Raw genomic sequence first — 72,089 nt, forward strand, 5'->3', positions numbered from 1 at the left:
GGCACTGTGAATAATTTTTCCTTGGAAAACAAGACCTCCAGGTCCTCACACAGTGAGACTGTTCCAGGTAGAGCGAAGCATTTGTGCTTATTACTGCCTTCCAGCTCTGTAATGCACGATGTTTCGTTTTTGTTTCCCTTGTATTTTGTTTCCCCCTTGCTGCTCTATAGGGACTACTTCCTAACTGTGCACCATTCACCCGACTAATCCCAACTCATCCTTCCATTTTTCAGTTCAGATGCCAGTTTGTCAGGAAGCCGAGGTCATGTGCTCCAGCTCTGTGCCGTCCTAACACACTGCAGTGTGTGTGTGTATCTGTGTATCCCCTGCATGTCTGCAGCCCTCCAGTGTGTGTTTTCCTCAGCTTTGCACCCCAGCACCAGCACAATGCAGAGTAGGTGCTCATTTACTTATTCCCTGTATGCAAATTAAAGTATGAGTCCATATCAGACCTGCCTGACTTAGGTGGGAACTGCCTGCTTTATAACGGCCAAGGGTCGGGGGAGGAACAGAAAAGAGGGCTATTTCAGAATAACGACTACTGGAACTTACTTGAAATGATGAGAGAGACGGAGAGAGAGAGAGAGAGCGCGAGCACGCTGTAACTTAGTGGTCAAGGGCGTCCAGGATAAGAACACGTGCTGTGTGGTCCTGGGCATGCTACTTACCTTCTCTGAACCAGTCTCTACGTGTTGAAGAAAGGCTTCTTGGACTAGTCTGATGTGTGCCTGTTGTGTAATAAACCCTGTGTGTAGGATTATTGTTATTAAGAAGAGTGTGATAGAAGTATTGTTATTTGGAATGAATTTACTTTGTTCTTGGCATCTTTTTCTTTGTTCCCTGTTGAGATGGATGCTGAGTCTTGATGTTTTTCTTAGGTGGGGGGTGGGGATGCTTCATGTTTTCAAGTTTGTTTTCCTTCAGGTCGTTACTGTTCCCTTCACAAGAATGCAGGTTTACAAACACTTTCATGGTTTCCTTGAACTGAGTAGAAAATGCAACATTAAAAGGATTTTAGCAGGTAATTAAAGGGCAGTTTTTAAAAACCATACCACCCTAGCAAAACCCAGAGCTTTTTTGCATGTTACTTCCCATAGCCAGATGCTTACAGTTATGATTATAATGTGTATAGAACATATTCTTTTTTTGTGTGCTTAACATCCCATCATAAATATTACCCACGTGCACTTCCAGAATCAAAGACGTCTCAGGGACGTGGCTCGGTCACATCCACAGGCCCTTGAGCCTTTCCTATTGGCTGTCGTGGCACGGCCTAAATGCCATAGCCCATCTAACCTTAAGATGTATGTCTGATCGTTTCATCACATTTGTAGGACATAGATTCTGCACTGTTCATCAATGCAAAATGTTCATGAAGTTAAGGAAGCCTCGCGGAAAAAGCCTGCGGTGTACTGCTGGAGCACAGGCTCAGCGTCCCAGCTAAGGCGGTTCTGTGAGAGCACAGTGGCCCCTCCGGGGAGGCTAGCGAATCGCCGTTGGACAGCTGGTTGCAGCCCTCCAGGGCGGGCTCCTGTAGAGCTGAGAAACAGACGCCGGTGTGGAGGATGAGGGCCCAGGCTTCTTCTTTTTTATCTGAAATGTCAAGCTATGTGACTATGCCGGCAGAAGATGACCCCCTGCGCGATGGGAGGAGGCCCAGGCCTGCTCCAGACACCGCAGCGAAAATGCCTTGGGAGGGCTTCCCGGGCTGATGGAACTAATGACAGTAATAGCTCTGGGTAATTTGTCTTTTTCCTTACTGTGCACATTCTCTCCGTGGGGTGCCCTTCACACCTACCACCAGGCTCACATCTGGAATGCCACGACCGCGCGCAGGCCTGATTCCCATAGGTTGAGTTCTCCTGTAAAAGAAAGCTGACCCCTAATTTTCTTAATAACTCGGGATTATGAGGATGTTACTCAGCAACCGCTGCTGAGTGGTGCAGGAGGCAGGAAGAAAGTGTAAGTCCTCGTACTGGGAGGGTGACCAAGCTCCTCTTGCATATTGGGTTATGATTTTTCCTCTACATCCTTCTACTAGAGAAAGTAAGAGTTTTGAACAATGTGTAAGGTACATGATTTACACATGGTTTCTGGTTGTAGGACATCCTCTGCTTCAGAAGAAATTTTCTGTTTCTTTTCTTTGGTAAACAGTTTTTCTTTCAAGGATTTATAAGACTACTAATGATAGGTTTGGGTTTTTAATTCTAGTTTAAAAAATTCTTAGATAGTTAAAGAGACTAACAAAATCATTTCAGGGATAGATAAAACAGACTTCCCCACCATTTAAGCTCATAAATGCAGAGTGCTTACAGGAAGACTTTAACAATAAAAATCTTTTTTTAGTGCTGGTTTCATAGCAAGATGATACTTCTAATACTGTATTTATGTCTTGTGTTTTCTGTATTTGTGTAAAAAGTGGCTGCATTATTAAAAGTGTAAACATCTGAACATGTCTTTTAGAAAACATAAATCATCATAAGTTTTAAGAAAATTTTATACTACATTAAAAAGGTAGAATCTTCAATCCTAGTTTTCTGTGAATAAAAGGGGAATGAAAGCACCTCCATAAGTTATTATGTGAAAGATTCCCCAAAGAGCAAGAGACTGTTGGCCATAGAGGAGATAGAGAACCACACTGCTTGCTGGGAAAAAATATTTGTGCTCGTTAGTATAGGTATCTGACTCAATCTATTGAAATATTTATCAAGTTATTTTAAAATTATAACTAGACCATTTTATTACTTTCTTCTTCAATTGATGTCCAGGAAGGTGCTAGCAAAACATTTTTTTAGGGTAAAATATTATACACAGAAACATGTAAATTAAAAATTGTTTATATTGGTGAATCATTTATGTTTCTCAAAAGAGTGTAGACCTTATCAACATTTTTCTATAAATAATATGTGTGGCTATAACTGGTCAACAGACAGACAGTTTATCAGCTGCGTTCAGTGTCACTTGGCACCTCTGATTATTGTCTCTATTACTAACGTCACACTAGTTGAAGGCAGCAGAGTATGGGTCTCCTCAGAAGTTAACCATGGACACAGATCACCCCCAAAAATTCCTTCTGTGCCTTCTGAATGGTTGAAATAGATGAACTCTAGAAAGGAACTTTTTTCTAACTTAGACATCCTAAAAGGTAGACATTTACTGGTTGGTTTCAGATAAAACCAGTCAAATTAGGGAGGGAGAGACGGAGGAGCAGCCCATCCCAGTGCCCTCTTGGGCCAACACCTTCGGCCAGGGCTGAGCTGGTAGGAAGGATTGCTGTAGGAAAAAATAATGGCAGTCATTTTCCCCGGGCGAAGCAGCGCGGGCTGCAGAGGGCTGCCGGAGAGGCAAATCACGACAGGTGTATTGGACTGAGCCTTCCTGGGCTGCATCCTCTCAGGCAGGGTTTGTGAGCAGAGCAGAGCCTTCTCTCTACAGGACAGATCATGTGAGGCCAGGCTGCTGAGAGCAGCTCAGCTCAGGGGTTGAAGATCTGCAGCATTTAAAAAAAATATTGATTGATTTTAGAGAGAGACAGGAAGGGAGAGGGAGAGAGAGAAACATCGACATGGTGTTCCACTTACTGATACGTTCATTGGTTGATCTTGTATGTGCCTGAGTGGGGATCGAACTTGCAACCTTTGCGTATCCAGCTGAGCTACCCAGCCAGTGTGGTCTGCAGAATTTTGAATGTTCCACTCTCTTTTCTATATGTGAAGCCTTAAAATATTTGCCAAGAACACTCCCCAAAGGATGACAGTGATTCAGATGGTATCCATGTGATTTCGCAGAATGCGTGAAGGGCGAAAAACCAGTCAGCTCATTTCACTGAATTAGTTGATGGCCCAGTAATGAGAAATCTACAAGGACAACCTGGTTCCTGACAAGACCAAAGTTGTCCTCACTGGCTGTTTTTACCAATATTTTCCTTTTAAAAAATATTTCATCTATTTACTTTTAGAGAGAGGGGAAGGGAGGGGGAAAGAGAGGGCAAAAAACATTGATGTGAAAGAGATACATCAATCAGTTGCCTCTCACATGCTCCCAACTGGGGGCCTGGCCCGCAACCCAGATATGTGCCCTAACTAGGAATTGAACTGGCGACCTTTTTTGGTTCGCAGGCCAGCACTCAATCCACTGAACCACAACAGCCAGGGCTGCTTTTACTGATCAATACCTTTCACTTGTTGAGCCAGGGTCTTCAGGTCCCTCATGTTACAACAGCTCCAGTGGTCCAGATTGTTATGGAGAAGGAGCTGAAGATAGAGAGGCGCGGTACTGGGAAAGCAGTAAGATGTGAACCTGGACATGCCGGACAGAGAAGCCCTCCACTGGCTGGTCTTGTCTCTGGTCCTCTAACTCGCTCTCCCTTCTGTTGCCTGCCCTGGCCCCAGCGTTTGTGGTTGCTCTCTTTGCAGACAGCAGAGTTCTACCAAGGCAAAGGTTTGTAGAAAGAACTAGGCATATGGGGCTGTAACCCTATTTTTGCCAGGTGAGTAATCCTGGGTAGTCACCTAACCTCTCCAGGCATCACTGTCCTTGGGAAACCACGGATGATGCTAACTCCCAAAGCCTGAGCGAGAGAATGAGATAAACTGCCGAGCGCAGCAGACGCTCAAGGGACGCCATGCATTACCTTATAATGATGAACCTCCCAGTCGAAATTTGAAAAGTGTTTTCTTTCCTTCAGGAACCTAAAGTGGAGGTCTTTATAAAAACATAGCCCTTTTGTTTAGGAATCTCATAAAACTGAAGCCCATTTGTATGCAAAGGCATATTTATTTCCGTTTTTATACAACTTGGCCTCTTAGGATAGTCAACACTTTTTGGACACAGTTATCACATGTAAAATGGTACTTTGGAACATTTATTTTCTTTAAACCAATTTCTTTCATTTGTCGAAACAGTAAGCATGGCAATTTGATTTAGAAAGTAGTTAAGCTTTTATAGCTGATTTAGCTGATTATTGAGAAACCCTGATAATCACTGATCTTGAACCACTCCCCCTGATCACCTTCCTGGGAGGGGTGCTTCTTTGCACATTGAAGGTAGAACCGGGGTGTTACCTCGTCCTTCAGGACAGGGCTTGCGGGTGAGTGTGTTTCCGTTGCCTCGTTGAGTGAGTGTATGTTTACTGAACTCTTAACAATACCCAAATTGTGTGAGGTTACAAAGATGTGAAAAAAGGCCCTTTGACCTACAGAAGCTTATTGTTGAGTAAGACACCTGAAGCATTATATATAAGCAGGTATAAGCCTGTGCGAGAGGGGAAACTGAGTTCACGGGGAGGCGGAATCTCTTCAGCCGAGGGGATTAGTCTTTCATGGGTGGGTGATTCTGAGCCTGGTTATAGAATAGGTATGATCTGGATGGACACAAGGGGAAACATTTCAGGTGAGAGAAGGAAGGAATTGAATGGACAAAGGGAGGGATAGAGGTGGGGCTTCGAGCTGGGGATGACGAGAAGTCCTAGTCTGCTGAGCACAGAGCAGACTTTCACCTTGAACCATAGACGGGTCAGCCAAGGAGCTCAGTAACTCTGTGTTTCCCCAGGTCCCTCCCCAGCCTCCCCACAGTCTGTTTCAGTCCCTCTGGGAACAGGCCCAGGAAACAACTGATTGAACATGGATCCCGGTTCATTCAGATGCAACCGCTGAGAAACACAGACAGGTCTGAGGAGCAGGCAGGGATGGGGGGCCAGCAGACGAGTCATCCTTAGCCCAGGCTGTGGGGGCTTTAGGGCCACAGGGAGAGATTGCGCTTCTTCCCTCCCTGCCTCCCTTCCTTCCTTCTTTTTCCCCCTCCTCCTTCTCCATCCTTTTTTCTCTCTCTCTCTCCCCCGCACCTGAGCTCCAGAACAATTAAATGAGAATCTCTGAGGCTGGGGCCTTTGTGTCAGTATAGAACTGTATACTTCTACTAAGGAAAATGTTAAATGTACCTACAAAAGGCAGAACAATAAAGCAAGCACCCACCCACCACCCAGCCTTGGCCATTATAAACTCGAGGCCAGTCCCGTTTCACTCGTCTCCTTTACGAACCTCCCCACCTTCTATGTTCTTTTGAAGCAAATCTTGGAACCTGTAAAGTTACATCCATAACATTTCAGTATGTATCTCTAAGTAAGTATGTAAAAGTGCCAAAATACCGTTATAACACTTAAAAAACATAATTTTTAAAATGATGAAATAGCCAGTTGTGTTGTAATTTTCTACTATTTCATAAATGTGAGTGTGCACATGAGTAATTTTTTATGGATTATCCCAACCAGGGTCTTGACGAGGCCACATGTTAAGTGAGGCTGGTTGATATGTCTCTTAACCTGCGTTTCCACTCCTTTCCACCCTCTCCCTCTCTTTTGTTTTTGTTTTGTTTGAGACACTACATTGTCCTCTAGCATTCCCCCACTCTGCACATTGCTCGTTGCATTTCTGTGGTGCCATTTAATGTATTCTCTAGTGATCTATGGGCAGCTGCAACTGGAGGTGTGATAAGATTTAGGTCCCAGTTATTTTTTTTCCAGACCATTCTCTAGGTTGTGATGTGTTACTCCACTAGAAGCATATAATATCTGTTTGTTTCTCTTATTGAGATGTTAGCAACCACTGATGGGTAATGTTGGAGCCATTAATTTAACAGGAATTGCCAAATAATATTCTGCCTTTTCTTCATTGACTTGCTGGAATACTTCTGTAAAGAGTCATTTCTCTTGTCTAGTAGTTGATTAAAAGTTTACCTAAGGTAGGGTACAGGATTCTTTTTCTTATTTACCAGTTTTCAGAATAATGAATTTGCTCATCAACATTGTGCAATGGGATCCAATTATTTAACCAGTTTGTTTATTTAGTATTATGAGAATTCAAACATTTTGGGGATATTCCAGCCCGTTGCCATCTTACTGCCATTAATTCTCTCTCACCTTGTTCTTTCTTTGCCTGGTGGAAACCTCTTCAACTTGGCTCCTGACTCCTTTTGACTGATGTGACCCCAACGGTATATGAAACATTGTTTACTTTCTGCTACACAAGATGTATCAGGATCATCGTGTACATTTCCTGCCCCAAACCTGGGCAATCGTTCATTTCCCCACGGGGCTCTGACATCTTTCAGTGGGAAAGCACATTGAGATTACTGTCCGGTGCGGTTCCCACTGCTGTGAGGAAGAGTTCCTGAGCCTTTTCCATAGACAGAGCTGTGGGAGATTTTATTTTCTAAGATCATCAATTCATACTGATACTTTCAACTCAAATGCAGCACTACAGAGCTCTATTTTATATTGGTATCTTCTTTTTCCCAGGTTCCCCTCAAGCCCCCATTCTCAATGACACCAGGAAGGTTAAAATGAGAATATTTTATAATGAATCATTTGCTTTTGTCTACAATGCACATATAAAAGTTTCAGATTAATGATACTAACACCTTTTCTGATAATATTACAAATGAAAATTTGTTCAGTCTTTAATCTTTTTGTTCTCTGTGTATAAATCCCTAGGGGTATACAGTTCACTCTGTTTTAAAGTTATTTTGAATAGTTCACCTATTTGATTGCACCAGCAATTGGTTATATATTAAGGCTCTGTTGTTTTAGTTTATGTTAATTTTTAGAGATTAATTTATATGTTTAATTTGTTTTATTACTGTATAGAATGTTTACATGGTTTCAAAGTGAAATGTAAAAAATAAGTCATCATCAGAGCGACTTAGCCTGTCCCATGGGCCCATCTGCTCCCTCTCCCTGTGATGACCACTTAAACGCTGTGTGTGGCCTATTGTTCTGTTGTTTGTGTCCCGTCCATAATGGGACAGCTCCCTCAGTGATCTCCGGTGGAGCCAGACCAGAGAGCCTTTACCGTGGAAAACGATGAGCTCAAATGTGAGTCTGGTGGAGCAGGGACTTTGTACAGCATCTTTAAGTCTCTGTTTCCTACATCTAGATTAGCAGCTGGCGCCTAGCCTGTGGTGGATAAATGCATGTTGAGTGACTAAATGGATGAATGAATTACATACTTACTAGAAGTTTGTGGTCAGAAGAGGGAGAAGATCAAAGTTGTGTTTGTTTGAAAACCTAATCTGACAGCCATGGTTGAGGTAGTTTGGAAGGAAAAACCGAAAGCTGGGTAATCGGTTTGGAGACTTACTTGGTTAGTAGGATGGTAGTGATTTTGAATGAAGAAATGAAAAGTTCGTGTGTGTGTATGTGTGTGTGTGTGCATAGTGCTGACTGGCAGGCTGCCCTGTCTGAGCTGGCTTCCCTCATCTGTCAGGCTTACTTCTGTGCCCACAGTCAGCTGGCAGGCTGGTGGCTCATTGACCCCGTCGGCAGCGGTCAGGCTTGTGCGTGGGGGCTTCTGTACCATCTCACTTGTCCTTGACGTCTTTCATCTCTCATCCTCGGCAGGCTAGCCTGGGCTCTCTGCCATCCATGGTGGTCTCAGGATACCAAGTACAGCCAAAGGCAAGCCTCAAGGTGCAAGTGTTTTGCAAGCCTCTGTGCCATGTTTGCTACGGTCCCTTTGGCCTAAAGGAATCACAGTGACAGCCCTCAGGGAAGACAGAGATAGATTCCAGCTCTTAAGAGAAGGGAAGAAGGTACGGCAGTTTTGAACTTCCCCCAGCGGCGTGTGTGTGGAACAGATATGTGAATAGAGAAATTGACTTCTTGGAGCTTCTAGCCCCTGTTCTTTGCATGGTTGTACACGTCCCTCTGTGTCCTCTCCCGTGTCCTTTCCTGAAATCTCATTCGTGGAGTCCGTTTTCAGTTCTATATCCTGCACAGAACCTTCCTCCACCAATATTTCACGTAGGAAAATTTCATTAGGACATCTGGCTTTTACTTGGTGAAAGCCTTTTATGTATACACTATTTTATATTTTTGCATTATTTTCTAAATTCTTTGTCTATGCTTCTTCTGAGTTCTCAACTAATTTGTATTATTTTTCTATTATAATCCTTAATGAGTTTAGCATAGTGCTAGAAACTAAGTATTCTGTAAATGATTACTTGAATTTTAGTTTGATGAAAATTTTCAGATTGAAGAGTACCCAAACCCTCTTTAATTTGCTTTCCAATGGATCTGACTGACCATGATATACCATGTGTAAATACAATGGTTAAAGAAATCTGGTTAAATTCAGCAGAATACTTGTTTTGAAGCATTTTCTCCATTGGGTTGAGTCAGTTCAAAAGAAAGTCTTTTGTGCTTTTCAAATTACTTTACATGTGCAGTGAGACTACTTAGAACTAAGACGTAGGCGGTGCCCTCGCCAGGGCAGGTGTGTGGCCGAGGAGAGGTCTGGCAGCAGGCAGTCCAGAACAGTAGAACACAGCATGAACAAGCCACAGAGATGCTGGTGACGGAAGGCTAAGAGCAAAGGTGAGAGAGGTGGGAGAGCAGCGGCACAGTGCTGGGACGTCGGTTTCAGTGCTCATCTGCTGGCTCTGAGCTGGCTTTTAATGGGCTGGGGAAAAGGACTTAGGAATTCTCAGAGGAGGAAGGATTAGTGAAGCTCTTTTGTCCTCATCCTTACCAAGCAGAAGAGTGAAGACACCCTCTATTCCCACTTTGCTGAGTATTTTTAATCATAAATTGGTGCTGGATTTGATCAAATGCTTTTTCTGCAGCTATTGATATGCTCAGGTGTCTTTTGTCCTTCATCTTGTTTATGTGGTGTATTATGTTTACTGATTTGCAAATATTGTACCATCCTTGCATCCCTGAGATAAATCCCACTTGATCATGGTGTATAATCTTTTTAATGTATTGCTGGATCTGGATCACCATAACACTCAGCAAAGTGGGAGTACAGGGAGCATGCACCTCAACATAATAAAGGCCATATATGAGAAACATACTGCCAGCATCATACTCAACAGGCAAAAACTAAAAGCTTTCCCCTTAGATCAGGAACAAGACAAGGGATCCACTTTCACCACTTCTATTCAACACAGTACTGGAACTTCTAGCCACAGGGATCAGACAAGAAAAAGAAATAGGAGGCATCCAAATGGAAAGGAGGAATTAAAGCTCATTATTTGCAGATGACATGATAGTGTACACAGAAAACCCTATAGTCTCCACCAAAAAAAAAAAATTGACCTAATAAGTGAATTTGGCAAAATAGTGGGATATAAAGTCAATATTCAGAAATTGATGGTATTTTAAAAAATATTTTATTTATTTATTTTTAGAGAGAAGGGAAGGGAGGGAGAAAGAGAGGGAAAGAAACATCAATGTGTGGTTGTCTTTCATGTGCACCCTACTGGAGACTTAGTCTGCAATCCAGGCATGTGCCTCAACTGGGAATCAAACTGGTGACCATTTGGTTCGCAGGCCAGCACTCAATCCACTGAGCCACACCAGCTGGGGCAAATTGATGGCATTTTTGTATGCCAACAATGAACTATCAGAAAGAGAAACTAAGAAAAAATCCCATTTGCTATAGCAACAAGAAAAAAAATAAAGTACCTAGGAATAAATTTAACCATAGAACACTGAAGAAAGAAACTGAGGGAGATACAAATAAATGGAAGCATATACCATATTTATGGATTGGAAGAATTAACATCATTAAAATGCCCATACTACCCAAAGTAATCTATAGATTCAATGCAAATCCTGTTAAAATACTAATGCCATATTTCACAGATCTAGAACAAATATTTCAAAAATTTATATGGAACCACAAAAGACCCGAATAGCCTCAGCAATCTTGAGAAAGAAGAACAAAGTTGGAGGATCACACTACCTGATATCAAACTATACTGCAAGGCCACTGTAATCAAAACAGTCTGGTACTGGCATCAGAGCAGACACATAAATCAATGGAACAGAACAGAGAGCCCAGAAATTAAACCCATGTCTCTATGGTCAATTGATATTTGACAAAGGGGGCACAAGCATATAATGGAATAAAAATAGTCTCTTCAATAAACAGTGTTGGGAGAACTGGACAGGTACCTGAAAAAAAGTGAAACTAAACCCAACTTACACCATACACCAGAATAACCTCAAAATGGATAAAAGACTTGAATATAACTTGTGATACTATAACTCATGATAATATAACTTGTGAAGTCCTACAGGAAAACATAGTTAAATTTCAGATATTCCTTGTAGCAATATTTTTGCCATTATATTAGGGCAAGGGAAATAAAGGGAAATGTAAACTAAAGCTGCATCAAATTAAACAAGCTTCTGCACGCCTAAAGAAACCATCATCACAATGAAAAGGGAACCAACTGGGAGAATGTATTAGCCAATGATACATCAGACAAGGGTTTAATCTCCAAAATATAGAAAGAATTCATATGACTCAACACAGGAAGACAAAAAATCCAATTAAAAAATGGGCAAAGATTATATCCTAAGAACCCTGAAACACCAATCCAAAAGAACCTATGCACCCCAATGTTCATAGCAGCACAATTTACAATAGCCAAGTGCTGGAAGCAGCCTAAGTGCCCATCAGTAAATGAATGGATCAAAAACTATGGTACATTTACACAATGGAATTCTACGCAGCAAGAAGAAAGAAGGCGCTCCTACCCTTTGCAACAGCATGGATGGAACTGGAGAGCATTAAGCTAAGTGAAATAAGCCAGGTGGTGAGGGACAAATACCATATGATCTCACCTTTAAGTGGAACCTAATCAACAAAACAAACAAGCAAGCAAAATATAACCAGAGACACTGAAATTTAGAGCAATCTGATAGTAACCAGAGGGGAGGTGGGAGGGCATAATGGGGGGAAGGGGGGAAGGGTTTTCAGGAACAACTATAGAGGACACAGGGCGGAAACAGGGGAGGGAGGTGGGGATGGCTGGGGTGGGGGGAGTGGTAGGGGGTAAATGCAGACAACTATAATTGAATGACAATAAAATAATTTTAAAAAGTGGGCAAAGAACCTGAATAGACTCTTCTCCAAGGAGGACATACAGATGGCCCATAAACATGAAAAAAACGCTCAATGACACCAGCCTTCAGAGAGATGCAAATAAAAACCACAATAAGAGACCACTTCACACCTGCCAAAATAGCTATCATTAATAAATCAACAAAAAAACAAGTGTTGGAGAAGCTGTGGAGAAAAGGGAACCCTAGTGCACTGTTGGTGGGAATGCAGACTGGTGCAGCCACTGTGGAAAACAGTATGGAATCTCCTCAGAAAACTAAAAATTTAACTGCCTTTTGAGTCAGTGATTCTATTGCTGAGAATAAACCCCAAGAATCTCAAAGCATCAATTCAAAAGAACTTATGAACCCCGATGTTCATAGAAGTGTTATTTACAATGGGCAAATGCTGAAAACAGCCTAAGTGCCCGTCAATAGATTAATGGATTAAAAACTGTGGTACATTTACACAAGGGAATACTACACAGATGAAAGAAAGAAGGAGCTCCTACCCTTCGTGACATCATGGATGGAACTGGAGACTGTTATGCTAAGCGAAATAAGCCAGGACGTGAAAGACAAATACCATATGATCTCACCTATAAGAGAAATCTAATGAGCAAAATAAACTAATGAGTAAAATAGGACCAGAGACATGGAAACATGAAACAGACTGACAGCAACCAGAGGGGTAGGGTGAGGGGGGTCATGAGAGAAAGAAGGGGAAGGGACCAAATAACATGTGTGAATGACCCATGGACAACAGTGTGGGGATTGACTGCGGGAGTGGGGGTGGCTGGGCAGAGGAGGAAAAAGGGTAAAATTAGGACAATTGTAATAGAATAACAATAATAATATAAAAAGACTGAGAATAAAAAAGTAAGAGTGAAGGCAAGTGAGATCCTGCTACAGGAGAGATAGTTGGGACAGGGATCATTCTAGGCCTTCGAAGAAAGAAAGAATTTCAGGGAGGTGAAATGGAATTTGTGCAATAGCCTCTTCTCCCAAACCCGTAGTGATGATCCTTGTACCATGGCTGAAGGGGTTGAACTATGGCTGAACTATGGGTGAATGAAGTTCAAATTAAAACTGTCCGTGGATCTGGCTCTAATAACATTATTTGTCAAATGCTCAACCATTTGGCGGAGGGTATCAGGAACTGTGAGATTTTTCTGAGATTTTTCTGAGAGATATAGAAATTGTGTTTTGCTTGTCTGGACAGTGTCAACCTAGACTAAAGTGACCTTCACAAATATACATGGATCGAGTACAAAGGAAAAGGACTCCAAAGGAGTTACCGTATTTATATGGCAACAAATGAGGCTTAGCAAAATGCATGGCAGTTCATCCATGGGAGTGATGTTAGTGTACAGAATGGACAGAAGTACATTAGACACTGTACGGAGTTCAATGCAGGCTGTCGTTGTCAATAATTGTGGGAGACTGCTTGTGAACAGGTGGGGTTGTTTGTCCTGGACATCGACAAACTACAATGTAAGGACTGTGAACTTGTTGTTTACATTAAAATTTTTTTAATATAAGTATGCATGCACACATGCACATGTTTTAATGAGACTGATGTTTACTTGCCTTATGAATTCTCAGGATTTATCTAATAAGGCCTGAAATCTTCCTACTAAATGGTAGAACTTACCATGACATTTCTATACTCTAACATCCAATCATCTTGGTTTTAATGAAAATATTTTCCTTAAATATTTTGAAAGTAAAGCATCTTCACCAAATCAAAACTGACATTTTAATTTGAACTCTCCACTCTGAAAAGACTTTGCAGTCAAAATTTGTCATTAAAAAACCTCAATGAAATGAAAAATAATGATAGGTTGGTTTGCTCCTGCAAGCACCTGAAACAGAAAGCTGCTGTAGCTTAGTGCTCAGTTGGCTCCTTTTACCGCCACGCACGGATCAAGTGGGAGGCAGCCCTCGGTGCAGCGGAAAGGGCCACGGCCTGGCACTCAGAACTGCATGTGAGACAGAGCTGTGTTACTTACCAGTGGGATGACTTTAAGCAACTTCAGTTTCTACGTCCTTAAAATCACAAAAGTGATAGATACGCCAGGGGCTTGAGATAATATTATGTGGGAAAGTGTTACCAACAAAATCTGACATAAATGTAAGATTGTCAAGATGTACTTTTTATGTTTTCTAATAAATGGTATCATTTATATTCAAGTTCTATAAAATCAATATATATTTCTTTCAGTTATTGCAAATGCAGCATGTGGTGAAGGTTAAAAAAGAACAGAAGACTTTAAAAAGCAAAAAGGAGGAACTGAGACACCCATAATCATTCCAAATAATATTTATCAGATGTTTATGGTATTTTCATCTAAATTTTCACTTCTGCATAGAGTTTTTAAAAGTATATCCTGTTATTGCAGGTGTAATATACAACATACAGTTTGTTCCTTTTCCCTTAACCTTATATTATGATCATATTTTTATAATAACACATGTACTTTATAACATAAGTCAATATATATGACTTTATATGATTGAACCGTATTTATCATAGACTTAACCATTTCCCTTTAGTTGAACAAAAACTTTAGGATATTTCCAATTTCTCATACATTGGAGAAAAGATGAATATTCTTTTTTATTAATCCTTGTGTACATTTGCTAGTATCCCTCAGTGAAAGACTAAACAGCATTTCTGTGGTGTACTTTTGGATGAAAATGACATTTCAATTAGTGGACTTTGAGTAAAGCAGATTGCCTCCATAATGTTGGTGGGCCTCATCCAATCAGTTGAAGGCCTGAAAAGAACAGAAAGATCAGCCTCCCCAAAGCAAGAGAGATTTATCTAGCAGGCGGCCTTCGGACTTCATCTGCCATGTCAGTTCTTCCTGGTTCTCTAGAAGATGACCTTCAGCCTTGAACTGGAACATTGGCGCTCCTGGGTCTGCTGACACACCCTGCAGACAGTGGACGTGCCGGTCTCCACAGTCCTGTGAATCATTTCCTTATAACAAATCTCTTTCTGTATGTGTACACATAGTCTTCATGCTGTTTTTCTGGAGAACCCCGACCACCGCAGGTGTGGTATTTCACTCTTGTGTAAAACTCTTCAAGAACGCCTCATCACCAACAGACTGTATAAAATTATCTAACACTGCCTTCACGACCCAGTCTCTTGGAATTGTAAAGTACTTGGAATCCTTAGGAGGCGCCATACTGTTTCTTGCACACGTAGGCCCTTCTACCCAGAATGCCTTTATACTTCTGTTTGCCTGGAAAAGTTTTATCTTTCTTTTTAAAGATTTATTTATAATTGAATAACAATAAAAAATAAAAAAACAAACAAACAAAAGATTTATTCATGTATTTATTTTTCGACAGAGGGGAAGGGAGGGAGAAAGAGAGGGAGAAAAACATAAATGTGTGGTTGCCTCTCACACACCCTCTCCTGGGGACCGGGCCCACAACCCAGGCATGTGCCCTGACTAGTAATCAAACTGGTGACCCTTTTGGTTCACCGGCCAGCACTCAATCCACTGAGCCACACCAGCCATGGCAAGTCTTGCCTTTTAGTTCTCAAGTAGCATCATCGTTTCAGCGATCCTTCCCAGCTGACCAGCTAAAGCTTGATGCTTATGATGTGGAGGTACTTGCTCGCCTTCCTACATCACTTATCTCATTGCTTCAGTTATTTGTCCATCTGTCTATCCTCTCCATCAGACTCTGAACTGCGTGAGATAAGTGATCTTAATCTTCCTGGTTAGGGTGTTTAGTACAGCTCCTGGCAGTACTAACAACCGCCCCATACCGGTAGTGTTCTTACAACAAAAGACCTCAGCCATCCTGTGGTGCATGCTTCCCACACAGGGTAGTTAGCCTGCTCGAGAACAGCCATCATCGTTGGAGTCTGAATTTCTGTGGATGCTCATGGCCATTGAATTATAATAGATCCTAATAGTTGTGATATATCAAAAATTAGGTAGCCTGTGTTTGTTTAAAACAGTATAGATCGTGTAGTATATTTAAAGACGATCTTTGAGACTATTAGGATCTACAAGTAGGTTTTTAGAAGATTCTTTATGATATATTGTAACCCCAGGTAGACAAGTAAGTTTTTCTACCTATCACAAAAGATTGCTGCATTTTCCTGGAGCATATTTAATTATAATACCTCCTTGTGTATTTCTTTAAATTTAGTTTTTACCTCCTTGACAAAGTGATAGGCTGCTGAGAAATAAAAAATTCCAGTTTATGAACCTCTGTAGTAGGGAAGATCAGGCTGATACTACAATAAGAAACGTGTGCTTATGTAGCCAGATGTTACATTAACATGAATGTCTTAAGCACGTATTTATCAAAGGGAGTTGTCTTTATCTGAATTGCCTGCTGCAGAAGGCAAAGGAAAGGAGTTACTGGGAGATGGGATACCTGTAAGTCATCATGTTCTTTCCAAGTGGATTTTCTTTTTTCTCTTTTTTTAACGGGATTCCTCCACAAGCAAAGCCTCTGGGGGTTTCCAACCTCTTTCTTTGTTTCCCTTTTGTCTGCCATCCCACCTATTGTGCAAATAAAACTGAAGAACTGTCCTTCCTAATTCCTCCCTCAGCTCACACAAACTGTCACTTTACTCTTATAGCAATTGTTCAAATCCATTAAATACATAAAAATTAAATTATATATACACACATACATATATGAAGCCTGTCCAGAAGGTATCCAGCCATGTACTATGAAAAATGGAGACATATACTGAAGAAGATACAGGACACAAGAAACACTGTACATAGGAAAATGATGCCTCCATCCCCTTCAAAGTAGGCATCTTGGGACCTCACAATTCTCCCAGTTGCCATCAGCTGCCCCATCCTATTTTCCTGAATCTCATTGATGGTCTGAAATCTATTTCCTTTCAAAGATGATTTTAGTTTTGGGAAAAACCAGAAGTCACAGGGTGACAAATCTGGGCTGTAGGAGGGCTGAGTCACCTGGGTGATTTGATGTTTTGCCAAAAAACTCTACACGAGATGTAATGCATGAGTGGGCACATTGTTGTGATGAAGCTGCCAATCACCAGTTGCCCATAGCTGCAGCCTTCTGAGTCATCCAAATAGTTTCCACAGGGGAATGTTCAAGCTTAACACAAAATTTGATGCAGATTCATTGTTCTACTTGCTCAGTCATTTGGAATATGACAGCCACACAGTACACATGCTCACTCAGTGGCATCTACCGCCCCCACTGACGAGTACAGTGAAGTTGTCGTTGTTTACATGTGCACATTCCTGTCCACCCTCCTTGGCTGCCAGGTTACATCGATGTTGCACAAACTGTTCTCACTATATTAACAATGGCTCTGCTTTTTCTAGACCAACCTCGTGTGTGTGGACAGCAAATCACTTTACAGAGTACCTAGAATTGGACTCTAACTGCCTCACAGTGGCATGTTGTCAAAGGGATAGCAAAGTGTCTCAATCGACAACTCCTAAGTATTATAATACTCTTCACCCTTTGTCTTGTTCTGCCATCTTAGGCTAAATTAGTTTCTCCCAATGTCACTTTTGATAATAAGTTTTTTCTATTAACCCAATATGTTGATGAGGTATGTTCTTTTCATGAATGAGAACTCAATTGTTCCCTATGCAGCCTGACCCCCATCTCTGTGGGCCAGGCCTTCTGGAAAGTAGAACATTCTTCCTCGTTACGGTCCCAAGTCCTTGAAGAAAGTCCTTTCTTTGCACAACTCCTGCAGAAATTACCCAATCTTCTTGCACACAAGCCTCAGTGTGAAATTCATGAACGTGTGCTTTTCTGCTGACAGTGACTACTAGTAGCCAGGGTGTCCCCAGAACTCTGGTAGGAACTGGACTGTTCTGGGGTGAGGTAAGTAGGAACCAGCCGGAATAGCTTCAAGCACTGTTGACTTTGTTTCCTCCCTAATTTTGTGTATAGACTTTCATCATTCTGTAACCATTTCATAGTGTTTCACACACTGATTAGTCATTAATTTATTTGACCTACTTCTTACTGCTGGGATATTTCTATACAGATGTTTCTGCAAAGTACTCTTATTACTTCTTTGGACTCTATTCCAGATGTGTAGTTGCTAGATCATAGTATATGTGGAGGTGGGAAGTCTTTGATCTGTGCTGTCCAATTGCCTTCTAGCGATGTACCCACTTACAGTTATGGTGGCTTCAGGTGATTGGCTTGTGTGCTGCATCTTCACCTGAGGAGAATTCCATGTCCCGGACTCACTCTTGATACATCATAGAGGACCCATTAGTGAATTTGTGAATATGACAGTCTCTGGTTCACTGATTCTGCCTTTAAAATTCTTTTGCTGTGTATTTTCCCCACTGTATGCTTACTGTTATTATTTTTTAAAGATTTTATTTATTTATTTTTAGAGAGAGGGGAAGGGAGGGAGAAAGAAGGGGAGAGAAACATCAACGTGTGGTTGCCTCTCGCACACGCCCAACTGGGGACCTGGCCCACAACCCAGGCATGTGCCCTGACTGGGAATCAAACTGGCGACCCTTTGGATTCAGAGACCTGCGCCCAATCCACTGAGCTACACCAGCTGGGGCCACTGAATGGTTATTAAAAATTCAGATTTTAAGACAAAGATTTCCTAAATAGTGAAACTAAGGGGATTGCAGAGTGATTTCTGCATAAAGGCTAATTGAATTCCATATTAGAAAGCCTTTCCTATCCATGGTAATATTACCGCACTAACAGAAGCTTTTATGTCACTTTCCTTTCAAGGTTCGGTGACTTTGCAACAGTTTAGTGAGGATTATGCCAAAGAATCTTTCCTTATTTGAAATAGTAATTTAAGTGTCTTTAACCTATGTCAAGAAAAAATAAATAAATTTACAGTAGCCTTTATATGAAAACAAGTTAAAAATCTGTTTTTTTTTCTTTTTGCAACATCTTAAATGATTATGTAGACTTTCTGTTATTATTATATCATCAGTGTTACTATATATTTTTATAACTGCTATGATGATGGACGATGACAGGTGCTATTAAATGCGTTCTATTTTCAGTGATAGATTGCAGAGGAGGGGCAGCAGTGGGGCGCAGGGATCAGATGCTTCGGGGGACCTTTGGAAGCTCACCACCATGACAGACCCTGGTTGCTAGGAAGCAGCTGAGCAAACCAACCAGTCACACTGAAGGAAAATTTTATTGAGTGTGTACGTGTATGTGTGTGTGTGTGTGTGTGTGTGAGAGAGAGAGAGAGAGAGAGAGAGGAAGGGAGGGAGGCTGAGACATTGTAGACCATACAGCTACATTATATGGCAAAAAACCCTACATTAATCTTAAAAAAAAAACCCAAAATCACTGTAATCCTTGAGTTCCATTTGTTTTTGGCAGACTCAGATGGTAGGAGCTGTTCCTTTGACTACCTTTGGTTGATATTTTAAAAATTCCGTACTTTTGCCACATGCTACATAGATTTTAAAGTCAACTTTATATTCCAAAAGCAAACAGATTTAAAGACCATTTCCAAATGTGGTATATTATTAAAATTATTATATATTTTAGCATATATGCCACATAAAATAAAAACTGTTATTTTCTAACTATTTAATTGCTCTTTCCATGTTCTATGCAGGATGCAAGAAAAACAGCCCACTAAGGGCACTCAGCCTGGTGCCGAAGCCCCTTGCAGGTGCGGGGTGTGGCCCGTGGCTGGCTCTGCTGCCAGGACGGCCCGGTTGCCACAACATGGAGGCTCATTGCCCCGGGAGACTGCAACCGGAGCACATCAAGCGGGCTCTGAGCCGGGGTCATCCCAGACACCACGGGCTTCTTCCTGGTGTCAGTGTCCTCTGGCCAGTATAAATATTTGGAGCCTCAAACTGACTCGACTCCCGTGGCGGCTTTGCGAGCCTGGGAATTGGGCTAGTTGAAGTCTGATGCAAATCCAAATGCCGTTTGTCACTAACTAGATCTATTTATTCTCTCTCTGCATGTCTCTCCCTGGAGCCCCGTGGTTCTTTGGAGGTTCACTGGGGGCTACCGAAGTGTGTGAGGGAGTCTAGCCTCAGGGCCTGAGCACAGTTTCTATCCGCTTGACATGAAGTTTCACTGCAAAATAAAAAGTACTTTGGGGAAAAACAAAGGTGAAAATCAAGGAATTAGATGATCTCAAAAGTCCATTCTAGTTTTATCCTCTGGTGACTCCATCATTTTCCCAGATTAAGACCTGGTTCCTTGGCTCCCAGAGTCCCTAGGTTTGGAGGGATGCCCTACTTATTTCACATAGCAGTGGACACTGAGAGAAAGCCGTTTTGGAGAATGGGTGAGTTTAGCCCTCGACCAGGAGCATGCCTGAGAAGGAGACATGTGATTTTTGTTTTGCCCCAACCTCTTATCCATATTCCTAAATATCACAGATGTTTGCAGTATTGTGTCATCTAAGTGGACTTAACTAAATAATAATAAAAACGTGTGCTTCCTTCAATTGATATATGACACAGATAACAATAATACATGGTTGGGCCTTAACATGCCCTACGCATCTGTTGCAGAGAGAAAAAGGAGTATGGTGTGTTCCGTTAGGTCCGTAACTTTCTTTAGAAAAACTCCACGTGTCTGTCAGCATGCTGGTTATGACCCTTGCCTATCAGTGTTCTGTAAAACAACTAGTCCTCTGTACTGAGAGTCAGTCTTCAGGGAATGGCCACGGGGGAGGACAGTGCTTCATCTGAGGTGTGTTTAACCTGTTTCCTCAGCTAACCTTCCAAATCAGGGTGGATTGGGTATTAATTGGGAAAGTTTTTGGGAGAATTGAATGGGAAAACAGATCTCACGATACCATTTTCCAGCCTTCCTCCCTCCAGACCTCGGATGTGTTCCTGCCAGGATTACGCCCCCCTTCCTCACTGCCGTCCTGATGGAGGATGATTTCCTCTTCCCACCAAAGATCCAGATCCCATCTCCAGCCTCCTTCTCAAGTCCCTTATCTCTTCAGTGACACAATTTTTCTGGCCTCCTTTTCTCTCACTTCCTTCTTAATTACTTACTTCCGGTCATGTTGTTCCATATTTCCCATCTTAAAAAAGTGTGAAGTCTCCCTCCCAGTCTGAGTCTAGGAGTGTTTACCTTCTTTTTTCTTTTTTGTCTTTTAATTAATTTATTTTTAGATATATTTTATTGATTATGCTATTACAGTTGTCTTATTTTTTTCTCCCCTTTATTCCCCTTTATCCTGTACCCTCCTCCTGCCAGCATTCCCCCACTGCAGCTCACGTCCATGGGTCGTACATATACATATAAGTTCTTTGGCTTCTCCATTTCCTATACTATTCTTAACCTCCCCTTGTCTATTTTGTACCTACTAGGTATGCTTCTTATTCCCTGTACCTTTTCCCCCATTCTCCTGCCTCCCCTCCCTGCTGATAACCCTCCATGTGATCTCCATTTCTGTGATTCTGTTCCTGTTCTAGTTGTTTGCTTAGTTTTTGTTTTTTTAGCCTCAGTTGTTGATAGTTGTGGGTTTGTTGTCATTTTACTGTTCATAGTTTTTGATCATCTTCTATTTCTTAGATAAGTCCTTTTAACATTTCACATAACAAGGGCTTGGTGATGATGAACTCCTTTAACTTGACCTTACCTGGGAAGCACTTTATCTGCCCTTCCATTCTAAATGATAGCTTTGCTGGATAGAGTAATCTTGGATGTAGGCCCTTGCCTTTCATGACTTCAAATACTTCTTTCCAGCCCCTTCTTGCCTGTAAGGGCTCTTTTGAGAAATCAGCTGACAGTCTTTTGGGAACTCCTTTAGGTAACTGTGTCCTTTCTTCTTGCTGCTTTTAAGGTTCTCTCCTTCTCTTTCATTTTGGGTAGTGTAATTATGATGTGGCCTTGGTGTGTGCTTCCTTGGGTCCGATTTCTTTGGGACTCTCTGAGCTTCCTGGACTTCCTGGAAGTCTATTTCCTTCACCAGATTAGGGAAGTTCTCCTTCATTATTTTTGCAAATAAACTTTCAATTTCTTGCTCTTCCCCTTCTCCTTCTGGCACCCCTATGATTCGGATGTTGGAACCTCTTGTTTACCTCCCACAGTGTTGTCATGATGATTTCCAATGTCACCAATCATTTGTGCTGCGTCTAGCAAACCCTTTATCCTCAAGCTAGTATTCTCCCTACTTGAAATAGTCTCATCTGTAGACTTGAGAACAACACTTAGAAGACATGCTTCTCCTCTGGTTTTTCTTGTCCATAACTGAGCCCCTCTATCAGTTTCCTTTGCTGGTTTCTTCTTCAGCACTTTACAAATTCTGGCATTCTTCCAGGCAGAGTGCTGGGCTCACTTTTCTGCTCTACCTTTCTTTCCTAGATGATCTCATTAACTCTGTGCATTGAAATATTATGTTTGTCCTGATGTCTCCTGAATTTATATCTCTAGACCTCACGTGGTTCACATGCATTCTCCTGTCCACCGATATCTCTTGGGATATGTACTCCAGTTTCCTCAAACTTCATGTGTCCAAAATGGAAATTTTGATTCTTAATCTCAGTAGGTCCATTTTACTTCTCTCACGTGGTTAGATGGTAGGAGATGACATCGATTTCTTCTTGTCTTGTGCCCCACTCCACCTCTTAGCAATGGAGCTTACATGCTGTATAGAACAGATAAGGACCTGTTCTCATTTTTCTAAATCCATCACTATCACCTTAACCCGGGCCACCGTTATTTCTCTCCCGAAGGACTGCAGCGGTCTAACATCAGGTGCCCTCACCTGCTTTTTCTGTCTTCTAACCCATTTTCCACTCAGCAAGAAAAGTGACCTTATCCAGGGGTTACTAGAACCCCAGGACTTTCCTTATAAAAGCCCTCCAGTGATTTCCCACTGCACTTAGAATTCAATTGGAACCTCTTGTCAAGGCCTGCAAATCCTCATGGGACCCAACCCTTGGCCAATAACCTCTCCTCCTCCCCTGCCAGCTGCCAGCCCTGCTCTTCATTTCCTTTTTCAGAGGTCTGAGCCCTTTCTCATCTCTGCCTGGAAAGCTCACTCCAGGGCTCAACACTTAGTAGGTCCTTCTCTTCCTTTGGGTCTCTGATCAAATGCTCCACATCTGGAAAGCCTTCCCTGACTACTCTCTCTCATGGTTGTCTCCAGACCATTGCTTTTCCTTCATAGCATTTATTACAGTTTGTGTTTTCTAATTGCTCCAGTCATGGAAGCTGCCAAGGGTAGAGAAGATGTCTCTATAGTCTATTATTGTGTCTTCATTGAGTAGCACACTTCTTGGCACATAGTAGGTGCTTAATAAATGTTGAATGTACAAATAGGTTTCACTTTATTTGGGGATGCACGAAAACCATGATAAATGATTATGCTACTTTTCTAATAAAATGAGAGAAGTCGAATGATTCTGATAGAACCAAGTGAAGCAGGAAGTAGAACAACTATTTGGGTGATTCAAGAAGAAATGTAATCTGTTTCACTACATTTCTATTCAATCTATCTTTCACTACAAAGGTAATGAATAATATTATGTATTTACTGTGATTTTTAGGGGTTTTGAGGGTATAAAGAAATATGTTATAACCTATTACAATAAATATTTTATAACCTAGTTCAATTGTCTAAGTCAACTGTATAAGAAGAATAATTCTTACCTGAATTTTATAGGTAATTATTTCAACATATTGATTCCAGTGACAACATTCATAGATAATCTCTCCATTGGCTTCAGTGCCCTTTTGTACTGATGGATTTATACTCTGCTAGGCAGAGGGTGAAGGGGCTTTTCCCCAGTTAAACTAACTACTTTTTGGTTCAGGCATTTTCATGCTCTGTTTCAGTTAAAACTGTCTTACTGACCCCCCATCCAGTGGGATATGGATTTCAACTATTTTTAGGTAGGGGTTATGAATTAAACCATGTTCATTTCTGGTTTCCATTTGCCCCTTGACACGTAATGATAAGGTGCTGATTGAAGATAGTTTCCACCCAAAGCTGTTGCTAGTGCATTTTTCTCTCTGCGAAAATAACTGCATTTTTAATCATGGTACTGACTTTGTTAACAATACGCTCTCAAGAACTTCTTTAAAATCAGGCCCCCCCATAATATTCCTTATTCTCTGTCTCTCTGGGAATGTGGTTTCTCTTATTGTTCCTTTAGTAATGGCTGGAACAACAGTGTGAGTTCCCGAGTTTATGAATAAGACAGAATGACTTATGTGTTTCTTTCATATATTAGGTTTTTAAAAATATACAGTTGTGAATTTTACTCCCTATTTTACATCAGGGACTTCTGTGGCATTTCCTCAGCTTTCCTGACATTTAAAAGGCAAGTATTGATGGTGCTAAAGATGGTGTTAAATATAAAATTATTTTTAATCATTTCACATATGCTAGCAATGCCTTGCTTGACCATGCACTGTTCAGTGGACTGTGTGACCAAGCATAAGGGAATAATCTATTTATATGTTGTTCATCCCACATGTTTCTGAACAACAAATCTCTTGCATCTTTCATATTTACAAAAGAGCAAACATTAGAAAATGTTACTTTATAAAATTCTTGTGCACTTATAAAATATCAACCTTTTGAGATATAATCTACACTCAATAAAATGTACCCATTTGAGAAGTATGGTCTAATGAGTTTTGAAAAATATACCCACCCCACTGTAGCCCTACCACTTCCAGGCACAGACAGCCTCATCGCAAGAAGCTCCCTCCAGCCCCTTTGCCACAACCACCGATCTGCTTCCTGTCTCTATGAGATTGGTTTGCTTTTTCTAAATGTCCACTAAGTAGAATCATATAGCACACCGCCTTTTATGACTCAGCATAAGTTTTTGTGCTTCATCCATGATGTTATGTGTATCAGTAATTAATCTGGTTTCACTGCTGAATAGTATTGCATTGTATGGATATACCACTATGCATTTATTCATTCACCTGTTGTTGGACATATTTCCAGTTTTTGGCTAATACGAGTAAAGATTCTGTGAATACACGTGTATAATCCCTTGTGTGTACATGTTCAGAACTGCTGGGCGATACAGTTAGAGAATAAAAGATACAAAGTCGAGTGAGTGATGTTTTTAAGACCTTCACACTCATGAAATGGAACTACATTAATAATAATTGTCCATAACACAAGCTAGCAAGTTCTGTAACAGAAGTGTCCATAAAGTGACAGTATTCTTGGAGAAGAATAGAGAGGAAGCTAGTAAACTGGGTAAATATCTATGATTAAAACCGCTGAGATGCGGTTGCCTTGAAACTGCTTCTCGTGTGCCCTGCTGTAACAGACAGCCCCGGCTGGCACCCCGTGGTGTCCTCCGCCATTTGCGCCGTGGCCAGGCCGCACACAGTCCTGCCACGTTTCCTGGCCAATGACCCCGCCCAGTAGGGGAGCTGGGGCAGGTCCAGCCTGTGACCCCACCAGAGTGGGAGCTGGACTTGAGTGTTCCTGACCGCACCTGCCTTGGGCTTGACAATCATTCAAGACTCTTTCCACTGACCCTTTCTTCCTTCCCCCTCTCCTTCACAGTGTCAGACCTGCCTTATGGTGTGAAGGCTATCTGTCCCCACTTTCTTCAAGTGACAAATTCCCCAAACAAATCTCTTACTTCTAAAACCAGTCCTCACATCAGCTTCTTAGGGGACCTGAACTAATAACACATGGGCCATGTCGTAAGTGTATGTTTAACCCCATTATTATAATCTGCCAAACTCGTTTTCAAGGTTGTTGTACCATCTTACATTGGCACTAGAAATGTGAGAATTTAACTGTTTCCCATCTTCGCCAACACTGAGTATTGTCGATCTTTATTTTATTCATTCTAGTGGATGTGTAGTGATATCACATCATGGTTTTAAATTTATGTGCGTGTGATAACTGAAGATGTTGAGAAACGTTCTCCTTGAGTTTTAGGTAATGCTTCGTGTGCGTGTCTGTGAAATGCCTTACCAAGAGGCCCAGATGGAATAACGATAGATGGAATGAGGGTCAAGTCCAGGCAGAGCAGAGGTGGGTCAGTGTGGAGAATAGAAAACGATAAGAAATGAAGATATTGGTGGAATTCCAGCCCTTCAATAGTCTATTGTTATCTCGTCATTGTCTTGGAAAATACAGTAATGGTTCTAGTGGTGGTTGGGGATTATGAATGAGTGTTTAAATCTCGGCAAATGGTGTTTCTGTGAATTTCAGTATATTGGAAACAGTTAAACAGTGCCGATTATTCATTTCAAGAATACAATAACTGCATATAAAAGAGAACAGACTTGTAGGTCTCAAAAAAGTTAAAGTTTTCTTCTACTTCTCTCTAAAATACAAATTTTCATTTAAGTTTTCGTAGAAAAGTAGCCAATAAATATTTTGGCTCTGTGACCAAGTAGAGACTTTGTGACTGACTTCATGTAATCCTGCTTCCTGACCAACTCTGACCTTATTCTATTCGGATTTCTGTTCATATCTTTATAAATAAAACTGCATACATGTGCTTAAAATTAAAGGAATATATGAGAGCCGTGTTCAGTTATTGACATGAGATATCTATAATTTATTTTTTAGCAGAAGGTGGACCCAAATGGGGATGGTGGTGAATCTGGAAATGTCGGGTTTTCCTATTTTCTTCCTGAATGAAGCATGTGGGGGATCAGCAGATGCATTCTGGTCACAGAACATGTATTGGGACGCTTTCATAGGTAGATCAGTACAAGGGAATTTCTGTCTGCATGCCAGCATGTCCTTGTGTAGTTTTAGACATTATGTCCTGGTGATTACCACATAACCCAACTGCCACATAAATTACCTTTATAAATAACACTTTGCATACATAGGCAACATCCAGAATGAAGCAATAAATTGGTCGTGACTCCTGTCTCCAATGGCGCCACTTCATCACTTCCTGGAGCAAGTTGGGGCTGAGGGCACGTTGGTGAACGCCTTTGTCTAATCTCCTATCACGAGGCACCTCATATTTCAATACACAACTGGTACAGTTGGCCTTTGGAGGAAAGGAGAGTTCAGTTTCCTGCATGTCAGTCTTTTTACCTTCCTGCCTACAGCAAACTTGAAAAAAATTACTTGAGAGAAATGTTAAGCAACCAAACCTTTTGCAAAACATGTCAAGATTAATTGCTAGTTTCACTCACTGAGCTGTGTAGACTGTTTCCTAAGATCCTCATCTTATTAGATACAATGATTCATTTTCCCTTTCTTGGCAAAACATCTGCTTCTTTGCAGACACCCCCATCAATAATGCGGGCCAGTGATGGGGTTCTGCCAACCTGAACTCACTTAAAAAGACAAAGCATAAAAACCTTGCAAGAACCTCTTTGGTTTTTGGTACCTAAGATTTTCAATGTTTGGTGCTTTGGTTATTCAGAACTTTCATTGTACTGAATGATGTTACAAAAATGAGCCAAACCCCTAAACTTGGTTTATATTCAACACCAATTGGAAAGTTGTTGGTATGAATTACTGAGCATGGTTACCCATATCCTTCTGTTCCGTGATCTTGCAGAGCTAATTCTGAAGCTTCTGTGTCTTGAAAGAGTTACCTGGTCTTTGGTTTGTGTGGTGAAGCCTGAGACAGGCCAATTCAACATTCATTCCTACCTCCTTTCTTCCTTCCAGCGCTTCAGTACCCTTGCGGCTCTCCTAGCTCCCTTGTGTCGAGGAAAGGTTGTGTGATGTGTTTCTCAGCTAAATGCTGCTGTGAGTTGTCTGAAAAGTTTCTGCTTTCCTTATACCAAGGAGAGACTTGGTCAGAATCAGCCTGTGTTAAAGTGCATATGATGCTGGCAGCTGTGACAGCAAACTTGGGAGATGAGGTGACAGGCTTGGGAATCAGAGATTTACTGGTCCTGACATATCTGGGCTTCTGAACCACTGCCCAAGGCCTCTGCCTCTTGTCCTGTGAGAAAAATATCGGCCTCCCTCCTCGGCCATGCTGGGCAGGTGCTCCGTTCTTTGCAACTGCAAATAAATGGCTACAATGACCAGGAGACACAGTAATAGAAGTCAGCTTTACGTTTGGACCTCAAATGTCCTGGGTGGGACTCTTTCATCTAAGAGTGGGGTTTGAAGACCAGTGAAACAATAAAATAGGCTTTATTTTTAACCTTCAGACAAACCTTTACAGTAGGTGATCCCAGGTTAGTACGAAAGCAGGCCTCCTATTAGTGACAGTGATGAAAGTTTACTAAAATTCACTCTTCAGGTGGACGTCGAAGGGCTTCCCCTGTAGTTCCCTAGAAAAGCAACATGCATTCTGACCCCTACTTTTTTCTCATGACTTTTCCAAAATGACATGGCCTCTCATTTTCTTTATTCTCATTTCTTCCTTTTATTTGAGACCCCCCTCCCCGAGGCCCTCCCCACCTGTGTAGTGGACGTAACCCCACACACAAATCACTCTGACCCCCAGGTAGACAGTAACCCTGTGACCATTAGCATAGCGTTTTTCATGTTGCATCTCTCTCTCTTTTTAAAAGGATTTTATTTATTTATTTTTAGAGAGAAGGGAAGGGAAGGAGAAAGAGAGGGAGAGGAACATCAATGTGTGGTTGCCTTTTGTGCGCCCCCAACAGGGGACCTGGCTCACAACCCAGGCAAGTGCCCTGACTGGGAGTCGAACCAGTGACCCTTTGGTTAAGGCTAGCACTCAGTCCACTGAGCCACACCAGACATGGTTCATGTTGCATCTTTTATTGCTCTTTATTCTGGCATATGTTCTGAATCTTCCATCAGAGCCCATGCTTCCGGAGAGCAGAGGATGTGGTTTAGGACTGAACGCGGCACAAACGGGTGCCTTTGTCGCGGTGGGCACACGGTACGCGCTCCTTGAGCGCATGTGCACGGGTGCAGACGCGTCTCACTCATTCGAGCTTTGGGTGCAGTGACCACGATGCTGCAAACACGTACCTGCCTGCTTTGAAAACACTTACCTGTCAAAGAAAACAGGAGCACTGTGTAAACTGCTCTCAGAAGCCTCAATATAAAATCACAAAAGTCCAAAGAGAAACGTGCAAAAGAACTTGATTGGCTACTTCACAAATAATTCAAATGACAAAAAAAATCTATGAAAAACATCCATCCACCTTACTGACATTGAAAAAATACAAGTTAAAATAACAAGATGCCTTTTTTCTTTTTTTAAACCTATCCAATTAGAAACCACTTCGTTCCTAAGATGTTGGTGGCCGTGGCGCGTGCCCACGGCTCTCACTGCTGCCCGGAGTGGCGCGTGCCCCGGAGTCAGCGAGGGCGGTTTGGCAACAGATGGTGGTAGTTGACCTATTTTTAGGACTCTTTCCTAATGTTTAGGTAATAATGAGAGAAGAGCAAAAATTAACTGAAGCATTAAAAAAATTAATAGAATTTATTGGGGTGACATTGGTTACTCAAATTATGTGAGTTACAGGTGTACAATTCTGTAATGCATCATCTATAGGTTGTGTGTTCCATCCCAAGTCAATGGAAGCATTTAAAAAAAATTATTGGGAAAAAGCCCTTGCCTATTCAGAAAGAGTTAAATTGTTAATCTGAGAAGAGGTCACCATGAAGAAGCAATCAAAATATTTTTTTAGGAGCTCTAGAAAAGAAAGAGAATGTTTTTAAAAAAACTGATAAAAGAATAAAAGACTTGGATAACACTAAAGTGAAGAAGAAAGTAAGTATAATGTTATAATTTATGTGTGTCATAAGGCTTACAAGTAGTAAAGATCTTAACTATAGTTATTTTGATATTAAATATATTTTAATCAGATGTTATCATTCCTAAAATATTTGTATTCTGGTAATAATAATGACAAAAGTTATAATCTTAATATTTATCGAGTGTATAGATTCCGGGTCCCATATTGAGCATTATATATGTTTTTTCCATTTTATCCTCTCCACAACCCTGTGAGGTAGTGGAGTTGATTCCAATATTACCATTTTAAAAATAAGAATCTGAAGCTTCAGAAATGACATAATTTTGTCAAAACAACGCAGTTACTGAGGGATGGTGCCAGGAGGTGGACTCACAGCTCTCTGACTCTAGATCCCATGTTTTGAATCCCTGTTGAGGTGATTAGTTTGCATGTTGACTTAAGTACACCTTAGGCCTCTATCTCAGGGCGAGTCAATTAGTTCACACTTAGGTACCTACTTTACGCGGGAAGCGCCTCCTGTGGGAGAGAATGCCATGTCTTCGGCTCCCGGTTCTGTCTCACAGCCTTCGGCAAGTGACCAGACTGCTCTAAACCTTGGTTTTTTCTGTGAAATGTGGGTAACATTTACTACCTTGAAGGGTGATTGTGAAGGTTAATGCATGAAGTGTCCACCACGATGCCTGGCTTGTGAATGTAAATGGTAACCTGTAATGTTACCGTTGCACCACTAGTCGGTTCGCAAATACTGGGAAGAGACATCATTGATTATCAAGTACATGTGGATGGCAATATGCTTTTAAACATAAAGATCTGGCTTCCTCTATGTTGCCCTACTCATGTTGAGTACAGAGGGTTTTGGCTTTCTGAAAATGAGATCATAAAATACACGCTTTTCTCCCTGTCCTTGTTCATCGGGACCTTGTGGAACTCCTCCCATGGCAAGTGGGCAGCTCGAATGTGCCCTTCTGAGGGCAGCAGTGGACGTACCGTAATGCATGCAGCCGTATGAAGTCTGACTATCAAACATCCCTTTGGCTTCCAGTTCAGTCTCCAGTTCTGTGTGACTCTGGGCAGTTCCTCGTTAAGTAGCTGTTTCCATCCATCTTTACATGTGAGCAATTGAATTCCTTTAACAGTGATTCCTCGGCACAGGGTTGCCAGGTGGATGTGCCGTTGTATTTCCAATTTTAATGGGCTTTGTCAGATTACTTTCTAAAGAGGCAGCAAAAATGTACATTTCACTACAGTGTTTGGGAATATGCTTTTCTCAAAAATTTCCCCTTCTGTTTATTTTTGGCTTTGGCAAGATCACGAAACAAAGAAAGTGAGGCAGCAGAAATGTGGGCGTGGGGAAGGGACATATCTAAATGTCTCCCAAACTTAGTTTAAAAATGCATTAAGACAAATAAAGTGAAATAACAATGATGTATCACTTTATAAATAGCAGATTGACAAGTTCTTCTCAGAAACCACTCTTTTTAGATCCTTCCTGGGGACATGAGTGGGCTGCTCATTGGCTCCCAGAGACCCGCAGGGCAGGGAGTACTGTGGGGTCTCCCATTCCCACTCTCAGGCCCTGCCTCCCTCCTCCTCCCAGTAGCTGCTTGGTGCGGATGATGAGACTGGAGCTGGAGTTGGCAGAGGAGAGATGGTTGTGTTAACAAGTTGTTCTAGTCCCAGAATTCCCTGCCTATTTTTTGGAGAAATTTCATAAACTTAGAATTTTATGAAGACAACAATATGCTTGTTGAAAATGACTGAACAATATGCCTGTCGAAAATGACTTTTACCTCCTATCAGGAGGTAAAAACTTTGTGCTATGTATTCTATGAGGCAGAATATTCATGTTATCATCCCAGCCTCTGAAAGGTATAAAGGTCGGGACTCCTGGTCTACCTGTAGCAGGGTCTTTGATGCTCATGTGCCACCATCCACATGCCACCCCTATGTCTGGGCCATGTGACTAGCTTCAGTGAACAGACCATGAGCTTCCGCATGGTTCTATGATGAGACAGGGAAAACCCTGCTCCTTCTGGAGAACTCGGGGCCATCAGATGGAAGGCAGTATGCAGAGTCCTTGCATCAGCTCCCAGAAGGAAGGCTCTGTGGAGGACGCTGCCCTGCTGAGGACGTTCAGTGGATGAGATTTAGAGTAAATCCTTTTGCGTTAAGCCCAGGAGAGTTTGATCTGTTTTAGCACAGCCTCACTTAACTTACTCTGACTATTATACTATTAGGCCTGTGCTAGAGACAAGTTGTATACTCCTGCTGGTCCTTAGTCTCACAGAATGACAAAGGCTTTCCAAACATCATTTACCAATGGAATATGTATAGCTATGGACCACAACCGATGGCCACACCCGGGGGAGCCCTGGACGCCGCAGCCCTGATGTGAGCAAACATACCTCAGAGGGGAGGCCTGGTGGGCAAGGTGAAGATGCACCGGCCACAGACAGACAGACACGCTCCAGGGGACCCTCCCGGTGCCCGGCTGCTTTTCTGTGCTCAAGATAGTTTAGAGTTTTGTAAGCCAAACAATGTCAATGCTTTAAAATCTTTTATTTCTATTTTATTTTCTTCTGATACTCAGTGACACGCTCGTGACAGTGTTAGCCAGTGTGTGAGCAGGAGCCGAGAGAGGAGTTTCCTCCACACTGACACAAGACCTGTGAAGGGAGGTTGACACTATGCTAGTGTCGGGGGTGTGGTGACAGTGGGGACAGCCGTGACGACCCTAAAGGGGGACATCTGGGGAACAGAATTCTCTTTCCAGTGCTAATGTTGGAGATTCTGGGCATTAACCTAGACTCGGAAGGATGGATGGAATTTCTGAAGGCTGAGCTGGGGCTGGCCATCCTTGGTGGCAGGCACAGAGCACAGGGACAGAAGCGTCACTGCTGCAGAAAGGAAGACCCACAGCAGTGACCCGCCTCCACTGCACCCCAGGCGCTGATGGAGCCACATCACTCTCCTCCCCTCTCAGGAAGTCCATGTGCCTGACCTCAGGGCACTGGTGCCAGCTCTGCTCCTCCTCCGAGAGTACAGCCACAGTCAGTGACCCCCAGCAGCCCCCTCATGGGGAGGCTTTGGGTTCAGTGAGAGGGAAGAGGCCTCATAAACCTGCAGGTTAGGTTGGAAGGAGCCAGAGGGCTCTGTACTGGGCATAATGGGTATGATTATGATTGAAATGAAGTGATTCTGTGAGTCTCATTTGCATGGAAGCCCCCGAGGGGAGGGCGGGAGGAGTCAGGCTTGGGGCATTTCTTGTTCCCAGCCAACTGCTGACTCAGACCAACTAAACCCAGTGAATTAGTCTTAACAGTGTATAAACTGACTTCTGAACTTAGAAAGTAAGGATGTTGATGATTTAACTACCTCCCTCGAGAATGGTTAAATGGTAAATGACTAAAAGCACATTTCTAAATATTAACATATATACATATATTTTTCTTCAATTTTAAATCAACTTGGGTGAGAGTTTGAATATGGTAAGCCTTTCACAGTTTTACAAAGGAGTGAATCCTATTTTTAGATTCTTTCTCTTTTTTTCTGGTGTGACTAAAATAATTGGAGAATACACTGAAAAATTCATTTCCTGGTTCTGAAGTATACACAGATACAATGGAGCTCATATATTCAGATTGGTAGTAATACATCATCAATTTTAAATTCAGTGAAGTCTTTTCAAATAAAAAAACTTTCCGAACTCTATTCTATTAGTTGTATACTTAGCTTTTGAGATTTTGGGAAAGAAATGAGCATGCAAATGCCAAAAGTGGACCAAATCCCCCTTTTTACTCAGAGACCGGGCGAGAGCACACCTCCTACTGCTCAGTACAACAGTGGATAAAAGTGAATACTTTAAAGGTGTTCTTCGGGCGAATTCTTTAGAGTTCAGTGGTATTGCTCTATGTACAAAGCAATCAGGGGGCAAAGAAAGTACTTTTTTCTTTTTCAGAGAAATACAATGGATTTTGTATTTCTGGAGACCTCCTTCTAAAGTGTTTTATTTTAAATGCCTGAAGATTTTCTTCAGACATTTGGGATCCTCAACTCTCATTTTCCAGGTGCTGAGAGCTCCATCTTCCTTCTGAGAACAGGGACTTGTGTTCATTACAATATTCTCTTTTAACGTGTGCAGCGACTGATTAGAGAATTCAGTACATTCCCAATCAAACCACTAAATAAATAAAACTAAAGTATAGAAATATATGGAGTAGATTTAAAGTACTATTTAAGTCTACTTGCTTCTAAAAGTGACCTGAGGCAGCTGTCACACAGCAGATTAAAGTGTGGTCCTTAAGGTCAGCAAGACCACAGAACGTCAGTCAGTCAGGGCTGGGCCACCCCAAGGCCAAGTTCTTGGTCTGTAAATGGAGAAATGCTAACTCATGACCCATCAAGGTTTTATGAGGACTGGTCCTTTCATCAGGGTCATCAGTGACCTAAAACTGCCCGAAGCCTCTCTGGTCTCAGCATCTTTGCCTTGTTTGAGGGGGTCGACCACTCCTTGCTTGTTGGAATAATTTTTCTTCCTTAGGTTCTGGGATATCCATTGATCTAATTTTGGTTCTCGTGCTCCTTCCTTGGCCACTTCCTCTCATAGAGTCTTGTTCTAGGAAAGTACAGCCAGTCTCATCAGGCCTTGTAGAACTTCCCTCTCAAGCTGCAGGCCAGCCAGATGCCGGGAAGACTCCAACTTTGATTGCCAGCCCAAGCCTTCCTCTTCAGTTCCGGAAGCATATCTTAACTCCCTACCCCGCTCCTGGATGTCTGACAGGTATTCTAGCGTGAGCACAACTATGGGGTGTCTCTCTAAACCTTGTTCATCTCGGTGAACGGTACCATCCTCTGTCTAGTTGCTCAGACCCATATCCTAGGAGTTGTTGCTGGTTCTTGTTTTTCTTCACCCTCTCACACTTCAGGAAGTTCAATTAGCTCTGCCCCACAAACATATCCTTGATCCATCTGCTTCCTGCCATTTCTGCTGCTACCATCCCACTCCAAGGTAACATTGCCATTTACCTGTCAATGACAACCATCTTGTAACTGGTGTCTTGACCTCCCCACGCGCCCCACTGCAATCCGTGTCCACCTAGCAGCCGCAATGACCTTCTGAAAGCATTAACCACGCGATGCTCTGTCTCAGCCCCTGGAGTGGTTTACCGTCACAACTAAATCTATGTCCAAACTGCCCTTGCCCACCTGGCAGATCTCACCGCCATTTCCCCAGCCTCCTGTCCTTCGCTGATGCTGCCCTAGCATCTGGTCTGTGCTCTGGCTCCCAAATATGTCACATCTTTTCCTATGCAGGGGCCTTTACCACGTGGCTGTTCTGCTATGACTGCCTACGTCTCCTTCATCCTGGTGTGGATTCACGGACTGCTTTCTCAGAGACGTTGTCCTTAAGTCCCCTAATGGAAGCAACTCCCCACTGTTTACTCTCTAGCAGGTTACTCTATTTATTTTGTATTTAGCACTTATCAATGCCTGAAACTACTTAGTTACATCTTTATTCATTGCCTGTGTCTCCTACCTGCACCACTAGAATGTCAACCCCTTAGAGTAAAACTTTTCATTTTCCCGTGTGTTGCTGGGACCCCGATGGCTGGCCCTGGGCCTCGCACATTGGAAGGGAAGAAAAGATGTTTACTGGAGTGTTAGATCACTATTTCAGTGAAGTTCAGACCCTCACAAGTGTGTGCATTAGTGGACATAGTCTAGTCCTAATTTCTCGCTTTGTTAGTCTTCTTATTCTCAAAACAGAGGTGCCACACCTTGATTACAGTTGTTTCTCTGGAAATTCCTTAGAAGAGGAGGAACCTGGTGAGGACCAGATCCTGTGTCGTTCACACACCTGCCGGCCATCTATGCCTGTGATCTTAGGGGCGGGGCAGTCGGAGCAGGGCTCTCGGAGATCAGCCAGTGGACCCAGCTCACATCAAAGGGCATGAATTACGTAGGACTTTTCTCTGAAGTAAATAGCTTTATTCATTAATTAGAAATACAGTTCTATCACCACTTATTTTTTTTCCTGCTAGAGGCACTAGCCAGTGTTTGTTCTTTGTTTACACGTCTTCCCTGCCCCTTCCCCAGTTTCCTGTGTTCGTCTTTGTAAAATATTTGATTAATTTTAGTCATTTGAGTTCTTGGTTTTTCTTGGTAGTGTTACTGAAAAATTGTGTAGGCTAATTTGATCGATTGTATAATCTTTTATATAGTGTCAGAATGCACTTCCATTCAGATTATAGTCCAAAAACAGATTTTGTATTTCTTTATAATATCAAAATTTACTAAAATGAATTTTTACTGGCTTACAAGTTTTGAGTAAAAGTTTAACTGACTGTTATTTTAGAATTTTGTTTTCATCAAAGTTTAAGGCACCGTGTTTGCCACACTGAATTCAGGTGCAGTATGGACTCGACGTTTTCTCTGTGATTCGACGGTTCCGTGCAGGTGGTTGGTCCCACGCACTAGCGACTCTGCGTGTCTGCGCCCCCTGTGGCTCCTGTGGTCAGCTGAGAATCTGGCGCTTCACGCAGCTCTGCTCTTGCCCCATCTTCGTTTACACTCGTACAGACTAAATTAGTAAGTGGATCTAATATTCAAATATGGCAAATGAGCCTAAGAATTCATATTTAACATTGCATTTTCTCTAACATTTTATTGTATATGTGTTCATTTATTTAGAATTCTCTCTCATCCTTTTTTTAAAATGGAATATGGAAAAGTAGAGGAAAAGAACTTTGACTATAGGAAAAGGAAAAAGAAAAAGAAGAAACACACGGGATGTCAAACCAAGGAGAGAAAAGGGAAGCTGCCGTGCCAGAGTGTCACTGGGACGAGCTGCCGGAGCACGGAGAAGAAACCGCACTGAGCCTGTGCCACTGCCCCCGAGGACCTCAGAGAGCAAGAAGGCAATGAGAGCTGCGGGGTCAACTACCCAGGAATTCAAAGCCACAGGGGATGGCGGGCCTGTGGGATTCTAAGTACTCAGGCATCTGTTAGGTAGCAGATTCCACTAAACATGGATCATCAAAGGGACACCAGAATGATGTTGAGGACAAGCTCGTAATCCGCAAAAAAGAAAGTTAACCACTGGGAAAGTTGTCCTGGAAGAGTGGAACTATAATATTTGTGCTACTAAGTAGAAGTTTTTGGAAAAAAATTATTCCCCCAGGTTTAATCCTTTCACGGCTTCCCATTGGCGCCTGGTTGAAAAGCAATGGCAGGCAGGGGAGGGCAGCTGGCTCGAGAAACCCAAGTTGGGATACAGAGACGAAAAAATAACATTCGTCATTAGATGCTAATGGACTATCCCAGATGAAATGCAGTTCAGGATAATTACGTCAATTATTTTCTGACTACGTTTTATAGTCACAAAGGGAAAATGGTTTTCTTGTTCTTTATAAGTATTTTATTTCCTTACATCCTTTAAGTAGATTTTTAGAAGAAATTGAAATGGGAAGCCTAACCTTTAAAGGAAGAGGTAACATAGATTGGAATTCCAAACCAAGGAAACATAAAATGGGGTGGTATCTCACACTGTTATCACTCTATCATCTCAGCAATATTAAGAATACATATTCATTCCTTCATTCAACAAACACTCGTTAAGCACCTACTACATGCTACGCTTTAAGAATACAGTACTGAAGAAAAACAGACCCACATTCCTGTTTCTAAGGAACCTTCCTTCTTTCTCACAGGAAGCAGAATATTTGGAATTACAGTCTTGTGGGGAGAGTCCCCCGCAGATGGGGGGTGTTAAGAGCATGTCACAGTGACCCACTTAGTACTCTTGAATGCTAAGAATTCTCTCAGCAAAATGCTTTTTAGGGGGTAAATTATTTTTAACTTGTTTCTGTGTTTCCCACTTTTTACCAAATAACAAACCAGCGGTGAAGATGCAATACAATGGGAGACAGTGGAAAATGGTACACTCCCCGGTGTTATTTGCTTGTTTGTCAGCATGTGTGGCCTTTGATCCTTCGTCCCTTGTGCTGCTGCTGGGTCCCCGAAGCTGCGAGAGTAAAGAGAAAGCGGGTACGTGATGAGGATGCTTCGAGGAAGGGTCAGGAGGAGGTAAGAATCAGTTACAAGTCAGCCCTTTTACAAAATACATCCTTGGTCAGGACTTGAGCTTGCTCCCCTCCAGGATTCTTCTCATTCACACTTAAGCCTTTCTCTCCCTTTTCCAGATCCTTTTTATCTGCATCGGCTAATTTGCACCCCAATCTATAGAATCACTCAAAACGTTTACTTAGCATATCAGAAAAGTGACCTGTCTGTAGGATATTAAACTATGACTGTGATGCACAGTTGATTTACCTGGAGAGGATAGTTATAGCCTTAGTGTTATTGGCATTTAGACTATTTCTCTTGACTGAACTCCCTTTTCATCACCAATGGCTATTCTATGTAGGCAGAGCATTATTTAGGCTCTTTGGTTCTCCTCTCTCCCGTTGGTGCCTTTACCTCCTGGTCATTTTATTTTTCACTGACAGGTCCATTAACTGTTCCTCAAATTAATCAGTTCTGATGGCTGTCTGATTTAGTTGGGCGTGGGGAGGAACTTGAAAACGTTCGCTGACTTAGGTTTGGGAGGCCCAGCTATAATTCTGACGTTGGGGACTTGCAACACGTTTGGCACAGGTAAAAGACATTAAAGCCCTAACCCCTCTGAAAATGTCCAGGGCTTATTGTAATGGGCTAGGCGTCATCCCACCCTAGAGCTCAGATGGAGCCCTCGAGTTTACTTTTACAGCTCACCTCCTTCACAATGGAAAACAGCGGCAAGGGCTCGAGGACTTTGCAGAAAGGAAGCTGTTAGTGCCGCAGTAAAACTTGGCCAGGTAACGTTTTTTCTCTCTCCCATTAGGTTCCAATATTCTTCAATATTATGACTTATCCAGAACAGACTGGCATTGAATCAGAGCTTACAGTTTTTGCAAAAAATATGACATATTTGTCCAAGCTATATTTTAACGTGAGTCGCTGTACTCTGGGCGTGAACTTCAATGATTCTTTCATTAACATTTGCAGGGTAAGAACTGCAGGAGTAAGTGCTCAAGCTAGGCATTAGTTAGTCTTTTGAAGATTAATTGAACTTAAAAAAATAATTCGATCTCTGTAATAGCTCCATCAGGATGGGGACATGACCCTTACGTTTGTGTATTTTTTTTAAAAACTTTTTATTATGAGAATTTCCAAACATAACCAAAAGTAGAAAGTACAGTAAACCTCCATGTATTCAACACCTGGCTTAAATGACCATCAACATTTGGCCGTTATGTTTGTTTTCATAATCACAATTACTAGGTATTAATAGAAAGAATCATTATTGCTCTATTAAAAATGCTAGTAAGATTCCTCAGTGGGTAAAGAACTATGCTTTGGGGTGAGTTTCATTTTAAAAAGTAGAATATTAATTATACAATGCTACCCAGATACGGTATATTGAACTTTGAAAATGATCCTGTATTTCTGCTTTGTGCAGCTATTATTTAAAATATTGGTGGAGTATGAAGTTTTGTTTCCAAAGGTCAGCTGCGCGCTCTTTATTCCTGGTTCAAAGCCGGCCTTGTCAGAAGGGAGACAGGCTGGCAACTGGCCTAAATGCCAGTGGGATCACATGGTCTCTTTGGGACGTATATTCTTAAACACTACCTTAAAAATCTGCGGATAATTAGTGCAGCAATCTTGAAAATATTAATTAAGAAGAGAGCTAATAATTACTATGCTTGAAACTGAAAGTGATATAATTAGACTTGAACTGTGAGGTTTTTATTTGAAATTAATTAAGGCCTTCAATGAATTACTTGGCAAAGAGAAATTTGCTGTTTCTATTAAGTCTTTCCTAGTTAATAGAAATATAAACAGCCCCAAATATCCGTTTACTTATCTAATTCCATTCATTTTCATTATTAATGGGTACAAAGCTTTTTTATGATAATGAAATTTAGCAGAGCTGGTGAAATATTCTGGACAAAAAGTGGATATATTTGGTTATGCTCTTAAAAATCTATACACTTTAAGCATACAGACATTTTCTTCACCAAAATCTTAGGGTGCTTCCCAAATCATCGTCCATCCGTGTTAAATAATGCTTTGGGTTTCTTTTCTTTCCTGTTTTTTCTCCTCATAAACAAAGAACCTGAAATGGTGAATTAGTAAAAGGTCTCAAGCTGAATGATGCATTTCGAATGGGCTGGTGTTGACAGGCTGGTGACAGTTCAGGAGGCTCCGCTGCTGACACTCGGCCTGCTCTGGTGGCTGGTGTCCCTGGGAAATCCGCTGCCCTGCTCCGCCTTCAGAGGACTTAACCGCACCAGTCAGCCCCCTTTGCCTGAACCTATGAGGTCATCACTATTACTTCATTTTTTATTTCCACATAATCCAGGCTGAACTTGAGAAGCCTTTCTGCTTTTCCCATCACAAGTTATTACTGAAATAAGATGGGAGACTTTCTGTGAAATGTATACTCCTCTGTTTATCCCAAGTATGCAGTGGAAGCAGCAAACTAATTTTCTGAGTAATAGATCTACCAAATCAGAGTCACTCCCAGGTAAATGAAGTAGCTTCTTCCCCTGCAACTATTCCTCCAGATACAAAAGACAGGGAGGGCATGCTCGTGGACCCAGACAGGGGGACCACAGAGAAGGGGATGGAGTTTGGTGAGAACAAAAACAATTTTGAAAGATAACAAATTACTGAACTAGTGAAAACGTGCCAGGGATTGTTAACATCACTAACTCAAACATGTTATTTTTAAAAGAGTGAATTTCTTATGGTATTTGTCCCTTACTGTCTGGCTTATTTCACTTAGCATAATGCTCTCCAGTTCTATCCATGCTCCGTAGCAAAGGGTAGGAGCTCCTTCTTTCCTTTAACTGGAACCTAATCAACAAAAGAAAAAAAGCAAGCAAAATATAACCAGAGACATTGAAATTAAGAACAATCTGACAGTAACCAGAGGGGAGGTGGGAGGGGATAATGGCGGGAAGGGGAGAAGGGTTTTCAGGAACAACTATAAAGGACACATGGACAAAACCAAAGAGGGGGGTGGAAGCAAGGGAAGGAGGTGGGTTTGGCCAGGGTTGGGGGGAGTTGTGGGGGGTAAACGCAGACAACTGTCATTGAACAACAATAAAATAATTTTTTAAATAATTAAAAATAATAACCCCCCAAATAATAAAAGAGTGAATTTCTGTATCTCTTCAAAATGGTTAAGAATATGTGCACCGATGTTCGACTGGGGTATAAACCCAACACTACCGCCGGCCAGCTAACGTATTTTAGATCTTGCTGCCATCTATGACAGGAATTGGCAACTTTTTTCTGTGAAGGGCCAGAGAAGACCTGATTTAGGCTTTGGGGCCATATTATCTCTTTCATAACTAGCGCACTCGCCGTTGTAGCGTGAAAGCAGGCACCGACAGTGCATCCGGGAGACGCCCATGCTGCGCTTCAATGAAACTTCACACAGGGATTCCGAAATTTGACTTTTATATGACTGTTCTGTGTCGTGATACTTCTTTTTTATTTTTTTACCTATTCAGAATGAAAACCAGTCTTAGCTTGAGGACCCAACAAGAACAAAGCCCGTTTCCTGGATTGGGCCCTTGGGCCATTGTTTTCTGAAACCTGACCTATAACAGCGGTTGGCGAAGAGTGGACCACATGCCAGGACACCAGCCTGGTGGCAACCTTGCCCAGGACTTACAGAATTAGACCCTCCAGGGGTGCAGTGCAGCGAATGTTTTCACAAACATTCCAGACCATTCTGCTGCACTTTCAAGTGTGAGAACCATGGACCAATAGACAATGCTAATCAGCTGCTTTAGGTTCTCGTGACAATAATGAGATCATGACAGGACTGAGTTGCTGGCGAGCCAGGTCAGCGGAGCTGACCACCCATGAGCCGCCTTTAGGGTAAAGTAAGATGGCTTTAATTTTGATCATATTTTTTATTCTTAAAAAAAATGACTGTTACAACAGAATTTTGTAAGAATTCTATAACCAAACTAATTTGGAGGAAATTAAAAGAGGGTAATCTAGTTTTCTTTGACTAAGTTGGTACTACACGAAGATTAAGAAAATCAACACTGGGTAGCGTGATAGACAACAGTTTTCTTGGGAAACAGAACCCTTCAATGGCAGTACCTCCTTTGCCCATGAGGGGTTACACAATGACAGCAATGGGGTTTGTGGTGTCACAAGCTTTATAGCAGAATACATTCCTGCTTAAAACAGTACAAATGTGTGCTTACAAAAGGAAAGCACCCACTACACGTCTTGTCTTTCGCTTCTCATGAATGCGTGGGCCCAAGGACTACCCCTGGCCATTCCCACCTGGTTGAGGGGACTCAGCAGCTGGCTGCCTGCGCTGTACTGGGTCCTGGCTCAGATGGAATTGTGTAGGTGCAATGGCAGAAGCAAAAATAATATCACCTCGCAAAATAATTTATTTGTGCCTTTTGCAGAACTGATGTCATGGAAACCTGCTTTTTTATGGAAACTTCCATCATTATTGAGCTGAGCATTTCGAAATATAAATAACTAAAGGAAAATGAAAGAAGACAGTACTTGCAGAAAAAACACCATTTACACTTCTTTAACTTGGAGCTTCATACTGACTGTAGAAGTCCTAAATAATCCCAGGTGAACAGAAAACATAATGAAGTCAAGAGTTGACATTTTCCATGAACACGGACATCCTAGTAAGCCATACCTAATGAAATGGAGGAAAGGAAGGGACACTCTGCCTTTTCCACAATTATCTACATAATTTCTTAATTAAAATTTTTTGCTATGATGTATCTAGATAGCTATGACTACTTAGGTTTAGCAAAATGCTCCACACAAAACATCCCGAAGTTTTGTTTTGCTTTTATGGGTGCATGTTTCGTTGCAGAAGCCCATGAAAGTTCTTGGCTAACAGCTGGCTTTAAATACCCTCATCATTGTGGCCAGCGAATCTGCAAAAGCAGATGAAACCCTTCTGTAAACTCAAGGGAACTGAAAAAAGAAAAAGGAAGAAAAAAAAATTCAGGCAAGTCCCTGGAATAGAAGTGTTTTGTCCAAGTTTTCCTGTGTCTTGGTATTTTAATAAAGACCACATGATGGAAGGCTTCTTTCTTGGTGAGGCTTGTCCTGGCTGCCATTTCTGTGACAGTCCCCGTCTACCAAGGTCGGGCTGTTGGGCCGTGGTGCCAGGGTTTGCTAGGAAAGCAGCAGAACGATGTCACAGCATGCCCCTTTGCACCATATTGATGCATTTTATCAGCATTCCTGATAAAGAGAATATTGGATTTAATTTTTGTATGTTACATAATGTATGAAACTTCAGTATATCTCTTTATTCAGTAAACTATTAGCTACATCTGCAAAAATAGCCCCAATGGGAAATTTCTAAAAAATATTATCAAGACTTTGCTTGGTGCGCAGTGAACATTAAGTAGCAATGGCCATCCAACCCTTCGTGTTGGGTTTTAACCTCATACGTAAATAGCTATAATCCAGATGTTCCCTACTTCCCTGCCTGCAAGTTTGCCATGGTCATCCTTAACTTTCCTGTACCGATCAAAAGTAGAACTCTACCGTGGAAAGCTTGGAATCCTTCCCCGTCTTCCTGGGTTTTTTAAGGGCATGCAGGTTTGTGTCTGTCTCTCTGTTGCTTGCCCTTGGCTGTCGCCCTGTGGTCCTGTGGGTGCTCCCTGCCTGCGCTGGCCAATGGGGGTGCCGCTCCCCCTTCCTGGACCCTCGCAAATAACCAGAAACTGAAGCTCATGAGCAGCAGCCTTTTCCTACAGATTTGAGGGCTGTAGAAAGTAATTACCTTGCTTCAAATCTAATGGCAGGGACACATAGGAGCTTTCCGACTGACCTGTCAGCCTTGTTCCTCTGTGGGAGGCTTTCGTGGCTAGAGTGATGCCCTCTCGAGCTCCAGCCTCCAGCCGGGTGCCAGGAGCCTCTTTCTTTTTGCCTGGATCTTCCTGGCAACTCATCATTCTTCTCATTCTCAGCCCCTCTCTGAGGATGCCTGCAACAAAGCCACATTTTTCTGACTTTATTGTGCAGGTTACAGTGCAACTGTTTTTTTTTAATCATTGAGGTATAACTGGCTTATAATATTCTCTCAGTTTCCATGTGCACAACGTAGCACTTCACTGTTCCTATGCATTACGAAGGGGTCGCTACCTTATGTCCCGTTCCCTTCTGTGACTGTGCAGAGTGATGGCAGTCTCATTGATTAGGTTCCTCAGGCTGGTCCGGACTTCCCTGGGACTACTGTCTCACACCGCCCACCCAGCCCACACCACCCAGGCCAGGGACCTGACTTTCGCAACCAAAGGAAACAGCTTGAACCAGGAAGATGATTTTTGTAAACATCTTTAAAAACCCCCCACAACAACATAACCCCAAACAAACCAAAAAACCAAAACAGCCACCTCCCCAGGGATGAATTATGCCACTTCTCTGGATGGCAGAACCAACCACATCAGTTCTGACTTGGTAGCAATTGCTTCTCTTTCTGATCTGGACAGTATTTCTGTCCAAGTCAGCCCTGCTCTCTCACAGGTAGGTTATTTTTATCCCCTTGGACGTATTCTTCATGCTGCAACCAGGTGGTCCCCATAATGGGGTTATTTGATGCCAGCCTTTTACTTCAACCACAAGGAGCATCTCACTGCTCTCTGCACAAACTTTCCAATCCATCTCAGACCAGAGGGAGGGCTGGGGCTCCGCCCACCCCACCCGTGCATGCACCAGCCTTGACTTGCCGATTCTCCTTGGCCCTGTCTTCTCTCTCCCTCTACAGCACAGGCCCTTCGGTTTTGGGAATGCAGTGTGCTCCTTCCCACCACAGCCCACGTGTTTGCTCATTTCTCTGCCCGGAAGGGCCACGCCTCCCCCCAAGGCTTTCTCCCTCACCCTTCAAATCTCAGCTTCAGTGTTTCTTCCTAAGTCTCCCTGACCCACAGCTAAGTGCAGCGCTCCTGATGGGTGCTTTTGGCACCTGTACTTTCCTAGCGCTCATCAAAACTCTAATGAAGTCACTTTGAGAGGAGGGTGCCTGTCCGTCACATTGCTATGGCTTCCTCAGTCCAGAGGTGCCCAGGTCACCGTCTGGGTCCCTCTGCTCGAGGCTGCAGTGTTTTCTATTCTGTTAACGGCTCCCCTCCCCCAGCCTGTCTGGATTCCAGTAATGCGCTCCTCTACTCACACTGTCTTCTCCAAGGTCTTGCATAACTGCTTAATCATGGGCTCTGTCTCCTGCCAGATAGCCTCTCACCTGCACAATCTCTGCTCAAACCACGCTCAGATTTTTTTCTCACAGCTCCCCGTGGGCCATGTTCCCACCACCCTGCTCCACGGCCCCCCCCACCCCGTACCTGCTGCTCCTATAATCACAGCAGAGCAGCTCACCCATAGCCCTGCTAAATCCTTCCTTTATCTTCCTAAATTCTCATGACCCTTCAAGCCTTATTTCACTTCCAATAGTCTGAGAAGCCTTTTCTCCTTCCCACCTCCTATTTAGAGGTCTAGAGAGATGCTTATCATAGGTGTAGGAATGGCCCCCAAGATGTCCACTTTCTGGTCCATATTTCTGCAGCTTGTGGATATGTGATGTTGCCTGGGAAGGAGAAATTAGGGCTGCTGAGCAGGGAGAGACTATCTTGGATCACATGGGGGAGGGGCGCAATGTATTCACAAGGATACTTACAAGTGGAATAGACAGTTAATAGAATCAGTGTCAAAGATGCGGCATGGGAAAGACTCCACTGGTCGCGGGTGTCGCTGAAGACCAGAAGTGGCCACAAGCTAAAGCATGCAGGTGCCTCTAAAAGTTGGCAAAGGCAAGGGAAAGGCTCCTCCCCCAGCACCTCCAGAAGGAATGTAGTCCTGCCGACACCTGGATTTTAGCCCCGGGAGACACAGGTCAGACTTCCACCCTCCGAATCGTAATGTAATAACCGTGTTGTTTTAAGCCACTGAATTAGGGCACTTTGTTCCAGCAGCCATAGAAAACTACACCGGTGCTCTCGCCAGGGGCTTACTAAACCGTACTTCTCTGTCACAGTTTCTGTTCTCCTGTCCTGTAATTGCCTACTTGGTCACCTGCCTTGTTCCATAGCCTCTGGTGACCACAGGACCCTTGTCCGATTCACTGTAGTGCATCCACTGCTAATGACCACCCTGGAGAATCGTCGGCTCTCCATGAATATTTTGAGTCTGTTGATGGCGGAGCCAGAACTCAGACATGAAGCTTTGACACAATGCAGTAGCTCTTTGGGCCCAAAGCAGATATGAATTGAGATTTTTATTCCTTCTGGAAATCTGACTAGAGGTCACCTGAAATCAGATGTAGCTTGACCAAGTTTAGTTATTGGAGAAAAATTTCCCAAATACATACTGATCCACTGTGCTATCACAGCTCACGCTTCATCCAGAAGGAAAGGCTTGTAAAGGATGGTGTGTGTCTCAAGTGCCCTTAAAATCTGCCACATACTCTAATTTCTAGGAAACACTGCGCAGTCATGGCTGGAAGCTGCCGATGGAGAGAGGGTGGCTTTCTGGGGACACTCACCGGGCTTCAGGTCCTGTGGTGCACTGTTTCCCCACCCAGGCAAACCTAGCTTCTCTCCAGGGTTATTTCCTCCAGGGGTAGAAGCACACTGTTATCTGTTTCAGCCGCTTGCTCGCACTGCAGAACCCAACCGTGTTGGCTCCCCCAGAGCAAATGCTACCTGAGGAGCGTCCAGGGCCTCAGCTTGCCTGTCCACACTCTGACAATGCCCGACTACCATGTGCCAACAAAACAGAATACAGCCTAGAGGTTTCAAGTGATCAAAACCAGACTCTCATTCTTTCCTCTTTGGTATTGCCCTTTAGTGATCAATTGGGCAGGTGAATAGCTAAAGCTGCTGGAACTCAGTACATTATCATTCTCCATGCCTTGTATTTTAAAGATGGAATGGAAGAAAGAAGGGGATAAAAAACCTCCTAAGTGATTCTTTTTATCTTTTCCCAATACAACAATTCCATCCACTAAAATTACTAAGAAATTAAAGCTGATTCAGGAAAATTAGAAAAGCCGTCGATGCATTTTTGAAGATCAGGAGGAGAGGGGAGTGTTCACGATGTCCTCAGGGCAAGAAAGATACATTCTTCCAAATCACAACAATTGCAAGGTATTTCTATTATTTTTTGCTAAGCCCCTTTAAGCATTTATACTAATTTTTTTCCGAAGGCTTCAATGATGTTAGACTGATGGGATGTTAAATGCTGTGAGGGATGTTAGTGTGGGAGAGAGAGAAGGGACAACATTTTTGATTTCTAGTTAGTCAAGCAGTTATTTTGCAAAATATAATTTTGGCAATGTTTCAATGACCTTGAAAATTTACACACATTTCCTTTTAGACTGAGAAATAAATATTTTTCAATAATTAAAAAATATTTATTTATTTTCAGAGAGAGGGGATGGGAAGGAGAAAGAGAGGGAAAGAAACACTGATGTGTGAGAGAAACATCAGTTGGTTGCCTCTCACATGCCCCAAACCAGGGACATAGCCTGCAATCCAGGCATGTGTACTGACTGGGAATCGAACTGGTAACCTTTTGGTTCACAGGCTGGAGCTAATCCACTGAGCCACACCAGCCAGGACCATTTTGTTATAATTTTGAAGGTTAAGGTTTAATATATAAAGGACACATGGAGAAAGCCAAAGGGGGTAGTAGGATCGAGGGTGGGAGGCAGGGATGGGTGGGGTCGGGTAGGGACTGGTAGGGGGGAAAATGGAGACAACTGTACTTGAACAACAATAAAATAAATAAATTAAAAATATTTTATTAAAAGGGATCTTCATTTCCTTCAGAAAGAGTCTAAATAATGCAAAGGTAGGAGATGTAAAAGCAGGCAATCGGAGTCTTTGGGGTCATGGGGAAGCTTTTCCAGAAGGTTCTCTACGGCATTTGGTTTTGGGAAGAAGCCAGAGACCGGGCTGCGTGCTGAAGCGGAAAGCCCAAACCACCTGGCAGGCTCCTTCAGCTTCTCACAGTCCGGATGAACGCAAACCCGGCTCACAGGCGGGACGCACGGGGCTGCGGCCGTCACAAAGAAGGTTTCATTCAACAGACACCAGCAACTTCAGATCAGTAAAATGAAATACTTTGTAAAATAATGTAGGAAGCAATTAAGAAGAAAACAAGAATAAAAGTGAACCGACACAAAATAATTCCTCTGCTGGATCTATCTTGTACCGGCTGTCAGCTCCCATCCGGATCAGGCTGTGCCAGGCACTTACAAGCAGTCACCAAAGTGAATCCGCGATTCCCAAAGCCCTCGCTTGGCTCCATTGAGCTCTTTCTCCCTCAAATGTTCTCAGGTTGAAAATAGAATCTGGAGTTGATTTGCCTCCGGTTTTCACGCCGGGAAGCAGTTGTAACTTTGCCGTTGTTGGTCTTCCACTGATCCGCGGAACCCCTCCTGCTGCCTTCTGCTTCCACCGCGCTGCAACTAACCGTCCGCCCCTGCGACCTCACCGTGGTCTGCAGGATCGAACCAGCCTGCTGCGGCCCATCTGTCTCATAAACATCACCCTGTAGAAATGCGGTGTGGTAATAATAGAGAAATAGTTTCGACTTTCAGTGCTTTTCAATCAGGCAACGTATTTTCTTTGATGATGTTGATCAAGTGAAACTGAATAGAATTAATCTCAGAAAGATTTGGTAAAACACGATCTTTGTGGAAAAGAGAAGAAATGCACAGCTCATATTTCCAACTCACCAGGACTGAAATTTATCATTAAATATGATCAATCATTTTGGAAGCTAGTTTCCTTGGAAAATAGAGGTCTGTATCTGAAAATGGACAAAAACTATAAACTTGTGTTAAAGATATGGAACAAGAAATCCTATTGCAGCAAGAAAAATCTTGCAATAAATGGAACATTAATTAGATCTACAAGTAGGTATCTTGTGAAACCAGCCCTGTGCATTACATAGTTGCGGTGTCACTGAGCATGAGCTGAGTTTGGTGACACTATTTATCTGGCATTTCTGTTAGTAGGTTTCACGTTAGGAAATTTCCTGATTCACTAAAACTAATGTTAATGAAGAACATAAGACTGTTTCCTTCTCCAGCTAAAGACAGCAACTCAGATTTTTAGTTCTTGCCTTTTTATCCCCTGATCTTCTGCCCCGTCTGACATCCTTTACAACAGCACAGCTCTTTGCTGTTTGGACTTTTTGTGGCCGCTTACATTTGAACTTACACTGATGGTAGCGCGCCTGAGCACTAGCACTGTATTTTTTAGTTGGGAATTTTTGTTATTTTTATATTCCCTTGGAATACATATTTCCAGTTTATGAATGCGATTTGGTGCAAAAAAAAATTCTGCATTGTTTGGTAGGAACTCAGACTCTATAGAGTTTTCCACGAGGGTGAGGGGAATGAAGAGTCTAGATTCCTAGACCAGCCTGTTCGATCACTTGCTCACATTGTAATGGAAAGACTATTAATGAACTACAAAGGCCAAATGAGTAGAGCCCATGGGCCTTGAGTCCTGTTCCTCCAATTTTACTTCCTTCTTTTCGAGCTTCTTGAATTTGAGGGAGGGAAAGCATGAAGGAGCCTGTGGCCGGCCATGCGAAGCTCCTGGCCACCACAGCGGGGGCCCACTGGCTCAGAATGAAGGGGGTGGGGCCCGGATGGGGCCCTGATGGGGGAGACTCAGCCTAGGAAGCTCTGCAGGGACACAGTGCACTTGGAGGACATGATGAGAAAATGTTGCCCTGACTGTTCATAAGTGAAAGCTCCGTAAAAGACCAAGCTTTTCTCTAACCAGGTCAAAAACTCTTAAGAAGCCACCTATAGTTTTGCCTATTCTTTGAGCACGTGTGATTCTTCTCATGACGGTCACCGTGGGAGTGGTGTCTCTGTATGGGACAGACTGGAGGCCCTTGTGCCCGGCAGATGAAAGGAGATGAAAATTTCATAGGAATTGGTAAATGGGCAGACAGGAAAATTAGCTACCCCTTCAAGCAAATAATTTAAGGAAATCGAAGGGAAAGAAGCTTTAAAAAAATTGGAAGCTCCTCCCTCACCCCAAACTGCAAGATAGTCAAACAATTAGCTTACCTCTTAAGAGCTGAGTTTAACTTAACCCTCAGGGTGATATCCTGGATTTCCATAGCTTAGGATGAAAGCAGTTCATTTTCCTGTGTGTCAGTTTCCTTCTTTTCAAAATTGATGATCAGATTTAACCATTTCTGGACAAAATATAGCATAACTACACATTGATGAAAATACATGGACAACTGTATGTAGGACTAGGGGCAGGAAAAACCGATGTGAACTTATTTCCCTGACTTTGCCTTGGTTGTAATGAGCCCCCAGCACGCTTCCACCGACCCTGAACAGAGCTTTATGATTCAGAATTGAGTGGTAAAGGGCACATCTTAGGAACATGAGAACAGAGAAGTAGGAGATGCTTCCAACTGGTGAGTGAGCAGAATTAACGACATCCGTAAGAAGTAGATTTCCGCCCCCAACTCTTATTTTCAGGGAATCTCTCTCTCCCTCCTCCTCTCCCGTTTCTGGCTTGTACCTAAAGCCCTGGCTTGTCATTAACACTGAGTATAAGATCAGTTTGGGGAACAAGGAGAGTAAAATATAACTTATTTAATAAAAATTACAGAAATGATCTAAGGAAGGTAAAAATAAACACGTAATTTGGACATTGGTAAGCAAATAAACACTGATACCCCACCACTGCCTACCTATATAAAAAGTCCGTGGTGAGAGCATCTTCGTTTCCTGGGACCAGCAGGGAGGACCACAGCAGCACATCCCCCGGGCTTGTCACAGTGTCGCTGAAAGTCCAAACGACATCCAGAGCTGCAGAGATGTGTAAGGATTTTAAGGAGCAGGGGGAACCTAGGATAAAAGTCAAGCAGGACAAGGACATCTTAAGGGGCTGCTACATAATTTTTAAAACTCCATTTTGAAATTTATTAATGGGAAATTTAGTAAGTTGGCTTTTATAAATACGACACATGTATTTTTTCTTGATTTTTAGAATCAAATGATAAAGATAATGTAGCATTAATAGCAGTAGGTGATTTTGACGGTGGTCATGAAATGCATTGAAGTTTCCTAACTGAAAAACTGAAGTGAATGCAAAGGCATAAAGGCAGTTTATCCAAGGTTTTATATTAATGAACAATCCATTTACATAGGGGGTATTTTACTATTTTTAATAAATTACCTGAAATGCAATCAAATGACAAAATGTATATAGACTATCTGAGTGTATTTGCTTTAAAGAAAACTATTATGCAATTGTGATTGTAATTCATTTTAGTGACTTAGCACTATGATCACATGACAGCTATTAGTCCGATAATTCTGTGATGATCTGTACTGTGAATGGAGGTAGGAGTAACCTGAGAGCTGAAACACTTACAGTATAACTTTGAAATATTCCACGAGTATACATTTGATTTTAATCTATCAAAAATAACATACATGCTAATTTTAGTCATATATTACCATGATCTATCAAAATACAAAATGCACCTTTGTGATTTTAAAATCTCTTACATTGCAGTAGTTTTGGTATCTTCATTCTCTTTTGCCACTATTTTGAAAAAGGTCAAAATAGTTGTCTGTTTAACAGTTAAGTATAATATGGAGAAAAGGCATATCACTAAAATGTATTTAATCTGAATTTGTGTTTATACCTCCATAACACACAGGTTGAGGTACTTTCTCAATCATATTAAAATTGAATATTATAATTATATACATTGAAGCTACAAAAGATGAGAATCATAGACCATAAAGTTCCCGTAGGATTGTTCTCAATCAGGAGGGTCAGTTATTTGGGTTTTGGTGTTCTGCAAGCACACAGAGAAGAATAGTTTTTGTGCTTCAGATACTGTGTTATTATAACTTATTTATAAATGCCCCAAACTCAAGCCAGTCATTTTGGGTAGAAACTTTATTTTCCAGGGTATGTCTATGAAAAGTTAAGGTTAACTGACCAGATTTTAAGACTGAACATGTTTGAACAAGCTACATTTCGTCTTAATTTTCAAATTACGATAATGGGATCTCTTGTAAATCTTAATGCCAATTATTTCTGTCTGAATTAACTCACAATCTCTATTGACACATGAAAAACTGGAGGTTCTTTTCTTGCTGATAATTATGTTGTTCTGGTTGTTAGAATTACAGTGTCTTTGCTTTGTTCAAAGCTGGTCAGGACAAGTTTTTCGAACTTGGATTTATTACCATTTACTTGTCTTAGGTCTATGGCAACCTCAAGTGTTGTGACAGACTCTTCCACGTACATTTTAGCATATTAAAAAGACAGGAACATAAATGGGAGACTCTGGGTACAAACAAGGCTTAGCAATGTATATTTGTGCAAGAGAAAATATGCCTTGTGGCTCGGTGCTATTTAAAAAAAAAGTAGTCTTGCTTCAGCTTTCAATTCTCTCAAACAGAAGAGTTCAACAAAGTATGTTTCCTGCATTTTATGATTATATGATGGCAAAAAAACACGAGCCAGTGCATTTTAAGGGGTAAGAATTATAGCATTTTGGGACAATTTTTTTTCTGTAACAGTTTTTTCCCAATCTGTAAGCCTCTGCTTCTTTTCTGACTACATTGATACTTTTCTATTGTGAGTTTACCTGTCTCTCTTCCCACCCCCACCATTCTCTCGTTCTCTTTCAAAGCATTTTTTCAATCAGCACATGAGATCCTGAAAGAATATTATTTAGTCTTGGCTTTTCCCTCAACTTTATTCAGCAAAGCTACTGACTCGAACAAAAGCGGTACTGTACCTGCTCCTGGCCGCCAGAAACAATGACGAGCGCCTTGATAAGATTAGATGTAATTTTAAATGCCGCGGGACAAAGACTGCCTCCCACTCGCCCCACTCGGAACCCCGACTGTAATTCCACCACAGCGAGCAGTTGGAAAATCCCTGACCAGAGCCAGACTGCTTGGTAAGCGCCACCGAACAGACACGGAAACATGATCTGCATCATTTTCAGGCTTGGCAGACATTTTGTGCATAAAGAAGAAAAGAAAAAGAAAAGAAAGGAAAGGAAAGAAAAGAAAAGACAAAAAGGCCATCTTTGAAACCAGACACAAGCCAATTTTGTATATTGCCAGTTTAGTAGTTTGAAGAAGGACTTAAATCTGAAATATCAAACAACAAAAAAGAAAAATATCTTGAAAACATGTATAAAATTAATTTACTTAGTTTTCTTTTTGAACAGTGACTATCCTTTTATATCTAAGTTACATTGCTTTATGGATTGTGCAGTGTTGTACACTATGGAAGTAAGCATCAAAGTTTGTGTCGGAATCTAAGTATCCCGTGTGTGTTTGTTTCAACTCATAAAATCATACCTGTTAATTCTGTAAAAGCACTGATAAACTGTCGGGGTTATTTCTTCTTCTCTCCTTTTGATGGGAACATTGACCTACCAGACATCCTTACCTTTGTGTGTTCCATTTGTCGGGGCCACGAACGCTATGGCTCCTTCTTTCCTTGTGCTGGATGGAAAGAATAATTCAGCACAGGTGGTACCCTGCTCCCAAACCTGTCTGTCTCTGTGTCTGTCTATCACCTACCCGTCATCTAGCTGCACCTATATATGCTCTTTTTATAAACACAGCACACTGAGTTTCAGAGGTCGGAGAGGACAGTTATATGGACAGCACTGAAAATGAATTTCTTTATTACTTACACAGATGCCATTCACTTTGACCACAGAAGTGCTTTTATAACATGATATTTAGTTTGAATTTTTGTGCAAGAAATAATTTACATGGCATTACATAACTGTTTTTGATCAAAGGTCAGCCTTTTATAATGTGGATTAGATCTCCTTAATGTGTCAGTTCTAAGATGCATTTTTGTGTGTGGCGAATGTTCTTTATAGGGGGCGTGACTGCATGCTGGAAAAAAGGCCCATATTGAAACTGGATAAAGAGTCTTAACTGACTACATTTGAGAGGGTTAGTCATCTGCGACCTTCTGATCCCGTGGCAGTAGGTATTTTGGAGTAGGTACGGGAGGACAGATCTGCGTGCTGGCCTAGTTAGGGACCTGAGTGGGGCTGTGAGTGCGGGGCCTCCCGAGGAACCCGACAAGCTGGCTGCCGTGCTCTGCCGTGGCCCTGCTCTCTTGCCATAAACCCTCAAATGGCTGAGAAAGGACCTTTGCAATCTTAACCCCTATTCCAATCCACCCCAAGTTCTTATACAATTTTCCTTTGAGAGGAAAAAGAAACCTAGACAGGGAGAGTTTTTACAAGATCTCAGTTAGAGTCCACTAAATATTACGGAAGTGTGTTATCATGGAAAGTAACTGACTATTTTGAGTTTGAAACTCGTTTTGCTGGGACAGAAAGGATTTCCTTCTTTTCTTTCCCCTTCCTCCCTTCCTCCTTTCCCCCCTCCCTTCCTTCCTCCCTCCCTCCCTCCCTCTTTCTTCCTCGCGTGTGTGCGTTTGCACTGGGTAACCCATTATCTTCTGTGTTCTTCTGTCTCCCTGGTTTCGTCGTGCACCGGCTCCTGGAGGGATGTGGTTAGGAGCTGCCGTCCACGTAAGGACTGGGAGAGAGAGACCCTGAGGATTATTTTCCTTCTGACAGCCTCTGCCCAGGGGCACGGCAGCCTTTGTACACATCTCGATCCTCGGCAATTTTCAACTGTTCGTCTTTGTTCTCCCCTTCCCTCCCCTTTCCCCCTCCCTTTTCTGTTTCCCCCAAGGTTCCTGACACCGCGGCAGGGGCTGCGGATTCCTGCCCAAGGAGCTCAGAGCCAGGCGGGCGGATGCTCAAGCAAAGGCAGCGTTTGCCTCTGCCCCTCCCCTCTCAAGTGCCCGATCACAACCCGGCTTGGCGCTTCCCACCTCCCCTCCCTTCCACCCAGCAGAAACCCAGGAACCAGCGCGGGCTGGAGGAGCTGATGTCTGCCCCCACCCCCGAGTGCTGCTCATCTCCCGGGGCACTAGAGTTTAAGGCCCGCCTTCAAAAGTGGGGTCAAGAGTAAGGATTTTTGTCCGCAAAGAGCACAAATGAAAAGAAGAGATATTTTATATTAGAGAACCTTCCCCAGAACTTCTCAATTACCACCAAAACATATTTATACTAAGGCTGGCCTCATCTCCTCCGTTCAGAATTTCTATAAATCCATCAGGATTCAAACTTGGAGAAATTCATTGCAATTGTATAAATTACTTCTTTTCCCACATTTATCAGTTTTACTATTTACATGCCAGTAAAGGCATATTATAAATATTACATATATATGTACATAAATAAAGTACACATATTAAAATTTGTTTTCTGTATTACTAATATATCCTTGTAAAAATTAGGGATGATCTCCAGTTACAGAAAATTGATACGGAGAAACTATCCCACCTCTGTTAGTGTAATTCTGCTGGCATTATTTAAAACCTATAATTAATACATGTTTCTTTGATAACATCACAAGAACCATGTAAGTAAAAAGAAAGAAGATAGGAAAAAAAGAATAAAATGCTATTATATTTCTAGCACTCAGAGATAGCGATTCTTAACATCTGCTTTCAACTCTTTCTATCCAAATATTATTTCCATATTTTTCCACAATTGAGATCATAGTGTACACAGCAGTTTTAAACCATTTTAACTTAACAGTATATCACAAATGTTTAAAATTCACTTCTCCCTTTCATATTGCATTTAAATTTTTCCTTTTTTAAAATTTTTATTGTTATTCAACAAATCAAACAATAAAAACAAACAAACAAAACAAAAAACTAAATAAACAGAAAGAAAAGAAAAAAAATGCAAGTTCTGAAGGATAAAAAAAATTCGCTAAGAGGATTATGCTTAATGTTACAAATATGTTTTTATCTCTTAAATATCTGCATTGTGTGGATGTACGATGTATTCAAAAGATTCCTTTTTGTTTTTTGTCTTCTTTCTCCTTCCGCCGAGCTAACGTGTTGTCTCTGGGCGTTTACCCCCCAGCTGCCCTGCTTTCTTCTTTCTGTCTGGCCCCTTCCCAATGGAAACCCCTTCCCTTCTCATCTGCTTGTCTGGAAATTGTGTTCACCCCGCAGGACTCAACCGACAGGCTTCTTCCTCCACACAATCTCGAGTTCAGCTTCATCCTCTGCATTCATTCCTACCTGCTGTTAGTACGCTTGTGTTGTGGATCCATCATCCTCTGTGGAGTGGCACTGGCCTGGGTCAGAGGTCAGAGTGCACGGCTGGCGCAGGCACCAGCAAAGCCTGCTCCCAGGGCTCCATGCTGGATGCTCTGGGCAGAGCGGCCTCTAGGTGGCACAGACCGTTCTGGGAACCGCTTGTCTGGAAAGCAGAGGGCCCTGAAACAGCTGCCCCACCAACCTCTGCGGGAGGGAGGCCCACAGAGTCACCAGCGAGAGCACGTGAACCCAGATGGTAATGGGGCTTTGGGCAGATGCAAATGTGATGGTAGGATTGTGGATTCCTTCAAAGACACTCAACTGGAGGGAGGCACTGCCGCTCCCCGTGAGAAAGTCTTCTGTCAGCTGAGAGCCTGGCGGGGCCAGCGGGGCCTGGCCACGTTGCTGTGTCTGGGGAAGGAGGCTGCTGCCTGAGTAGCACGATTTACACCACGCGGGACCCGAAGGCTTTGCTGCGGAAACCACCCTGGACAAATGAGGCAGATTCTGACCCCGGAAACGCACACCTGTGAGGCAGTCACTGCCCTGTGGGTGTTGGGGCGCAGTTCCCCCTACCCAGCAGGGTCCTGGGAACAGCGGGCAGGAGCACAGACCAGGGGCAGTCAGTGGAGCAGAAGGAGGGGGCATGTGCAAAACCTGAGCGGAGACAACCCCTGGGACAAACTCCCTCCCCTGCACCCTTGGGCCCAGCCCCTTGCCTCTGGGAGGGACCCCAAGCCCAGACCATACTTCCTGTCATCACAGCAGGGGTTAGGGGGTGGCTCCCAGTGTGACCCAGGGAGACTCGTGGGAACAGCTTTCCACACCTGTATATTCTCTGGCACTCAGCGTGGTGTCTTGTAGACGCCGCATAGAATCGCTTGTCCAGGAAGATCTTGCTGAGGCCTCGTACACACCTGGCGGTATTTGAAGTGCAGGGGCTTCTGTGCTCAGGGGGCAGCAGACGCAGTCCTGCCCTCATGGAGCTACATGTTCACTGAACTACCATTCAGAGAATAGGTTTACATTTCATTACCCTGGTATCTCTTCACGCATTCTGTTTTGAAACACAATACACCAAGTTTCACTTTATTTTCGTAACATGCTCTTAAAAATGTGGATGAGCAAGCAGCTCTGGAACGGAAATAACCTAACAGGTTACAAATGATCCTTTATAGGTTTTGTTATGTAAATTGATACTTTGAAACGAACACTAAGCCTTCCCAGTCCTTAGGCCGGGGGACTTGCTTTGGAGCCCTAAACTGTTCCCGAGCACTTGGTGAGTGCACATTTCATGCGCACGCAATGCACCTGCTTTGGAACTCTAATCTTCACTCTCTTTAGTTTGACCTGACAATGATGCATAAATAAGATGGGTAATTATTTTGGACTTGATTTTTCAATAATTATTACGGATTTCTTAATGTATTCAATACTCTATGCTTAGCTTTGAGAAAGAAAATAAGTGAATAAAAGATTATTTCTACTACCAACAAGGTATAAAACCTAGTAGATTTGGCCAAAGATGTAGTCTTTCAAAACTCATGAGCTGAAAAGTGCTACTGCCCTCCACCCTCACTGTTGACAGATCAGCATCTTAATCCACAGTGTTCTCCAGGATGGGCGGGGACAGGCCGCGGGCAGGAAGTGGTATTGTCTGGACAGCATGAAATAGACACGATACTTTCAGGAACTCCTTTGTGAGTAACTGGTGTATCCAAAGTGTTTCTATCCATTCCCCACTTGAATTCTGTTTTTCTAATCCTAAAATAGATGATCTTTCTATAATAATAATTAGAAAACGCAGAACAGCCGCCTCTTTTCAAATGCCTTACTCGCTCCTGAAGATGGCTTAAGCAAGGTCACTGCCGTGGACAGCCCCTCCTGTTTTCTAAGGAGCAGTCAGTCACACCTTGTGTTTTTACAGCCGTCCACGAGCCCAGGAGTATTGTCTCCGTTTTATAGGTAGCAAAACCGGGCCGAGGATAGCAGGTAATTTGTCCAATTCAACTGAGTCACGGCAAGCATTTGATCATCAGTCAGACACTAAGCACATAAAACCATTTATTGTTCCCATCCTTTGGCCAAACATGGCCCTTCTGGGTGTTTGGGGAGACGCTTATGGTATGGATGGCATGACCCGTGTCTGCAAAGACTCTCCCTTGGAATGGAGGTAAAGAAACGATCTATGTAACATATAGAAACCATCATCTCAGTCTGCACATTGAGGCAAAAGCGCAAGTATGGGCATGAGTTCCGAGGTCCGGTGGCCCAATGCCACACTCAGCGATGTGAATGAGACTGATGCTAGGGACGATGCCTTTCCCGCGTGCGGAGGGGCGCTGGGTGGACTGCCTTTGAGACACAGAAGGTTATCATCTAGGATAATAGCAGAGAAAGCAGGAAGAAAATGAAACGGTGCCTCTGAGCAGTTCATCATTAACGAAATGAAAAAGACAGGCAAGAAAACAACACTCCATTTCTACCGAGGAGATGATAACGTTTTCCATATGGAAAATCCGTCTAAATATTTACAAATACGTACAAAAGATTATTTAAACACATCGGATATTGAGAGGACTTTCCTCAGTCCGAAGTTTTCCAGCCGGGGCAGAAAAGTGGGCTCCTTTGCCCACCCGGTTCCTCTCCCCTGTCAGAGGGCTCCCGGGATGAATCAATCGCAGGATGCACGGGCCCTTCAAGGAAGATCTTGAACAAAGGGAGAATGCAATACCGCACCTCCATGTAATGCAAGGTGATACTTTTTAATTTGAGGTTTTATTTTACAGCGGACCTACAGCATGCATTCCCAGAGGGGTAGCACTGACCTGCCCCGAGAGGTTCTGGGATATCTACTAATTAGGTACTAAAGCTTTGGAAGAGAAAAAGATTTGAAAAGAAAACAATTTGCCTACATCTTTCAAGCCCCTGGGCAGCTAGCATTTCCACGGATGGTGATGAGTTATGTAGGCCAAGGTGTCTCAGCTTGCTGTTCTTGCTGGAAAAATGGAAGTGAGTTTGGCTGAAAGAATTTTTTTTTCATTGGAACTTTCAGCTTCAATAGAAAGAAATCCTTATGAAGGTTTTTAAAAAGGACACATTTAAAGTTAGACAGTTGACATAGGATTTTTAAAATTTATTTTTGTAGACAATAGTTATACAGAAGGATATTGCTTTAAAAGTCTATTAAGTTCTTTATTCTTGAGATATTTGGTCTAGATCCTAGCTGATCAGCACCGAAGTAAAAACTTGTACAAGTAAAATAGGAATTTCTCTAAACCAACATTTGAAGCATTATTTGCTTGAACTCTAGCACTGTCCTGGATTATTGCCATAGAAATCAAACATTTTGGATGATGTCATAGGGTCAGTATTTTTTTAGTTTTTGAAATTATAATGTTATTAATGAGTGTGGCTTTTGCAATGAATCTTAGAATCCCATGATTCTTAACATTATTTACAACCATTGTTTGTAAAATATGTGGATCCCATGTTAAATGGAAGTCGTCAGGAACCTTGGTCCGAACTCCCCACCGAGCAGGTCTGTGCGTGACTTTGCCCAGGCTACTTAATTTCTTTGTGTCTCAGTTTTCTTCGCGCGCCCAGCAATGTTATTGCAAGCCCTTCCCTAAGCTTTAGAAGGACGTATGAGATACTACTTGTGAAGAATTCTGAAAAAGATGAACCATTCATATATGTGATCTGATTGTGACATACTAAAATCTGGGGAGATTACGTCTAACCGGAAGGTGACACGTAATACTATTGATGCTAAGTAATAAGTGATACTTACAAATTTCTTTGAAACCAAAAATATCCTTAGGCCTTGTGAAGGTCCCAAGAAGCAGGAATAGTGCAACGCAGTCTGGCTGGCAGGGCGGATGCGGCTGAGATTCTGGGTGTGCTGCTTAGTAGTGAAGCCGTGCTGGACAAGCTGTTTATCTTGTCCAAGCCTCAGTTTCTCCCCTGCAAACAAGGATGGTGAAGTTTGTCTAATTGGGTTTGTATACAGATTAGTGGGGTTCAGCATTGGTCCTCACAAGTACTGACTACCTACAGGGTAGGTATTGATACTGGGAGGAAGTCGATTTATACACATGCACAGCGGTCATTTAGCTGATGTCGGATGAGGTGGTTTGATTTATTTTTACGGTGTAATCTTCATGGTGGTCTGAATGTGTTCGTACTCCCGAAAATGCTCAAAACAACTAGGATAGCAGCAGTATTTAGTGTTTATTTATTTTGTAATTCCCTAAGAAAGAATGATTTAGAGTTGACATATTCAGATGTACTGTATTGCAAACTTTTAAGAAGTCAGATATTTAGCTAGACCGAGAGTGTTTGGAATAACTGCAGTATTTTCCTGGAGATGAACTGAATCATTCTTTCTGTTCTGTGCTAATTTCTACACAGAATACATTTTTAGTCTCCAAGCCTTTTTAGAATAAGAGTTTTAAATGTATTTACTTTTTATACAAATGAACAAAATTATAATCTATTTTAAATTATTTCCCCCTTTTATTGAAGTTGTTGGGGTGACGCTGGTTAGCAAAATCACACAGGTGTCAGGTGCAGACTTTCACACCTGTACCCTGTATCCTGTACTGTGTGCTCACCACCCGAGTCAGTCTCTGTCCATCGCCATCTATCCCTCCATCCCCCCTTATGCTCCCCTCCACCTCCACCAGCCACTTCCCTGGCATTTCCCACAGTGTTGTCTGTGTCTATGAGTTTCTCTCTCTATTTTTTCTCTTTTGCTCCATCCCTCTACCCCTCACCGCCCCCCCCATATCCCTCTGACAGCTGCTAGCCTGCTCTCTCTCTATGAGTCTGTCTCTACTTCGCTTGTTAGTCCAGTTTCCCCATTACACGCCACATATGAGTGAAATCACATGGTACTTGTCTCTCTCTGACAGGCTTATTTCACTTAGCATCATGTTCTCCAGGTCCTTCCATGCTGTCGCAAAGGGTGATACTCTTTTCTTTTTTACAGCTGAGTAGTATTTTTATTTTGAGTTACTACTAGCTGTTATTAACTAACTTTAAGAAATTTTGCTTTATTTAAACTTCAACTGAAATTGTTAAGAGTTTGACATGTTTCTTCACTGTTAAGTTTCTGAGGAAATGAGGGCAAATTTTCCTCATGATGATAGAAATGATTCGGTATGATATGTACCATTGCCATAATGGTAGTAGAATTCTTAAATAATTTTATTATTTTTTAATATTTTAGGCCTTTTTATAATTCCTATTTTTATATCACCAGCCTAAAACTAAGAGTCAAGGAGAATGTCCTGTATCAGCAACTGTAGTTACATCTTTGGAAACGAAACGAAAGTCCTGCCTGCTCACGGGCACGTGGGCTGTAGTTGCTCTTCACTACTCAGAGTTTATTGAGACTTGAAGAAGCTGAGTGACATTCTATGCGTGGTTTTATGAGACATAAAGGAAGCATTCAGTGCAGCTTAAAACTGTTTTTTCAGAAAGTAATTCAGCTAGGAAAGCTGGTTGTAATGTGTAAGCATTCTCAGTAATTTTGGTTGTTGTCGGTGAAATTTAAAAAAGAATATGGAAAACTAATCCTTTGACAAATTGTTTTTTACATGTGTTTACCATGTCCACACTAGGTCTTAAAATGATATGAGATAGTGGAAATATCGGGTACGAGTGTGGTTAGGGTGTTCACTGGACAAAGGGACACATTTTAGCGTTATTTAAGGGTTATGATGACGACAGAGTTAGAGTTAAAAAAGAAAGTACTTCCCTTCCTGAGCCGATTGTAAAAAATGATGCCAAATCCACTCTTCTAGTGGCTTCAAGTTAGTGTCAAGGAGTCAATGACTCAAGTAAACGGAAGAGAAACGGCATTTTTGGTACCTCGCTCTTTCTGGGGAAATGCGTTAGATGCTCTTCAGCTGACGCTCCCCTGTGATGTGGTGTCATTTCACAGAGACGCTCCTTGTAGGGGGGACTGTTTGTCACTGGAAATACGCGGGACCCAGAGGGAGAGCCTTCTGCCCTGAGAGAGTGTTCTGTGGCTAGACTATATTCCATCATTTTGTTTTTAATGAAAGAAAGCCGTCATCTTTCTGACCAGAATCGGGGGAGAGATGTGGCTTTCACTAGTCACAGCGGAAACACTCTGTGACTTACAGCACGTGTTTGTGGAGCCTGGTGACGGCAGGCAGTCCTGTGTGCTCTCAGGGGAGCAGAAAGAGGGCGTACTTCCAACACTGACTCAGGAGGACATGCCGTGACAAAAATAAATGGAAAAGTGGCTGGGAATCCAAAAAAGAATTGGACTGCTTGCCTTTTCTTTTTCTCATGTTTTTCCTTTCTTTTTCCTTGTTGACACTATTACAGATATTCCCTTTTTTCTCCCCCTGTGCCTCCCCCCCAACCCTCCCCACTTCTGGCCTTCACCACACTGTAGTCTGTTTTTATGGGTTATGCTCATATGTTCTTTGGCTCATCTCTTCACCTCCCTTTACACTCCCATCCCCTCTGACAGCTGTCAGTCTGTTTCTTGTATTCTTACCTGCAATTCTATTTTGTTTGCCAGTTTAATTGGCTCAGTAGATTCCACATATAAGTGAGGTCATATGGTGTTTGTCTTTCTTGGTCAGGGTTAGTATTTTGGACATATTCCCTGGAGAATGGGGTCTTTCATGCGATAGACATTTAAAATCTCTCTCTTTTTTTAAGAGATTTTATTTATTTACTTTCAGAGAGAGAGGAAGAGAGGGAGAAAGAGAGGGAGAGAAACATCAACGTGTGATTGCCTCTCGTGCACCCGCCACCAGGGTCCTGGCCTGCAACCCAGCCATGTGCCCTGACTGGGAATCGAACCAGCGACCCTTTGGTTCTTGGTTCGCAGGCTCGTGTTCAATCCACTGAGCCACACCAGCCAGGGCAACAATATCTCTTGAACGAATATGGAAGGAGAGTAGATAATTTGGAAGAACAGTCAGGGCTGGATTGTGGTAAAGGGCTAATTAGAACCCCCCCATCCTCTCTGTAGTGAACTGAGGGTGCACTCATACATTTGGCTGTGGGCTATCGCCCTTGCTGTTAAAGTTAACTTCAGATAAACCAGAGATATCTGTGCAAACCTAGTGGCTTCTACGTTCGAGTCGAGAACGGCGAGGCATAAAGTCAAATCACCTTTTTCAAACACATGAACATTGTTTTAGTGACTTTGTGATTTTATAAAAGTAACCGATGCAGAAAATATGAATGATGCTTCTGTGTTCTCAATAATTTTAACTGTTTTAAAATATTTTCATTTACTAATGAAAGGAGAGAAGTGAAATACTAACATGTTTTATCTCCTTACTAACATAGCAATTTTTCAATAACATTATTCCAGGAGACTTTATTTTTTGAAAAACATATTCTTATGATATAATCTGAGTCCTCATATATTAAACCTAAAACTGAGGTTTGTTTTTATAAAAATGTAAGACCTTTATATTTTATAATTATAAGAGATGAAGAGACAAGGTCAGGCAAATGTCTACCAATCATGAGAGAAAGTTTGAGGATACAAACTTCTAAACCTCAGGCATTAAAAATATTTCAATATATTATATACTTAATTTTCAATTTTGATTTTCAGAAATTAAAGAAATACCATCAAAGAGTAAAAGCATTTTCAGCATATAAATAAAAGGAGAAAAAAACAAGGTAAAAACTGATTGGATAAAAATCTACACACACACATGCATGCTTTGCACTAATTCTCTAAATATCCGAGGCATCGATAGTTCATTTTTAACCTGACCGTACACGTTGCCTAGAGGGACTATTTCAGCTTCCTCTAAGGCGGCTGGTTGCCACACGAACAGTTCCTAAGCGAAAGCCCCTGTTCTTTTTAGAACTGCTAATAAATACCTGGTAAGGGTTGATAAACAACCTTGAACTACAAACTAGACAGCTCAAATGAAAATGGGAGAAGCAGGAGGAGCAAGATGAGTATCTCACTTAGAGCAAGTGCGCTAGTACATATTTTCAGTTTAACGAGCAGTTACCTTAATTTTGTGGAAGCTGAAACAACATCCTCCACATTTTGTACCTAAGCAGCGTTTGTATTGTACATACACCCACTCTATACCCTACTGATAAAACAGTCTCCGCAAAGTGAGACTCCCCGCTGCTCCGCTCCGAGCCCCAGTGGCCGGAGAAGTGAACGGGGCTGATAGGAAGTACTAAGTTACACATTCAAAAGTGACGCCTTGTCCTTTGATATCACTCCCCAACGAGGTTATCACTGAAACTTCTTCCACTCGAGAGAGCTGTGTTTCTCAGGCAGCTAAAGTAGCTGACAACACCGTGTGAGCTGACAGGCAGCTTCAGGTCCTTCCCTTTTATTTCCTTTTTGGAGTTCTCTTAAAAGATTTGAGTTATCTGTCATCAGAGATTCTCCCAGGCCCAAGCAGCTCGGAATGTGTCGGTGAAGAGGACACTCCAGACAGGACAATGCGCTTGTCCACAGGGTCAGCTGCGGAAGACCGCTGAGAGGGCGCCGCCCGGCCCGGGGCCGGGGCTCTGCGGAGGGGAGCCCGCCCCTGGGAGGCCGCTGGTGCTGAAGGGCGCACTTCAACCTTTCAGCTTGTGCGCCAGCCTCCCGACAACAGCGTTCCCCGCGAGTGGCCTTCTTAGGGCTCATTTTCAACCCACAAGTAGGAGTGAGGTGGTTAGGGACATCCTCACCCTTAGAGTTACTCGTTTTGCATTAATGAGTCTACTTAGCACGTTAGGAGGGCCTGTTGACGTCTGCGGCGGCCCTGGCCCGTGGTCGTGACCGTGCGCCCTTCACTGAAGCGGTCCAGATAGGGCTTCTTTTAAGATAAACTGAAAGTGACTATGGCAGTGGTTACGTGGGTGTGTGCATTTGCCAAAACTCATCAAACACCCAAAACAGGGGAATTTTACTGTAAGTAAATTTGCCTTCAATGGCGTTGATTTTAAAAACGTTTAGGGAATCTCAAGGTTACATAAAATAAGAAAGCCGCTGTCATCAGGGGCGTGCTAATTTCTGTTACTGGCACGGGAAGAAACTGTTCTGAGTACAGGATACACTAACCATGCAGGGTCACTAGGAAAACCAGCTCACGATGGATGCACTTCACAGCGAGTGTGTAAAGGAGCACGCCTCCCCGTTTCATCATCGCATTCCATTCTGCCTGGTGCACGGCCCGTACGAGGCCGCCACTGAATGTTAGTGAAATAATCGATGTTCGAAACTGCAGTCTCTAGCGATAGAGGGTCATCGTGCATCATTGTCTTAACATGTTTCTTAAATGTACAAAGCAAGGGAAAAGTGTGATAGAAATGTTTATTTAGTCAGCCTACAGCTGAAAAGATAATTTTGAACTGTTTGGTAAATATCCTTTGACACTGTCACGCTTTTCTTGCTGTTTGGCAAGTTCGCGTTCTTGGATGTTCCTACACTAACTCGGATGGCCAACGTCAGAAGTAAGTATCCCAGCTCCTTCCAATGTGCTGCATCTAGATGTGTCCTCTTCGGAAATAAAGGGTTTTCGTGTCTATTTAATTCGGTGCATGTACTGCTTTCCACACCCTGACCCATAACTATATGCCCATTGGGGGGGGCAACAAGCTTTGAAATCCTGTCTCTGTTTATTCAAGAGGGCGGCGGTAGGAGTGGGGTAGGGGCGAGGGGACAGTGCTCCCTGTCACGGAGGTCACCAGGGTTTTCAGCGGTTGGGGGAAGCATGCTGTAGGAAGGACTGTGCCTTCATTTATGGAGATGCCTTTTCAATTTGGTTGCTTTCAGAAAACATATATTTGGAGTCATTTAAAACAATGGAATCTAAAGAGACAAAAAGCAAGACGGTAGAAAGGAAATAGGTGAATCTTCTTTTTGGTTGCAGGAAGATGGGGGAGGGTGTCACAATGTTGGGAGATAATAAAATATGTAGCGGAGTTATGGCTGGAGGCTTTTCTGCTTAATTAGCGACTCCCAGCGGTCATTAAGGTTGGTACTCAGGCTAGTGTCGGACAGGCCGGGAGAGCATCAGAGGGGAGGGGAAGTGTCTGCCTAAACCCAGGACAGAGGAAAGGATGGAGCCCTCATTTCAAAGTGGTATATTTGAAACGCTCCATCGACAGTACTCAATATTCGAAATAATTAACTGAAAGTGTTTCTTAAAATATTTATAAATTAACATGTTCCTAGAATGTTCCCAACCTGACAATTATATATACCTTGTTTTTTAATAACAAGCTTTTGGTTGAGTGAGTGAAATCATTTCACTTAATGTGAATGAGAAAGACAGACATACAGGCGAAAAGGAGATACACGAACACAGAGATACCACGGACCCCCTGCGGCTTCCAGTTCGGACCCAGCGTTCTCTCTCGCCAGTCACATTGACCCTCACCAGGGACCCCTGTCGTGTGCACAGAGTTCGTGCTTACACTGTCGCCTGCTTCATGGCCGGGACCAGTTCTGTTCTCTCTGCACCACTCTCGGCATCTAACACATCGTAGGATGCTCGTTGAATGTTTCTGGAGTGAATGCATGAGTAAATTCACGAACAAATGCGTGCACGGGCACCAGCGCTTACTGTGCTTCCATGCATCAGCTGTTTCCATTTTCTCTTTCTTCCTTTATTACTAGGACCCTCCAAGTTTAAGCTGAGCACAGGGCTTCTTAGTTTTCATGTCTCAATTTTTCTTGCAGCTGATTTTAACCATATGACTAAATTCAGACCATTGATATTAGCAGAAAAGATGTCTGAAAATTTTGGTATTTCCAGCTGAGGACAGGCTACTGGTCCCGAGTTTCCACTCATTCCTCCTCTCGTGACTGGAACACTAACTGGACTGTGAGTCTGCTCCAAACGCACAGAGCATAATGTTCTGTGAGATGACAGTGTGAAGGCAGAAGGAAGCTGGACCTCTGAACGGCGACCGGTAGCATGATCATCTTTCAGCCTGGACCACCCGAACCGGAGCAACAGGAAGATGTAAGTATCGATTTCATTTAAACTGTTTTATTTGGGAATCTTTGTTATAACACCTTAACTTGTATGCTAACTAATATCCTTCACTCATAGGTACATGTGAGTGTGTAGCATATATCGGGTTGGCCAAAAAGTCCATTTAGTTTTTTTCCTATAAAATAAAAGACACATTTTTCATTTTCACCAATAACTTTATTGATTTAGATATTTTGAGTATGTCACTTATCTCCCATATGGTAAAACATCGATTGTTCTCAATGAATGTCTCAACTTGATCGCTACCAACTTCATCTGGTCTACCTGACCATGGAGCATCGTCCAGTGAGAAATCCCCAGAATGAAACTTCACAAACCACTTTCGACACGTTCGATCAGTCACAGCACCTTTTCCACGCACTGCACAAATCTTTTTTGCATTTCAGTTGCATTTTTACCTTCTTGAAATAATAAAGCATAAATGCCAAAAATGTTGCTTATTTCCTTCCATCTTCAATATTAAAATGGCTACACAAAAATTCGCCAATTTTGATACCATTTTAATAAAATGTGTGCTAATACAACAGCTGTCACATAAACATCTAAAAAAATTGTTTCAAATGAAGTTAAAGACAACTAAGCACTACTAGAGCTATCTTATGGAAAAAAACAAATGAATTTTGGCTAACCCAAAACATGCAATTACATACCCATGAATTGAGGTAAAAGGGATAGGAAGAAAACTATCTAAATGATCTCATTTAAAACAAAACATGCAAAAAACCTTTGCTAAAACCCCACAGGTGAACATACAATGCTTACGTAATGCTTTGCCATTTTCCAGACTCACGAAATACTGCTGTGCAACAAAGAGTTGAAAGTCAATGCCTTGACTAGCTGAGTTTGTGACTTAATCGTCATGGGCATCATTTTCAAAATCTGTGATTTGAGCTCTAAAATTTTATTTATCCTTGAAATTCTACTATGCTTCCTAATATAGTAATATAAAATTTTAAAGAAACTTCCTAATGGTCTTGCATATAAAGTATTTCTGAACTTAACCCCAGGGCTTATGAGAAAGACCTAGATGCCCGATTAGCAAATTCCCTCTATAGTTAATAATGAACATGTAACCTTATATTCCATTACTTTAGAAAGATAAATCACAAAAGTAGCAGTTATCTTAACAAGGCTTTTCCCTAGTGAAGCTCCTTTGACTTCCCATGTCTCTGTCTGCAGGACCAACCTGAAGGGCCTGACACCATTGTAGATGCCAACCAGACAGCAATCGAACTTTCCTTTGTTCTCTTCTACAGTTTACTGTATAAAACTTTTTCACATCTGAATTGAGAATATTTATTATACTTATTGGTGTATCAAAGATTTACATTCTTTGTTTTTAGTTCTTCCATTCTTTGTCATCTCAAAATTATTGCAACGGTCTATAAACATTATCATAATAATTAGTACAAGGCAACTGTGGTAGCTCAGTGGTTAATACAAAGAGACTGAAGGCATGTTTCCTATCTTTAAGGTGCCTGCAGACTCATGAGAAAATAGAACACACACACAAATCAAAATGAAAGGCAGAGTTACAGATCTTTCTATCTGAGGAGCTCAGGTATGAGAGACATACAAGTGCACTGGGGAAGCCCATGCTTTACTAGATCACATGGATTTGAAATGGGCCTGGAGATGTGAGTAGGTCCTACCCAAGAGCCCTGAAGGTGGAGCCAAGTAGAGACAAGCAATGTGTACATCATACTCACTGTAGCCTGGTTTCATGGAAGCTGCCAGCTTAGGTAGGGGATATGTGCAGTATAGGCTTTGGGGATTGTTTTGGGTCAAATTAATTCAGTTCTTGAAAATGAACTTGATGAGTATGAATTTTATTCATTTTTTTCAAGGATGGAAGGTACATGCACATCAGCTTTTTAGAAAGATTGATTTCAAAACATTATGTTAAAGGGATTTGAGAATACGAACCCAAACCAGAAAAGTAAATTGGGAAAAATTACAGGATATAAGTTTAAACTAGAGAAAAATCACAAAATAGTGCTCTAGAACCCTATTCTATTGACAAAGAACTTAAACTTCATATTTTTTCAATGTTCCCTCCACTGCCCTACCTTAATTGAGAATTGTTGTGCTATCGTTCACCCTGAATCTTGGAGAATTCTTACTTTATCAGTCATACCAGTAAAAGCAGTAGTAGTGGCTACCATTGGATAACCTTTGTTGGTCACTATGTAGTTAATGTGGGGTGCTATATGTAAGTTACAAGTTGAACTATATGAAATTGCCATTCTTACAGGTTAAAACAATGACTAAGAGCAGCAATTTCACAAGGTGCATGTAATCCTCACATCAACCGTATGGGTTAGTTGCTCTTATTATTTGGATTTCCATGGAAGGAAACCGAGGCACAGGGAGGTTAATTTGCCCAGGGTTGTAAGAGCAGTATGTGGCAGAGCTGGGTTCAGGCACCAGTGGTGTGGCCCCGGAGTTCACGCTGCAACACAGATGTTGACTGCCTCCACTGTACCAAACCCTCCTATCTTGGGCAATCTCGCCAATAATCAGAGGAAATAGACACATTCCCATTTTAAAGATAAGAAACGTGATACATCTCCATTTTTAGTTTTCTGAGGAAATTCCATACTGTTTTCCACAGTGGTCGCACCAGTCTGCATTCCCACCAACAATGTACTAGGGTTCCCTTTTCTCCGCATCCTCTCCAACATTTGTTTGTTGATTTGTTTATGTTGGCCACTCTGACTTGTATAAAATGGTACCTCATTGTGATTTTAATTTGCATCTCTCTGATGGCTACTGATGCTGCTGGGATTATACCCTAAGAACCCTGAAACACCAATCCAAAAGAACCTATGCACCCCAATGTTCATAGCAGCACAATTTACAATAGCCAAGTACTGGAAGCAACCTAAGTGCCCATCAGCAAATGAGTGGATCCAAAAACTATGGTACATTTACACAATGGAATTCTACGCAGCAGAGAGAAAGAAGGAGCTCCTACCCTTTGCAACAGCATGGATGGAACTGGAGAGCATTATGCTAATTGAAATAAGCCAGGTGGTGAGGGACAAATACCATCTGATCTCACCTTTAACTGGAACATAACCAACAAAAGAAAAAAGCAAACAAAATATAACCAGAGACATTGAAATTAAGAACAATGTAACAATAGCCAGAGGGGAGTGGGGAGGGGATAGTGGGGAGAGGGGTCTATAGGAGCTACTATAAAGGACACGAGGACAAAATCAAGAGGGAGGGTAGAGGTGGGGGAGGGAGGTGGGACTAGCTGGGGTGGGTGGAGGGATGGGGAGAAAATGCAGACAATTGTAACTGAATAATAAAAAAAAAGAAACGTGATGCATGAAAAAGTAAATTGCCCACGGTACCCACATAAGAACAAGTCAGGATTTCACGCTGGCGCTGTCTGACTCAACAGTGCGGTTACTCAGCCCCTGTCGTTCCTTGGAGAGAGGAGGCAAGATTGGGAACGTTCCGGGTCCCCACTCATGGTTTCAACAGACCGCTCTAAAATCTTTTTCTGCTTAATTTATGGACGTTGTCAACAACCCAAAGTGTTCCACCCCTGCATGCTGATATTTTGAAATTCTATCCCTCTCAGGTCTGCTAAACATTGCTTGGACTATGAACTGACATCAATTGCTTAATCACATTTTATCTTACCTATTAGTCCCTTTCTTGTTTCACTTCATACCCAAATCATAGCGGAGGCTACAGTTACTTCATTTTCAATTTCCTAACCCCATTCAAACAGTCGCTTCAGTTTACCAGTTAATCTGCACGCTGGCTCAACCAAACTATCAATTTTCTCTAATTCTGTTCTCAGGCAACATGGATGTAGCTGGAGCAAATTACAGAACCAGGTGGATTGGCTTCAAGATAAATGTATGATTTCCCATGTAAGTTTCACCCTTGATACTACACAGTAATCTTTTTTTTTAAAAAGTCATTTCACTCATTTATCTCATTTTTAAAGTTTGCAAATACAGGCAGAAGTTGTTTTGAACTGTTTCTTCTGTTCTTAAACTCCCAATTCTTTTCTCGGTCTTTCTACTCTCAATCCCTAATTCAGTGAACAATTAAAACTATGCATTCCTGTAAACCCCTCTCCCCACTGGCTATTGTTACATTGTTCTTAGTTTCAATGTCTCTGGTCATATTTTGTTTGCTTTTTTTTGTTGTTTGGCTGGGGTGGGGTGGAGGGATGGGGAGAAAATGCAGACAACTGTAGTTGAACAACAATAAAAATTTTTTTTAATTAAAAATTAAAAAAAACAAAAAAACCTATGCATTCCTTAGCTTTACCACCATGTCTGCCTCATCTCTCGAACTAATATTTCATCCTACTCAGAATAAAAAGCTCCTCCATCTGTTCCCTCCCTCCAAAGATAACCCTTCCCCCAAAGTTTCATTCTTTCCCAGGATTTTGAGCATTAGATTATCTATCTTTTCTCTTTTGAATCATAAGTCTCCCACTCATTTTTAATGAATCTCTTGTTCCTAGTTAAAAACATACTCAAGGCTTTAGCTGTTCTTTCTTAAAAGGAAAACAAACCTGCCCTTGATCTGGATGCAGGGAAGACAATCATAGTGACAGGTGCCAGCTCTGCCCTGGAGCCATGGGGGGTCTCCCTCGGTCCTGAACCACTGCTCTGTCTTAGGTCCTCTCACAGAGTGCTTCTAAACTTCTCCAGATCTTTCCCAGCTCTCATCTCATGCTCTATTTGCTATTTACAGATTCACCTTGCTCTTCATCCCATAAGTTCAGCATTGCCTCTACTTTAATCTATGCTGCCTTTTATTTTTAATATTGATTGATTGATTTTAGGCATATTCTCCCTATGGAGGATTCTCCAGCCATTTGACTGGGATGCAAATAACTCTTTCACTCTCTGATGTCTTAAATCCTGTCTTAGTTACACTCCCTCCCAAATCTACCCCAAGCATGGTTTATTTGTGTTTCCTACTCAAACCTTCTTAGATGTTTCATTCTCTTGCAGTCATGTTATATTTGCAGTCCTTTACTGAAACCACTCTTCCTGGAAAAATCAATGACCTTCAAGTTGAGTTTGTAAATCAAATTCTCTAGTTTTAATTTTTTCATTTCTGCTGTGTGGTCACATCATCTTTCTCCAGCACTTCTTTTTTTCCAGATTCTTTGATAATACTGCTACTTACTATTTAATTCTGGAAACTCTTGAGCATGTTTCATGTTATTGGTGGTAAGTTAGGCTCTAGGAAGAGGAAGATGCACCAAATTGGACACAACTCCCGTTCTGAAGAAACCAATGGTCTACTGAGGAACGCAGACAAGAAACTAGCTTT

Source organism: Desmodus rotundus, chromosome 1, assembly GCF_022682495.2.
Source record: "Desmodus rotundus isolate HL8 chromosome 1, HLdesRot8A.1, whole genome shotgun sequence".
Taxonomy (NCBI): domain Eukaryota; kingdom Metazoa; phylum Chordata; class Mammalia; order Chiroptera; family Phyllostomidae; genus Desmodus; species Desmodus rotundus.